Source organism: Parasteatoda tepidariorum, chromosome 6, assembly GCF_982258835.1.
Source record: "Parasteatoda tepidariorum strain Cologne lab strain chromosome 6, Ptep-v5.0, whole genome shotgun sequence".
Classification (NCBI taxonomy): domain Eukaryota; kingdom Metazoa; phylum Arthropoda; class Arachnida; order Araneae; family Theridiidae; genus Parasteatoda; species Parasteatoda tepidariorum.
Genome location: NC_141760.1, coordinates 64,619,023 through 64,691,111, shown reverse-complemented (window position 1 = coordinate 64,691,111; position 72,089 = coordinate 64,619,023). Strand labels below are relative to the sequence as shown.

Genomic DNA, 72,089 nt, shown 5'->3' with positions numbered 1-72,089 from the left:
AACATTTTACGGAAAAAAATCCGATATACTGTGATTTTTACAATAATGATTACCATAAAATCATGGAATCACTCTAATTGAATAAATAGTACTATAATCATTACGGTGAAGTGTTTTATGGTAAAAATGGATTATACGGTAAAATAGATTTTACGGACGACGTACCCAAAGTGTCGGTACTTTATACGGTGATTTTATTCGGAATTTCTTACAGTTAAAATAAAATTATTATATAAATGTATGTATTACAAATAATAAAACTATATAAAATTTAGATATTAATTTCATTTACTAACATTTTATTGCATTCAATTGCATTTAAAGCATTCACCAATTCTTTATCTTAAATTATAAATTTGTTTAGGCATTTAAAAAATAACAAAATTAAAAAATGCATTTTAATAAGATAGTATTATCAAATTCAATAAAGAAAGAATTTGTTTCCTAGAATTATCATTTTTAGCTATTGAAATACTGATGTAAGAGGAATTTTTCGAAAAGAATTTAATTTATTTTGCAGACACATAAAAAGTTTAAGAAAAATAAATTTTGTTTAAGGGAAGATGTCACATTAATGACAAAAAAATCAGTTTTGCCTCGGGCTGCGATGTTCTTATTACTGCAAAGACGTTTTCAAAAGTGAACTGAATAGCAAAAGCAAATAGATTTTAAAATAGTATATGTGTTTTTTCAGGGAAAGAAATAACTAAAAAAGTGCATCGAATCTTTTACGTATTTAATTTGAAAAAAAAAACAATTAAAAAAAAATTTTTTTTTCTTCAGGAAAGTCTTAATATGCGTATTTAAATTAATATTATTTTCAGAGAAATTTCTAAATCTTGTCGGATGACATAACTGATGCTATTGATAGAATATCATAATAACAGCATTAGAATAACAACGCTAGTCCGTTATAATAAAAGTAACTTTAAACTGTCGGAAGAGTATTTAGATCATCTAGATATTTCTTTTTTTAATTTTAATGTAATATTTTTGAGGTAACATTTTTCAAATAAACATGGACTTGAATAAATTATATATTGTATTTAATAACCAGTGCGGAATAGCCGACCTGATTCTGAGTTCAACTCCGTAGCCTTGTAATTTTGAACCCAACTTAGAATACAAGGAGATTCCTGGAACAAGCATTGGGACAAGCAAGACTTCGTGGAGGACGTTTTGATGGAACAAACCCGTATTTGCATTACGTAGAACGAAAAACCACTGTAACATCCAGCGGTTATCCCGATGGCAAGATAATTCTAATCTATGATACATCTACCACTGAGGATATTTTACGTCAGCACTGTGTTTGGTGTAAGCTGGGAACAAAATTCAACCAGCTATCGTTGGGATTTGAACCTGAATTCCTGTATAGGGAGGCGATCGCTTTATCCCTAGAGCCATTGTGCCTCTAAACATAAGTATACGTGTCAGATATGCTGTCGGAATGAAAGCACTACTCTTCAGTGTACAACAAGTGGACCAGAATGACAGGCTTCATTGTGATATCACAGTAAGCAAGAGAAAGCTAAGAGAAGCACACCACAGATTGCATATAAACGATTAAACAGAGCATCTAATGTGAATGCTAAGTCAGCCAGAACATTACATTGCTAAGTAATAAGTATTTAACGTTTTATCTATGCTATTTATGACGACCATTATGAACAATGGCTATGAACATAAGGTGTTTGAGTGTTCGTGAAGGACATATATCCGTATCAGTATCAAAATACAAGCAAATGGCATGAAATTGCTACTTTTGACGAAATTATTTGCGGTAAACGTATAGTTATGACAGGTGACTTTTTTTCAGCACTTTTTCTGACATGAGTGAAGAAAATATATGATAATTTTTTGCATTACGAATTGTAATACTTTTTATTCTTCTATTCTGAATGCATCCTGTTCGATTCGACTTTACATTCGCTTTAAAAACTCTCATGCGAGTTGCTGAATCAATAACAAGCAGTCTGAGAAGTACTTTTCTTTATAAACTTGAATGGAGGCATTACTATTTTTACTGTATTTCTTGCACTTGTTTAGTTAAGTGAGCAATAAAAATATATAATAATTATAAAAGTGTGATTTTATGATGGTTGTCAACTTTACTTTCAGGCAGCTCTTGTGCAAACGTTGCTTGTATTTTTCGAAGTATTTTTATTCAAGGAAAATGCTTCACACGCTATTTTTGTTATGCTTTTTCAGTGAAGTTACTATTTTTGTGCATGCATACAATACTAATAGTGTTATCTTATAAGTATTATACAGGGTGATTCTAAAAAGATGGGCAAAACTTTAGGAAGTGATAGTACACACCCAAGCAAACAATTTTCATCAAAGAATGCATAGTCGAAAACAAAACGCAAAACTGCTAGAGGGCGTCAAAGTTTATGTTCTTATATGAGGCAAAAACACACAAAGAACGATGAAGCTAAGTTATAAAAGCTAATTTGATGGCATGTGATTACAATAAGTGTTCAAAACAGTGGCCGGCAACGACTATGCACGCAGTACAACGGCGAAGAAAAGATAGGCGAACATTCTGAAACACATCAGGCATATCACGAACTTTCTCTGGCAGAAAGCTTGGCGACAAGTTTTTCTGCAGATTCAATGGGAGTCTCATACGTAAGACGTTTGCATCAAAGAGCTTTCCAAACGCACCAGCACCTTTGCGTTTTGTTTTCGAATGTGCATTCTTTGATAAAAATTGTTTACTTGGGTGTGTACTATCACTTCCTAAAATTTTGCCCATCTTTTTAGAATCACCCTGTATATATGCACACAAATAGTAACGTTATTTTAAATACCTCAGTAAGATGCCCTTTTTTTTAACTACATCATATGTACTGTGTGATAAATGTGAGATTTTTCAGAATTTTTGATATCTTATTTTAAGATTTTTCTTAAATTTCTAACACGAAAAGTTTTCCAACTAAATTTATAACATTCAGTAAAATGTTTACAGGTGAAAGAAGGAGTTATTGACAAACTATATACAGAAAATCAGCTGCTAAAATGCATTAGGGAGGAGTAAAATAATATTGACAATCGAGTCATGGTTTTCAAAATCCTACAGTTATCAAAACCTGACAATTTTCTTTTATTTGTGAAAACTAAATATACTGAATTGAAAATATAAAAATAGATTATAGAAATATAAAGTACAGAACATAGAAATTATTTATGCTATTTGCGTATTACATCACATCAACCATTTTCGTCACCATCGTTATCTCACAAATTTCTTTTAAAATAGCAATTGATTTTAAAGAAAATTGACGAAATACAAATATAACTTATTGCATGCAAAAATGTGAGATAATAGCATTTGATTTTGAATTCTTCTTAGACTTGGCACTCTTAGACTTGGTCGACAGGATAGTAAGTAATGTTTATACATTTTGACTATTTCTATTCATGACTATATCTGTTTTTAAAAAGGTCAAGTTTGAAAAAATAAACAATTCCACCAACAAAAAATTTAAACCTACGAAAAAAGTAATAACATCTTGACAATTTCGCTAACTTCAAAGAAAAAAAATGGGGAAAAAGAACGAATAAATTTAAACGTGTAAGAACGACTTTTCAGTAGAAACAAAATAATTTACCCTTGAGCTAACTCGTTTAGCTTCTTCTGAAGAATAATAGAAAATAAACCATGAAAGGCAAAATGCATTTTCAAATCCGATTCCAAATAGTTTCGAATGGAAAATCACTCTCCAACAAATTTAAAATCACACATTGAAAACTTAAATTACTTGATGTCGGAAATCAGAGTTTTTTGTTCTTTTTTTTTGGATTCTTGTCACGGAAAGTTGTAAATGGCGTCAAAATTGTCCAATTTTATTAATTTTATTATAACTCTACCATTGCAATTTAACAGCTAATTCTTTGGCCAAGATTTTTCTACCAGTTTTCTATTAATTAACGTCTGTAAAATTTTATCCATATCGAAGAGTTTAGCTTAAAAACGTTTCCTTGCAAGTAGTTTTACGAACCAAGGCTTTGTATTAACACTCATCTGAAATTGAATTATAAACTAATAAATTAGCTGATTAGCCAATTGACTGAATATCAGAGTAAAAACAACAAGTTCTTTATTGAAAAGCAAATCAAAGCACATAGTTTAAATTTGAATATCAATGAACAGAGAGTAGAAAAACGGTCCCCCTAAATAACCTTTGACCTAATGATCGGTTCCAAAGAAATGGAATTTTCCAATTTTGAGAAATAGTTCCAAAAAATTGAATTTTAAGTAACTGACTTTTTAAAAAATTTAGTTTCTTGGAAACTATTGAGCCGATATTACTAAAAAATTTTATGTTGCCATTTAAAATGATATAAAAATTTTTATACCTTACAATTCAAAACTTATTGACTATTACTAAAAAATAAAAATAATAATAATAAATATATACTTAAAGTTCATTTTTTGCATTGTAATTATCCTTGAGAAGACAAATTTTATAATTGTGGTCAAAATTTTTTTAATAACTTTTGACCTAATTATCGGTTCCAAAATATAGAACTTTCCAATTTCGAGAAATAGTTCCAAAAATTGAATTTTAAGTAACTGACTTTTTTAAAAATTTAATTTCTTGGAAACTATTGAGCCGATATCGCTAAAAAAATTTTATGTTGCCATTTAAAATGATATAAAAATTTTTATACCTTACAATTCGAAACTTATTGACTATTACTGAAGAAATAAAAATAATAATAATAAATACATAAAGTTCATTTTTTGCATTGTAATTATCTTTGAGTAGACAAATTTTATAATTGTGGTCAAAATCTTTTTTTGTTCACTTTAAAAAGTTTCTAGATATGGCTAAATAGGAAAAAAGTAAAATTAACATTAAGGGATCTAAGTTTACATTTTCTCTCCTGACCAAACTGTTGAGACCATATTTCCCAGATTCTCAGATTTTCCCAGATTCTTTGGAAGTCTAAAATCCGAATACGTCGGGAAAAATGTACGTTTATTCAGAGAAAAAACGTTTTTATATCTGATTTCCTAACTTGAAATATCGTCTGAACCTATTAATTAGCATACTTACAGTAACCCCCACGAACCATTAAGTCCTAGTACGTGAAGATCTGATATTTAGTTCAAAAGCAATTCAGAGTGGTGCATTTTTTTGCCCACTGTACTTTTGTTAAAGAAAAACTGTTTAAAAAACCAAAATCTATATACTGCGAAAGTTATGTCATTTTATTAAATACTAAATATATATTATAAATATATATTATTAATATTATCGAAATATTAAATATACAGGACTGAAAAGAAAATGTAGCCATAATTCTTATATGAAACCTATAGATCTTTTCAAACTAAAATCCCTTTTCTGGAAACAAGTTTAAGACATTTATCCTTAAGAATCTATTGAATCGATTTATTCCTTTGGAAAAATGATGCACGCATACCTCACAAAATCTCAATTTTTAAATAAGCTTTACGCTGTTAGGAGCTACGAAAAATCCTTATGATTTACGGAACGATATCGAAAAAGCGCGGTTCTAAAGTAAACAATACCATGTAAGCTTTATTTTTTTTTCCCCACATAGAATGGGTGTATCTTATCTTGCATTTTATGTCTTTTCCTGTCATTTGACCGTAAATCTAGTTTGGCAATTTGATCATTGAAACAGTGAGCCGTTATTCTAGGCACTGGCTGATTTTGACATCTAAATATGTCAAAATAGAATGGTAAATAGATAAAGAAATTTGGTTCTTTTGATATGAACCAGTATAATGTTCCTCTCTGAAAAGTGTCTGTGCAAGATATTTCATTTTGAAGTCATTTATTTAAACCAATTTATATTTTCACAAAAATGATATTTTTAGATGATTTAAATATATTATTTAAATGTATGATATGGCAGTAATAAGCTCCTTTTTGATGTTTTTATATTCCATAATAGTAGAAAAATGGAAACATTTTCTCATTTGTAACCAGTTTATGACCAAATAAAGATAATGAAAATATACATGGCAATAAAACTACAACTGTAATTGATTTAACTTTCTTCTGACAAAATTTTAAAATTTATAACTTTCAAAAATGTTAAACGCATTAGCGAAACCGAAAAACTTTCCACTATGCATTATCCAAAATTTGTAACAACTATTTTATTTATTTTATTCTATTTATTTATTCCTTAAATTTTGCTGACTGTGACTGTATAACAATAAAGCATTCCTATGTTTTTTGCCTTTTGGTGTGTTAAAAACAGTAAAAAATAATTACGACTCGCTTACATTGCTTACTTGACGAAGAAAAATTGCACGTAAAATTACTGTACTGTATGATAATGACATTTCTGTTGCAAAAAAAAAAACATCTCTTAAAGGACTAAAAATATCATTCTCTTCATATCGAGAATTTCTGTTAAGATTATTTAACGGTTGAGATTGGGTGGCCCAAAGAACACCCCAATCTACATGCCAAGAATTCCAAATTAAAAATGCAAGAATTGTTCCCAACGGACAGTTAGGCGATCCAAAAGATCCAAAGTTGGCGAATTATCGAAGAATAACGTAACCAAAAATAAAGCCAACCCCCCATAATCAACATTAAATTTGACAAAAATTTGGCGATAGCAAATCGCCAAAAAACCTGTGAGAATTAGTACAAACATGTAACTGAAACATATTTGTGGGAAGAAATAAGGAATAAGGATAGATTATAAATAGATAGATAGATTTTTGTTTTCGATTTTGTCGCGACAGTGAATTAATGAGTCTTACAATAGTATTGAAATAAAAAGTTAGCCGTTACATTGACTGTTAAGAAAAGGATAAAATATCTTATATTCGCTTTTTATTAATTGAAATAAAAGTTAACTAATTGATTTAATTTAATTAAAATTCGGTTATAAAGGATTAAAAAAATATATGTTAAGAAGTTAAAGAAATTTCAAAGCTAGGAAACATGTAATTCCTATAGTGCACACTTATATTTAAGCTTATTATTTAATAAAAATTTATTTTTTTATTATATTGTATGTTTTCACGTTTTATTTTACCATTTTTGCATTAAGAATTAACTTAATAAATATAACATATGACGGATTGGGTTGTAATACGTGCAAAAACAAAATTATAGTAAATTGTAAAGCAGTATTTTTAGTAATAAAGAAATAATTTTAGTAAAATCAAAAGGACTAATTCTGTTTTATTTGTAAGAGTATACAGTTATTATATACATAATTTATTTAAGCTTATTATTTAGTTCAAACTTAGATTTTTATTAAATTTTATCTTTTTACTTTTTTGCAATCTTAAAGTCTTTTATTCACAATTAAAATGTGTTAATAAAGTTTATCCTCTACGATATTTTTTTTGTATAAATTCTCATTTATATATATTTACTGTAAGCAATATTTTGAACACTCTACTACTGTCAATTATATACTTAAGCGCTTAATGCTGTTCAGTTAGAGTGCGATAATTTCCTATTTAATGTTCAGAACAATCCACTTTCAGAACACTAATGGATTCTGTGAGGTTGTCGAGAAAAATCGATTAAGTAAAGTCAGTTCTAATCTTAGGGTGTAACTAACTTTAGAGCTCCATTTTCTAATTTGCCACTTGACGAAAATGATCTGATCAATGCTATTTTAAAACTGATATCTTTTCGGTATTCATCATATTAAAAATTTACTTAATTAAAATAGTTTCATAATAGTTTTGTAAGTCAATAATTTTGATAATTTCTTAGTTTTTAAACTGGTCGATTTTAAAATTTGAAGGAATTTAAGAAGTAGGAAAAAAATTGAATGAGAATATGAATTTTTATATAAATAACTATGCATACATAGTTCTGTTATACTATTAAAGATTTTACAGGCAGTTTTTTTTATTAAATATTCTCAGTTAATTATTTTTGGTTAATTTTTTTGTTCCTTTGAAGAAATGTCATTTCGGGTACCATAATATCAATTACTTTTAGATTTTTTTTATATAGATATTTGTTCTGAAACTTTACTATAATTAATAGTTCACAGAGAAACAAATTCTAGTAAAATTAACGTTTTTGCATGCTAATTAAATTTTTTGTACAGAAATCGGAAGCTATATCAAAGCAAAAACCATTTTTCATTGCTTATTTCTGAAAATTTTCATTTTGTAATTTTTTTCTGTGTAAAAAGTGCGCAAACCCATAGAAAGCATTTTTCAAATTGCAGCAAGTTTTAATAAAAAAATTCAGCTAAATATTGCATGTAACATCTACGAAGCGTTTTTAAGTCGATAGATGGAGGTTTCCTCTCTTTAGTGTGTCTTGCTCTGTACCAATGTCTTCTAGAATAAAGAAATACGACTTCGGAAAAACTAGATTTTTTTTAGAGAAGCGCATTCAAGTGATAGATATACAAACACTTGATGCTGTTCAATGCCCAAAAACTACCAAAAGTCTGAAAATTTACGAAGAGGAAAACGTAAAGAGATAGAAATTGAAAGAATTTTACGCTTTATTTATAAAACAGCAAACTTTTTCTCAACAAGTTTTAAGTTAATGAAAAATTATTTTGCAAATAGATAGTGCAACTAAGCAAAGAATCTATTTAAAATTGCTTTTCCCCTTTAAATAAGTAATATTTTACACAGCGGCGCCACGCAGTCAACGAAAAGTATTTACAGACATCCCTGCAAATATTTCATTTGAAATAGTCTGATATGCAGCAAAAAACATTGTTTTATATTTTCAGATAGCATCACCATCTGAGAACGAGCTTTCTAATAACTCTTGAAGATCGATTTGAAACAACTCTCTAGTTCATCTCTTCCCCATCTCATGGCCCTCGACCTATAAATGGGCCTTGGGCTGCGTGGTACTGGGTCGTGGACGCTGGTCAAGCTAAGGCAAACCTTAGGGCTTAATAGCAGTTTGCATTAAAGTTTTTAACTTTAATAATTTGTTTTTGAGTTTTCTTGCAGTTGTGGCAGCTAAATGAGGACTATTAAATCTATTGTATTTCTGGTTCCAAGGGAGCACCAAAAAGCACGATAAATTTTGCCGAACATCTTTGATAAAAAGAACAATAAAATATGGCTTTATTATTATATTATTATTATTGATAGTAATTGTGGTAAAATTTGCTTAAGTGTTGCATTTTTCTAAATATAAGAATATAATTTTAAAGAACTGTGATTATAATAATAGAATAAGAACTATAATTTTAAAAACTAGAATTTCCGGTAATAAAAAATGGTTTTCGCTTGGATATAGCTTCTGATTTTGAATTTTTTTTTAAATTTACTTCTTCCATCTCATATTTCATGCTTTTATTGTGAATGAAACAGTGTTTTAGTTAGCAAGGAAGGGGTCTAAAATTCCATTACGAGATTCCACTCCCATAGTTATAAGAGAGAGTTAATAAAATCGCGTGTTTTCTCCCATTAAAACACGAATAATCCACATGATTTTTTTTTCGCGTGGAAATTCCAATGGTGCAGAATATACAATATTATATTTACTGCTATTTTTCCCAATTTATTAAATTTCCCATGCATGACGAAAGAGCATATTTTCATCTGCATTGTTCGTAAATAGAAATCTGTACATTTCGACTACGCTTTCAGACATTCATACAGATCTTCAGTATTCATCTCGCATTCACTCGTAAAGAAGTTGTGCTGTTTTTCTTTCAAAATATTGTTTACGTGAATGTTACTGTGTCACTACGTGATTTGAATTTATGACAAAATGGAAAGAGTAGAATACCCTCCAGACGACTATATTTCTGAATTGAAGATACAGATTCTGTGGAAGCTGAAATATCAAAATATCAGGTTATTTTAAAAACTATTCTACTTTTTGAAATTCTGTATCAAAACTGAGTCAGATAACTGGAATGTTATTCTTGGCTTAAGCTAAATTAACTTTTTATATTGTCAAATTGATCAAGTTTTATTCAAGATATTACTGTATATTATATTATATTGAATGCATTGTCTTTCTAGATTCATTTAGAATTTATGTATGGTTTTCGAACGTTCTAGCCCACACCGTCAAAAGCAGGCTTTGTCATATTATAGGGGATATTCCAAAATTTGGCGGGTGAATTCAGAAGAGTGATAAAAAGCTTCAAAAGAATTAAAACTTTTAGAACATAGGGTGGCAAACCAAATTGAAAGAATGAATTCCGCAAAAAATCCATACATGTCTCGTTGTTACACTATAAAACAACTACAAAAGAAATTACAAACTTACCAACTACAAAAAGATTTATTTGGCGTATGATTTGTTCATAGTGACGCCTTCTGACGTCTTTACGCAGTCTTCATCGGCGTAAAAACTATTCCCAGGTTCCAACAGTCGAAGATTCAAAGTATGCTTTTGGTGTTTCTGACGGCAATCCGTAGCTGGTTAGCACTCTTTGTATTCCTTAACATGCAGGATTTCTTCGCGGTTTTTAACCTCTAATTGTGTTTAGCGACCGTGAATAGCATTGTTCCCTCAATGTAAAAAAAAAAAAAAAAAAAAAAAAAATGGGGGCGAGAAATTGCCATTTTTTTTTGTGTTTGATTCTTTTATATCTAATTTGTCTCCAAAGATCAGACTACTGAAACAACCTTTACTATTTGATTTTGTATGTATAGTTACCAATTTAAATTTATGAGGCATTCAATGAAAATCAGAGAATAATTTGATATGCAAAGAAAATTGCTTGAAAATCGGACTGGAAAACTCAATTCACTTATCATTAATTTTTTAAGTTGGTAAATTTTGAAAACTTTTAGTTAGTTTTAAGCATAATTATTATTAATGTGAAAACAGTTATTGCAACAGATATGAAACTTATTCACTTTATCATAAGCATTACGGATGTAGATTGAAAGAATATTGTAATCGCGAAAAATTATTAAACCATGGATAATGTGAAGTCATTAATTAAAAACATCTCAAAACACTGAATAGAGCTTTATTACAATTACCTCATTTTTCTTGATATCAAAACTTCCTTTAAAATGATTGTATTTTAATTTTCAAAATGAAAGTCAGGTAATTAATTTTAATGATTTTCTTGAAATGTGTAATTTAGCAAATGAGGTGCAAGTAATGTTAAAAAATGCCATTTTTCATCCTTAATTTATTATTTATTGCTTAAATCAGTATTCATCGATTCTATTATACTGCTGATGAAAAAAAAATATGAAATAATAATTGTGTTCATTTCTAAAGAAAAGATAAAATAAATAAGATAAATAAGTGAAAAATTGAATAATGTTCTTTTAAAAATATAAAGTTAAGATAATATCAATAAAGTTACAATAATGAAAATAATTGAAATTAATGTTTTTCAAGTTACGAAATCCGGTAATGGAAGAAAAAAACATTTGGAGAAAGAAATTAACTACAAATAGTCCAGTTTTTTTAAAAAAAAACTTTTATAAAGGGAATTTATAAAATTGAAGACATTTCGTTAATATGATTGTCATACTTGATGGTTGAAAGTCATAGGTATGTTAAAAATCAATTAATGTTTCGTAAATTTTAACGTATTTTTTAGAAAAAAAATATTCCAATTTAAAAAACACCACACTGAAAAAAAATGAATACTCAAATTTCACGGAACTTTCCTTGTTCTAAAAAAATATGTTTATTCAGCGAAAGTACGTTTTTGTGTCTGATTTCATAACTTAAAATATCGTCTGCACTTACTAATTAGCATATAGGAGGTTACCTTCTCGAACCATTGGGATTGAGTCCTGGAACGTGAAAATCCTATCATTAGATCAGAAGATAGTCAGGGTGGTCCATTTTTTACGAACTGTGTAGGAGGGTATTTTCACTTTATCCTCCCTTTTCAATACACTTCTGCTAGTAAATCAATCACAGCTGGATTTAACAAAATGTTGTCAACTTTACAGACCGTTTAATAAGCTCAGAATACATTTAAGTTTTTTTTAAGAATAGTAATAAGAAATTAAAGTTAAAAATTTTTTCTTCAAAAATATGTTTTTACAGCTTGTTTGTTTAAGCATAACGATTACAATTTTTCTATTTATAAGCATGCCATAAAAACCACTGTTTAGAATATATAGTTGATTTTTAAAGATGGCGCAAATCTGAATTTTTTTTAACTTTGTCTCCTTATACTATGTTAAAATTTATTATATCATGTGTTTTTACTATAGCCCTTCGATACGATATTTTGTCCCTTCATTTTTAAACATATATTATGGCTTTGATTCAATGTAGTTAACGTTGCTGATTTTTAGAAAAAAAAAACTTCTCACTAACCTTATACATGCTTTTCACATAGTTGCATTTATTCACTAGATTTAAGAAACACTAATGAATCAAGAACATTGAACAATGGCCCAGTCAGAAATGCCATTAAGCACTTACGTATGTTGAAATAACTCAAAACTTTTTAAAGTAATTAAGGTCAAAACTTAAAGATAAGTGTGATTAGTACTGATGACGTGATAATGAGAAACTACCCTTTATCAAATTAATTTGCTCATCAGGATTTTAGTTCTAAATAAACGAGCAGAAATTTTTACATAAAAAATAACAACAGTATTCCCTTATGAAATTTATTTCATACGCAAATGCATAAGGAAGAGAAGATGATTGTGTAAACCATATTTTATTTATTAATGTTTTTTAATTAGTTCATAGATTATATGTAGAGCAAAGTATACCCTATTTTCATTCTGAGACTATATAGGTTGTATTTGAACTTTAGTTTTGGAAACTAGAATTGTTATTTTATTAATGCTTTAAGTCTTAAAACAAATTACTCTTTTTATTTTAAATTTCTGCTTTTTGAAATATTTTATCTGAAAATTTGTCTGATCAGTCTGTTCTTTTAAAGAACGTGTCTTTTTGGCTTAGAGCTCATTATAATGCAATGCAATATCCACAATGGTTCCAAAGCCGGAAAATCCCAGTCCGGTTAAACGGTTCAGAAGAGTGTGGTAAAAGGTGAGCTGTCTGATCAGTCTGTATCTGCTCTGATCTGGCCCTATTGGTTCGAAGTTTATTATAATGTAATGTAATATCCACGGTGATTCCAGAGTCGTAAAATCCCATTCCGGTTAAACGGTTCAGAAGTGTGTGGTAAAAGGTGAGCTGTCTGATCAGTCTGTATCTGCTCTGATCTGGCCCTATTGGTTCGAAGTTCATTATAATGTAATGTAATATCCACGGTGATTGAGTCGTAAAATCCCATTTCGGTTAAACGGTTCAGAAGTGTGTGGTAAAAGGTGAGCTGTCTGATCAGTCTGTATCTGCTCTGATCTGGCCCTATTGGTTCGAAGTTCATTATAATGTAATGTAATATCCACGGTGATTCCAGAGTCGTAAAATCCCATTTCGGTTAAACGGTTCAGAAGTGTGTGGTAAAAGGTGAGCTGTCTGATCAGTCTGTATCTGCTCTGATCTGGCCCTATTGGTTCGAAGTTCATTATAATGTAATGTAATATCCACGGTGATTCCAGAGTCGTAAAATCCCATTTCGGTTAAACGGTTCAGAAGTGTGTGGTAAAAGGTGAGCTGTCTGATCAGTCTGTATCTGCTCTGATCTGGCCCTATTGGTTCGAAGTTCATTATAATGTAATGTAATATCCACGGTGATTCCAGAGTCGTAAAATCCCATTCCGGTTAAACGGTTCAGAAGTGTGTGGTTAAAGATGAGCTGTCCGGTGAGTCTGCATCTTTTCCGATCAGGCCTTACTGGTTCGGAGATCATTCTAATGTAATATAATATCTACGGTGGTTCCAGAGCCGGAAAATCCCAGTCCGGTTAAACGGTTTAGAAGTGTGTGGTTAAAGGTGAGCTGTCTGATGAATATGCATCTGCTCTGATCTGGCCCTATTGGTTCGGAGATCATTCTAATGTAATGCAATAGGTGGTATCAGTTTCGGAAAATCCACAACCTGTTAAACAATTAAAAAGCGTAAGCCTGAAGGGGAGTGACTACTCCCACCATCTGCCATCCATTCCGAATTGTGGTAGCGTGATGTATGTGTCATCGGATCATCACTAAGAGTGAATGCCAGACCGTCATCAATAACCCATTAATGTAGATTTAGTGTGGAGTTAAGGTACCCGACTACCTTCGACAACTTTTTTATTAAATTTTTTAATTTTTATATATTTTCTTTTATTTTTAATTAATTTTGGTTGAATAATAGACAAAATTGTAAAAGAATAAATGAAATTTTTTTTTATTATTTAAAAAAAGTGAAATAATTGGTGCAAATTTGACAAAAAATAATCCAAACGGGGGACACTCTAAAAAAAAAGTTTATAAATGAAATCTAATTTTTTAAAGATATTTACATTATTTAGACATTTATCTTTGAAATGACCTAAAATATATGATCTAGCAGCATTTTTTCATATTATAGAACATTAAATCTTTGTTTCACTATAAATTTTCGTAAAAAACATAGGTCATATTTTATTAAAATGGTCATAAAAATTTTTATATTTGAACAATTCTTATTATTTTAGGTCATTTCAACACCAATAGTGCTCAAAACATGTGCAAAAAATTTCAGGGCAATACTAATAAAACTTTTTGAGTTATTACGTCCCCCGTTTTAAAATCTTAGTAAAAATAACTCTTGAGAAAACTGCATTTAAAAGTTATGATATCAATTTGTTCATTTATCTATTTGTGCAAATGAATTAAAATCCCCCTGCTTTGTACATTGCACCCTCATTTTTCACAGATAAAAGAGTTTTTCTTTTTTTCATTCCTTTCAAACTTTTCCGTTTGCCTTTTCCAATGAGAGATGAATGTCTCTTGGCATCAATCAAGCGTATTTCATCCACTTTTGAAAATCCTTTAATGGTATAAGTGCCTCTGGGTATTCCTAAAGTATCTAGTACAGAAAGAATCCCTTTTGCACCATCATTAAACTTATATATAGATATAAAAGTACCTAATTTAAGCGTGAAAAGTTCAACAAATGTTTCTTTCGGAATTATATTCCATAAAACACTGTTAAAACTCTCATTAGCATTTTGGGTTTTCCCATGCAAACACTTTTGCAAGAGTTTCTTATCACACAAGTCCCAGTAAGTGGATTTAATTCTGTTTAAGGTTGCAGTGGGTAAGCCTTTTGTACGATGCAAATATTGTTTCCCCTCGTTTTTGGCTTTCTGATACTTGCACCAAGAATTGGCACCAGTTGGGCATTGTGCATGCATAGGCTTTTCATCGGTAGAGCAACAGTGGTAAAACGCGGCAATAACTGCAGCTTGCATGCCAGGTAGATTGTCAACATTGCTACGAATAGCAATACCATAGTAATTTTGGAGCATATCAATAAACTTTTCGGTCAATTTACCTTTTCCACCTAATCCTTTGATAGTTTTTTTCAACCTTCTCAAGCGGGAACCAACTCTTTTCTGTACATGACCTATGCATTCTAATTTCTTGACACTATTAGGGCCATAGATATCTTTAACATTATTAAAAGCTTTTGAATCCCCATCTCCATAGTACGAAGTATATTTTAAACTACGTTCAGATTGAGAACGTTCAAAAATCCGTCGAACACCTACAGTTTCCATACTTCCTGCTGAACCTTTGTGGTTTTGGCACACATGTTTCACAAGAGAGCTTCTTGATGTGCTAGATTCTTTTGCATGCTTGTTGCAAATCCTACAGAATTGGCTTAGCACTTCTATGTCCAAAACTTTTCCCGTGTCCACAGAAAGAACAGCTGCACATCCATTTAGTGATGAGTAACCTCGTTTCTGCCATGTTCCATCAACTGTTACACCACATTCATTTTTATGCGTAGAAATTAACTTTGATGCATGTAACATGGAAGATTGAGCTGCTTTATATGCAGCCTCTGACAGTTTTATCTCTTGCACCCTGTATGAAGTTTTGGTCATGAATGGAACATCAAGTGAGCTAAATAGTTTGTGTGCTGCTGAAAATCCTTTGCCAATGATTCTCATTCCAAACACGACAAGAAGATTGAGAGTGTTCCCCTTGTCAATTTTTGAAGTGGAAGTGAATCCCTTCACAAAAGAACAGTCCTTACATTTCAGAGAGAAGTTTGATTGGAGGCCATATCTGGAGTCTTCATTCAACAACAGTCCTTGCTTAAAACAAGATGGGCAAGAAAGTAGCATGAATATTGACATCAAGACTTGAATATCAAAAATTCTGTTACCAGAAAGGGTTTCAAAATTATCTTTAAAGCAAATATCAGTCAACCCTTTTCCAATTTTAGATGAACTGGCATTTTGTGTGGGATCAAAAGCAATCTCTTTAGTGTCACCCATAGCAGGAGCAGTGAACCGATTACCAGTAAACTTTCGCTTTTTCTGACGAATCTTTCGTCCGTGACCCATTTTAATAAAACAATTTATAAAGAAATAACAATAAAACAAAAATTTAATTAAAAACAAAACAATTTATGTAACAAATATAACAAATATTAAGTAATAAAAGCGAATAGAAAAGCGTGTGTCAATTTGAAAAAGATATAAACAAACATGAATTTCACAGCATTGCCAGGTTTAGATATATGAATTTTTCATGAAATATTATTTGAGGCTTTACAGTAGCATTTTAAAAAAGAACGAGAACTGAGAAATCTAAGTTAATAGTTAGAAAAATAAGAAGAAGCTAATGATAAACTTTTAGTTTCGGTTTCGAAACGCTACTTGCAGACGAAAGCTGTCTGATAAGCTCCCGCTAAAACAGCTGTAACTTCGTTTCCAGTGATCAGAAAATAAAAAACTAAATATTTTCTTGAAGCTAATGAAATGATATAAAATGTAAAACATAAAACTCAATTTGTCAATTTTTGATGAAAATCGCGATTTTTGGGTAGTCGGATACCTTAACAACCAAACCAAATTTAGATCTGGAACAAAATATTAAAGTATCTCATTACAATAAGCATTTGGAATATTTTTCTGGGTGGTTGATCATTGGGAATGGAATAGATGGAATTCTCTATCAACCATTTTGTGTGACATAAGTCTCTCAACTCTCGTGCGATGAATTAATTATTTACAAATAACTAAGCACTCTTTATCAGTAAGTCAAAAGCAGCTCTACTTTACTTTTGACATCCGATTTAAGAAAAGAATCGAAATTAAAGAAAACCACTTTTGTGTTTTTGATCAAAGTGTTAAATAAAAAGAAGGACTCGAATCATTTGTTCCGGTCGGGAAGAGATCATTTATCTTTTCTGCTCGAGGAAAAAGCCTCTAGCATTATTTGAAAATATCTAATCTCTAATGTACTGCTCGAAAACATTATCTGTGTAATTACAACTATCAGTCTTATATATGGGTCAGTAACGTCAACCACATTTATATCCACAGGACCTCAGGATAAGAAAAATATTGATTTTTTCTCTGTTCTTTAGAACTTTAAAAATACACATGTGAAATAAAGCAAAGACCCTTTTATTCCATATTTCTCGTTTTCCGTTTATAGAAACAATGACGCTTTTATTCCACCTTGCTTATTTATATATATATATATATATATATATATATATATATATATATATATAAATAAGCAAGGTGGAATAAAAGCGTCATTGTTTCTATAAACGGAAAACACTTTAAAGAAGTGCTGAAACTTTGCATTTGATTTCGAAGTATAAGCAACGTAAATTTTGAATGAGCGCGTAAATGTTAAAGACTTTTAATGCTGTAAAATCTACGTTTGAAAGCGCTGTCATTCTAAATGCCAATAATTTGATTTGAAGAGCACACATTCTAAATGTGAGTTCTTCGAGTTAATTTTAATATGCAGACAGAATGATATTAAAGTTGGTGTATTTTTCTTCATTCATTATGCTTTTAAAAATTCATTCAGATGAAATTTACGACAATAACGATGTTACTTAAACTTAATATACTTGAAAATCTAAAGACATAAACATAATTCAAAAAATTATATTTAGAATTTTAATTTCGTGAATTTTTTTGGGGGGGATAAAATGCAATAAATAGTTGCTAACTATAATTTAAAGTATTAATAAGCAACAAAAAAGAAAAATCACAGAAATTGTTTAAAGCAAGCAAAGTAATACAAGAGTTATTTCTGCAATTTTTTTCCAGTCTAAAAGTGCGACGTTTGAGAAATTTTGTTCAACAAAATGTCTTTAAGATCATTTTATGAGTTTATGATTCAGTGTTAAGCAATAAATTTTATGTCTTAAAGTAACAGCAACTATATTAAACAAGGTACAAAAATAATTTATTTAACCAATAAAATATTATACAAGATAAAATATTTTTCACAACTTTTACACTCGTTTTTATTTATAAGCTTTTAACCCTCGCATGATCCAGTGGGTTCATTTAATGATCAAATACTAATTTTCAGTGAATATTTATAATTATGATAAGAAAAAAAATTAATGCTTGCAATATTTTTCAGGGTTACACTGTATATACTTTGAAAATTGTTCCTTCAATAAAAACAATAAATTAAAAAATTTAATTGTTACATGGTGTTACAAAATGACCCTATCCTTGAATTTTAATACACTGCTGGACAATTGCTAAGGACGGATAACACTATCATCCATAGCAACCACAAAATGAAAGAAAGCAAAATGTGGAAAATTAGAATAAGTATGGGATATAGTAAGAAGAGTTATGCGTATGCAAATTTTTTTTCCACGTCTGTTCATCACGTGATAGCGCTGAAAGAGCTTTAAAGGTTTTGACGTGTGTGGAGAGTTGTTGTTTTAAGTCAAAGTTTTACAGGAAAGATTTAGTTGACGAACTTGATAATTCCCGCATGTCTTCCCGATATCACTTAGATGATTTTAAGCGTGGCCGAATTATTGGAAAGATCAAAGAAGGGCGAAAAATAACAGATGTTGCCAGGGAGTTCGACATCGCTCACAACGTTGTTTCACGGCTGTGGAAATCATTTAAAACTACTGGAATGTGTAGTAGGTGGCACAGGGGAGGTCGTGTTAGAAGTACAACGCCTGCAGAAGACAGATACATCGTCCTATCAGCAAAAAGGAACAGGCGCACCATAGCTCAGCAGGTGGCAAATCAGTTTCTTGCTGCCACAGGGATGCAGATCTCCCGAAAAACTGTTGCCAGACGTTTAAGGGGAGGAGGACTATACGCCCGCAGACCTGTTATGTGTGTCCCATTGACCAGACAGCAACGTACTGCCCGTTTGCAATGGTGTCGTAAGCATCACAATTGGACTGAACAGGACTGGGCATGCATACTATTCTCAGATGAGAGTAGGTTCAGTCTGTCATCGGATTGTAGACACCAACTGATCTGGCGCGAGAGTGGTACTGGTTATTGTCCAAAAATTATTCAGGAAAGGGACCGATATCCGACATGCAGTGTCATGGTGTGAACCGGCATCATGATCAATGGCCGCACGCGCCTACATGTGGTTGCGAATGGGACTATGACGGGCCAACGATGCATTGATGAAGTTCTACTTCCTCATGTTCGTCTTTTCCGTGGTGCTGTCGGTGATAAATTAGTTTTTATGGACGACAATGCAACATGTCATGGAACACTCGCTGTTCAGGATTGTCTAGACAGCGAGGGTATTCAACGCCTCGCATGGCCATCACGTTCTCCAGATCTAAATCCCATTGAAAATGTTTGGGATGCTTTGGGGAGGCATCTTGCTGGTCGAAACTATCCTCCGACAAACAAGAACACCCTCATCCGTGCACTGACAGAGGAATGGGATAAATTGCCTCAACAGCTGCTGGATAATGTTGTGCAAAGTATGATGCGACGTGTAGAATGTTGCATCACACTCCACGGTGGACATATGCAGTACTGACACCTTTCTTCAAGTTGCCTGCTGACATATAGATGCATTGTTCCATTTTTCCGTACGCAGCATCAAATGAATATTTTTTTTCTTTCAGATGTTTCATAGCTTTTGTACTTTCCAGAACAATAAATATTCTTTATTCTAATGTCTGAATAGTGTGGCAACTATATTTTATCCTACTAGGCCTCATGTCTCGCTTAATGTTATGCTACATTGCAATTTGTGATCCGTCCTTAGCAATTGTCTAGCAGTGTATATCAAACCTTATGGTAAGCATTTATTAAAAAAAAGTTGTATTGACATGTTTAAACAATAGATAGATGACACCAAAACATATGGCTCTAGAAATCTTTCCTCTTTGGGATGTCGAAGGAAAAAAAAAATAAAAACAGAACATAACTTTTATTTAATGATCGGATTTTCACGTAAAAGAAGGGACTCAATTTTAATATTTCAGAGAGTGACCACAAATGTGCTAATTAATTAGTGCAGAATATACTTTAATGTACTAAATCAGACATAAAAACGTACTTTTGTGGTGTAATAACTACGATTTTTAAACATCATTTCACTAGTATATAATATAAGACATGCTAAATCGATTTAATCTTAGGGGTACCTTTTGATAGATGAAGGTTGGCAAAGTTGATAACTACTTTCCCCACATTGGTGACCTGCGGATGTGATATGATCCCGCCCACTTCAATGGATGGTTCACATTGAAAAGTTCACTTGCTATTTGTAACTGCGACTTCGTCCGCCTCACGCTGTTGCTTCTCAGTCTGACTTACGCGCAACGGGATCTTGCACACACCTTGCTAATATCAACACAGGAGAGACCACATACACAAACGTGAACTTAATATAACTCCCACGACAAGCGCTCAAAATTCGGCGAATTTAATGCAGCTCTCCCCACAAGCTCTCAAAATCTGGTGATCTTAATACAGCTTTCCTAATATTTCGAAAATGCGGCAACTAGTGGTATCCGGTCATCAGACTCACTCTCTGATGAAATTCTGGTATTGGAGTATTGAGGTGTAACTACAACTGCGATTATTAAACATTAATTCACTAGTGTATGAGACATGCTGACTCGATTCAATATTAGGGGTACCTTTTGATAGATGAAGGTTGGAATAGTTCATTATTACTTTCCACATTGGTTACCTGCCAAGGTGATATGAACACGCCTACTTCGATGGATTGTTCACTTTGAAAAGTTGACTTGCTATTTAGGACTGCGTTTTCGTCCTCTTCGTGCTGTTACTTCTCAATCTCATTTACACAAAACGGGATCCTTCATACACCTGACTGCTAATAGCAACACAGGAGAGACCACATGCACAACCGTGAACTTAATACAACTCAAAATATGGGCCACCACCCATATTTTAAGGGTTAGGGATCTATATTCGTCGATTCAAAAAATAAGGTTATTTAGAGAAAGTATGTTTTTGTGTCTGACTACGTAACTTAAAGCATTGTCTACTCTAATTAATAAGAATATTTGAATTCATCTTCTTAAACCATTAAGATTGAGTACTTGTACGTGAAAATCCAATCTATAATTATTCAAAATTTTCTGGTTTTCTTTGTTTCGTTTTTTCACCGTACATTTGGTTTGTATTCTGTGCTGGTTGCAAAATGATGCAATTTATTTGTCAATTTGAGATGGAAACAGAAATAAATTAGTAAATAAAGATTCGGATGATATTTCCTATTAACATGTTGCTTTGAAAGATGAAGTTGCTCTGGTTGACAATGATATCATTGAAGAAGTTAAAGTGGAACGTAGTAAATCTTTAAATCTTCTAAAATATGTTCTACTAACGACGATCAATTTCGCTATACTTCAGTACATATCATTAATACATTCTCAGTACATATTAAACTGTAATCGGTTGAAATTTAAAAATCATGTCGGAAATATTAATACAGTAATATGCAGAGAGTGAAATCATCAAAATGATTAATTCAGTTTCATTGGATGTTTTTTAATCTTAATGTGATTTTTTTAATTATTTTAATAAATTATTTTTTTTGCAACTATATTGAAGCATTTTAAATGAATTTCTTCTTTTTTGTATGTTTGTTTCCTTTTATATTAATAACTTAAAAATATTGAAAACTAAGTTTTGGTTTTCGTTTAATGCGTAAAGGACTGCGTGTTTTTTTTAAAAATAAATACCGTCAAAGAATGACTTCACTTTTTCCTTTGTGATTAAAATTTCCACCAGATCATTTGAGGGTTAATGAAACACATAGTTTTTAAATGAAATAAATAAAAAATCTAAATTTGCTCTTATTTTTGGCCTTTTACTGTAACACACATATATTTATTTGAGCATAAGAAATGTAATAGATATTTTAAAAAATTGTAATTCATAAGTTTTGTCATCAAAATTTGAAAATCATCACCAAATATTTTATTTATTTCAAGCAATCCTTTCCATATTGAAATAAATTCTTGAAATGTGGATTTAAAAATAAAAAACATTGAAAGTCAGAAAAGAAAGTTGTTAAGAAAAATTAAAGAAAAAAAAAAGAATAAAAAAGTTAAAATTACTATTCCTAGTACGTAATTTCCATTTCACTCTTATAAACTATTAAGTCAGCCACCGCGCGTCTTACCTGATACTTTCATCGTTCTCTATTTCATTCTTTTTGGAATCTTAATCAACAATGTGTATCCGCTGTCAGCCTCCGCAAGTCTTATCGTGTGAAAATTATTTTCAGTGTTCCGTAATTCACTTGTGTGGCGAAATTAAGTACGGCGAGATTCAGTACAGCGAGATTTATTACATTTTTAACTATTACTACTAAACAGTTAGACATTTTTCGGAAATTTTTTTTAAATAAAAGTTTATTTATTGTTTACTGATAAAGTCTCCTAGTTTCTTGCAGATGTATATATACGATTTTTTGCACTAATATGACATTTTCATGACCGAGAGAAAGAGAACCGGGGTTCTAGTCCCAGTGTTGACATCACAATATTTCCCAAACATTAAGAGTTCCCAGAGTCCTGCACTCCCCAATTTGTGATCCTGCACTATTAGAATACTATATTCACATTTAAGCACACGTGACAGCACCATAAACTGCTAAATTAACTCCAATGTCCGGCTAAATTTCTTTTTCGATTTGAAACCATGATAGTTGTACATGGTAAAAAAAATCACATAGTTTTGCATTCATGGTTTCTTAACCGTACTAGTTGTAATCGGTTTCAAAACCATAAAGGTAAAAAAAAGTTTCTTTACTGTAAGCTTTGCGATTCATTGGATGGACAGACGGCTACCGGTTATTTTATCATAATTTTAGAAAGAAAATTCCGACAGTAAAGGGCTGTAGAGTCTTTCAGTTTACTAAACTTTGCACTCGTGACACTTATTTTTCGTAACGAACCTATCTAAATATGTAAATTAATACAGATTTTTTTGTGAACTTTAAATTTGATTTTTTAATCATCAACTCTGTTAAAAAATTAGCTGAAAAACTCCGGTTTATGCAGCTTTCATTTAGACAAATCAAAATTGTTTTGCCTTGAAAGAATTCATAAAGAAGGATATTTTAATCATGAATTTTGTTGTAGTTTATGAATAAGAAATATTGATACATTTTAATAAAAAATATATACTATCATAAGCTTCAAAAAATTATATTCGCAATATTTCTTCCTCTTTTTCAATGGCACGTCAGACCTGGGGGAACCATGGCCTTCCTCAGAGGCAAGTTCCAAGATATAATATTTCACTCATGCAAAAAAATATTTCGTATTTATAGAATGTAAATGATTTTCAAAATTTGTTTACAGGAACTTATAATTTTTTAGAAATAAACTGTGGTGTTGTCTTGGACACATATGTACATACAATTGAGCCTCAATTCTTTCCACTTAGTCAATATTGATGATAAGCTCCTTTTAAAACAATATATTTGAAGAGAAAATCTTCAAGTTACACTTGCGATGTATCTGTAACATATCGCTAATGATATTATTGAAAAACACATTGAAAGTTTATGGGAAAAGTTCAAAATTAAGCTAGCCTTTGAATAGCGTAGAGCAGCTATTCCTTTAGAAATGGCTTTTGTTCCATTGTTTGGCAATGGTTCGATTTCTAACAGACCACAAAGAATGTTATAGATGTCCACCATTTGAAGCGGCTCAGATGTGTGATTTCTTTTTAGACCTAAAAATAAAAGATTGTTTGAAATGTAAATATATATTTGTCATAATCGTTTAGACGCACCAAATGCAAAATAACGACTAAAATTTCTGAAAATGCTATGTAGATTTTTTTGATTAAAAACATATTGACTGAATAATAGTTAACAAGGTGTTTGAATTTTATTAACCATATAAATGTTATAAAACAGTGGGAGTTTCGATGCAAAAAAGGTAACGTTTTTTCTTCATTAGCTTTTTTTCTCAAAATACACTTAAATTCCAACGCTTTCGGTATACTTTTTGTCAGAAGTTGCTCTATGTAATTAACTAAAATTTGATAAAATGTTAGTACGAGTATTAATTCGCAGTATAATTCAAAAATATAGCAATATTTTTTGTAAAAGTAGTAGTTTCGATTATTAAAGTGAATTTAAAAAATTGTATAATCATCTTATATTGCCTTGTAAATTACGTATTCAAATTTTTTTAATTTTTTTAAAAATAATAATGCATTCTTTAAAGAAAAAAATAATTTACGATTAAATAAATCTAAGTTTAGTCAACTAATATTAAATGGTTTGTCAAAAAGAATACCTAAGAATTAGTCATTTTGCAGAAACACTATAGAGTATTACCTAGTTTTAAGCTTCTTGAAAATTATGTATTGTAAGCAATACTTTTTTGTGGTATTTTCATGCTCAAATGTGTACAACAGTTTTCCATGCAAAATCTTTTTTTTAATTTCTTTACCTAGCTATGATTTTGTGTATGCTTTTGATAAAATGAGATTCTTTTGAAATTTTACTGTCGAGAGTTCTATGTTGCCTTAACTAAAGAACTACTACGAATCTAATGCGTATTGATAATTCTAACGGAATTAATTTTATGCACTATTACTTTATAAAAAATCCTATTCGCTTCAAAAACATACAAATTGGAAGTAACAGTCGATATGTTTCAAGCGCTTAAAAGCAGACGCCTATTTTCAAGACTTGCAAGACGTGAATGAGAAACGACAAAAGTGATTTTTTAAAAAAAAAACGTAATACTACCAACGAAAAATGAAAAAATAAAGGTGATAAACAAAACTAAAGAAACCTATAAAGCTGAAAGAGAGAAAAAAGATGAAAAACGGAACAAGAAACACCACAGTGACCAAGAGAGGCAAATTGGAATAAATTGCATTTCAACATGATATGGAGAGGTAAAGAGGAACTAATGTCGTTAACAAGGGAATCAGCATTAATATGAATAAAATAAGATTCCAGGAGATCAAGATGATCTGATGGGGTTAGATTGGACACCCATTTTTAGGATAAAAATGGGCGCCGGTTGTTTTTAATCACTTAAAACATGTCGAATGTTACTTAAAATTTTGATAATTTTGAAGCGAATGTAATATATTACAGATGAGATTCTCGGGATTATTTATTTAATTTCAAGCATTGTTTAACTCACCTGGCCCTCTTGCAAAAAATATTCCTCTCATATCTATCACCTCATATGGATCATATCCATGAGATCCTAATGATATTGATGATCCTGTTGGAATACTCTTCCCTGGAATATCCAGCTACAAAATGATGAAAATTAACTAAAATGAACCATGAAAAAAATTCATAAGAAATGAAGGAAGAGAATTAGATGTAAATAACTTTTAATTTATTTGATTAAATTTTTCCTCACAGGCTTTTTGCGCAGAGGAGACACCACTGTTCCTTTTATATTTTTTTCTAGTGCTCTAATTACAAGTAAAAATATATGTTGATATTTTTTTAATATTAAAAGCAGTCTAATAGTTACTGAAAATCTGCTAGATTAATGGAATTATATTTTTACTAAAATATAAAATCCAGAAATAAAGTAGTTTAAATTCTTTTCATTTCAATTCAAAAATGTATCAATATCTGATTTTGTAAATTAAGGAAATTTCTATAATGAATTATTGTTTCTCTCCGATCTAAATATGGGCAAATTTGAAAAATCATTGTTTGATTCATTGTTGTTTGCCGCTACCACAATAAATTATTAAAATTCTAAATATAGTGTATTTCTTTTATTCTGACATAAATTAACCCAGAATAATGATAAAAACCCAAAAAATATATCTAACGAAAATTCTGCGTCAAAGAGTTGATATTCATAATTGCTTGTAAATTGCTAAAAGTTTAGAAAATACCTGATTTATTACATACTTAGAGGATGATTTATCACAAAAACTTTGTTTAACTATGCAGTTTCTAGATCCTTAATAAAAATAAAATCCTAAAAAATTCGTAAGATTAGGGAGGGGAATTATTAATTAGGTGAGTAAAAGTACAATGCATTGTTAAATTATGATGAATCTTAACCAAAGTAATAACAGCACAAAATTAAATAATATAGATAAAAATCAGTTTTTTAGTTGCACGGAAATAAAAAGAAGTTTGTGATTCCCTATATATTTCCCTTCCGCTCCAAACGACTACTAAACTAGGCTTTATTTACCTTAGTTCCTTTTCTCTTTGTTCCGATTAACATTGTCATTATTAGTAAAAATTTAATAGCTTATTAGAAGTTCAAAAGTATAGGCATTTATAATTTCATTTTAGACAAGAATTTCTGAAAGAGGTATTTAAATATACGATTATTGGTAGTACATATGTACAGAATTTTACACAAAAATATGGTTGAAATACTTTAATTATGGTTTAATCACGGAGATTTAATTTAGAAAAAAGTTAAAATTGAATTTATGGCTTTAATCATGGAGAAAAAAAAATTCTGGCGAAATTATCGTATTGCATGGAACTGATATTTTTGTTAAAAAATACGATGATTCTAGTTAATAAAACCAAAATATACGGTATTTAAACCATTCATTTCGGTAAGTTTTCCATTTATGAGGTAACACGTTACCGGAAATTCTGGTTTTCAAAATTATAGTTCTTATTACTACACATTTAGTAAAAAATATAAACTGGTGAAGTAAATTGAACTGAATAAATAGTTTTTTTTGCTATTCTCTAAGGTATCATGAAAAAATACAAAATTTCACCACATTTACCAAATTTTACAATACATTATAAAACCATATTTTATTGTCAATTTTGCCAAAATTATTACCATAGCACTTCGGTAAAAGTTACTGGGAGTTTAGTTGAGTAAATTTTGCCATATTCTGGTAGTTTTAGCCATACTTTTTTATCAATGTACGATAGAATCCAGTAATATTAGTTAATGGAGGTAATTGGTACTTAGTGAATTTTGATAATAGGTTCCTAATATGCTGATAAAAGTATTGTGATAATACATTTCTTAAGGTCCTCTAAAAAAAAAGAGCATAATTAAAAGATTAAATAGATGCGGCATATTGAGTTACGTATTTATCTTAGCGGTCATAAATGTATTAGATTGCAGAAAAAGATCACTATTTTTGTAGCTTTCTATCTTTTTTGAGGAGGCATTTTTCAATTTATACATACTTTAATCTATACTCCCAATGAGCGTCAGATTTTAGTCAGAAATTCGAAAAAAAAATGAAACTGTAGGAACTACAAATTGTATACGTTTAACTTTATATAAACTTTATTTACTATTAAAAGAATTATTTTTAAACTTTGTTCGATCAAAATATGCTTAATCTATAATTGCGGTAAGAAATCATTAATTTTCTTGACTGTTTCTTTTGCTTTTCAGGGAAATTCAACTTATATATTGTCACTTCGCTCATTGCCACATAAGACTTGACTTTGATCTTAAATAATAATAACTACATATACGTTTATCATTGGATCAAGCTCCACACGATTCTCTCAAAGGTGTTCATTAGTTAATCTAGACTTACATTTTTGCAGTTTGCATGATTAGAACTATTAAAAGTTTAATCTGAAGTAGTTTAAATTTAAAAAAAAGGAAAAATTAGCTCTTGAATATACGATCTTGAATATGCCCAATATTTTGTAAAGTGTCTGCAGGCACAATATGTTGTTTTAAATCAGGCACGATTTCATAACAGATATAAAATTATTGCTACAGAAAATATTTATCTTTAATTTAAATATCAAAACTGCAAAGATAAATAAGTTACTCACTCCTTTGATGTAGAAATTCTTGGATGCTACAAGTAGAATTGGAAGCGTCAAACGGTTGTGTTTTATATGGTAATGTTCTGGAATGTCTTCCTTAAGATAAACGTGAAGACCTGGTACATTTTTAAGCCTCTCGTAAACCTACGAAAAACATAAATAAGACTCATTGATAAATAGTAATCAAGAAAAGCAGAATTTTCATAAAATCAATTTGAGTGCTTAACGGATAAATTTTAGCATAGCTGGAATCTCTCTACCTGGTATTTCGTAATGACCGACCAAAAATCAATAACTGTAATGACGGTCATTGAGTTTTAAATACCTACGGACTTTATTAAAACAAGAAGTAGTAGTATTGAACATACAAATTTATTTTTACTTACCCGTGTTCGACAGTTTTTAAGCATATTCGTCATCTATCCTTGTAAAACTTTTTATAAATCTTAATCCCTTTATTAGTTGAAGGAATTTTATTTATTGCAACATTGAAATTTATTTCATTACCTTAGTTCAGGGATCCCCAACCCTATGCCCGCGGGCACCATGGCGCCCGTCGATCGGTCTAGGTGAGCCCGCTGCTTGTGCCCAACGATAAAATACAATATTTAAGTTTTACATTTTCCCATAAAATGATATGCAAAAATGAATGCTGTAAATTACTACAATAGTTACACGTAATGAAAATTATTACTGAAATAGTTAACTTAATTCTAGCAGCACCTTTGCAACTTCGACTTTTCAAGGCCCTGTTACAAAAAAATCCTGATGATGCTAACTTCATTTTACATTCTGAAGTACGCTGGCTCAGTAAAGGCAAAGTACTTGATAGATTTATACATTTAATCGAAGAAATAAAAAATTATCTTGAAGCCAAAAATCAAGTATTTTTAGAACTAACAGATCCTCTTTGGCTAGCAGATTTGTCTTTCGTAACAGACATAATTGAAAAACTAAATAATTTAAACTTGGAACTGCAGGGAAAAGACAAACTTACTGACGATTGCTTGCAAGTAGGAATTTCCTCATGTTCTCCCAATTAGGAAACGATAGACAGTGAAATGCAATGACAAAGATCACATTGACTGTATTTTATAAATAATTTTTATACTTCGTATGTTTTTCAAGCAATTCAGCAATCATTTATTTTACACAAGAATATTAATACTAATTATATTCAGTTAATTTTTAAAATTAAAAATTGTATGCGCTATGTGTAGTGTGTGTATTAATACCTATATCTACCAACTATAAATTTATCTTGAAAAAATAAATGGTGCCCGCCATTCAACCGATTATCTGGAATTTGCTCTTAGGTACGAAAAGGTTGGGGACCCCTGCCTTAGTATATTGTAAAAACATTTTGTGCATTAGATTTTCTTACAAGGGTAATTTAAATCAATTATATTTTCAGATAATTTAATTATAATTGCTGTTTACATTAAATTTATTTTATTTTTTACAGGATTTCCGAATATTTTGGTTTTTATTAAAAAAATTTATGCAAAAATTATGCATTTATGCAATTTCATTTTATGTTACACAGTTTTTTTAATACATATTTTGTTTTAAATGCTATTTTAATTCTTTAATGAATGTAGAACTGGAGTTGTTTTACTTATTGTTTCCATATATTATTCTAAATGTTCGATTTTTGATAATTTGAACTTGAATATCTGTATCATGAACATATAATTTTGTAAGTAATTTTGTACTTTCATAAATATAATAGATTATAAAACAGGAAACCTCATAAAATGTTAGCGTAAAGATATCAGCTAACAGATAAGTAAGTTTAACAATTCATATACAATTTCATAAACGGAAGCTTGCTTTGAAAATATTTTGTATGTTTTTGAAACGACGAGTAATTTAAATTTTTAAATTAAGTCCATCGAGTATACCTATTAAAAATCATACTAAATAAAGCACACTAATTTACTTTATCATTTCCAGAGATTCATGAAAAATACCTTTAACGGTTATAAGACATATTATTTAAATTGAATTATTTTTAATAAGAAGCAATTATTTTTAATATTCTGTTGCTATACACGAAACAAAAAATAATATCAATTATCTCAATTTAACTAAATCAAATACTTGATATTGGGATTTCAAAACAACCACTTAAATAAAGATTTTCAAATTCAATTTCCTGTTAAGTTTTAAGAGCTAAGAATTTATACAAGTGCCAGTTTCAGACTTATTAATTAATACAAGCATTTGTCAGGATTTTGATGATTAAAGTGATTTATTTTCACGTACCATATAAAGATTAGACATGTTTAAATTAATACTGCTTGCATCTTAATAACAACGACTTTCAAACACGCACTTTACTTAGCAATTTGCATTATTTATAGATGATTACGATTTTAAGTAAACGAATTATAAATTTTGCATCAACTTGGAAAAGTATTATAATTGGATGGTTGCTAAGAAACAAATTCTTATAGATAAATTCCTTTTGATAGACGAGTGTTGATTTGAAACGTATTAGTTGCAAAAATCTTTAATAATAATTTGCGCAAGCGTTCAAATTATCTAAGCATTTACATCTGATTAAATTTTTCCATGTTGTATATAAATATATATATATATATATATATATATATATATATATATATATATATATATATATATATATATATATATATATATTAGTTAGGACATTGGGTGAACGGAGTAGTTAAAACTCAAATGCAAGAAAATTTGTTTATTTAATTTATTTAATTGAATAATTGAATAAAAAATCTGTCTCGACCTACAATTTTTTGTAGACAGAGAAATTTTTTTTGTGGCATTATTTTTCGCCGCCCATTTGGCCGAGGGTGACTGCGAAGTTAGTGGCTGCTGGTTCGAATCCCGTTCAGGGCATGGATGTTTCAATCAGTGTGTTGTCCTTTGTTCTGTGTGTTGTGTGAATATGGCCCACTCTATGAACGGTTATCTGTCGCAGTGTGGCGTGGGTAATGTTTGCTTGCCTCCTTGACTTAAAATCACTGGTGTTTATCGGGCACCAGTAATTCTGGGCAAATGAGCAACACTTCCGGCGTCTTCCAATGTGAAGAACAGAAGTTCAGTATCTGGCTTTAATTAAAGGGAAATAAAAGGAGAAAAAAAAACGCAATCTTTTGTTTGCCTATACAGTGAAAAATAATTCTAGTAAAATTACCGTAATGTATTGTAAAGACATTTCGGATAAAATAAAGTCATGATTCTGGTAATAAAACCAAAATGTATAGTATTTAAACCCTTCATATGTTAACGGCTCACCTGAAGCTATTTAAAGTTTATATATAGTATACATTAAAAGTATTATTATTACTAATCAAAATATTTAACTGCAACAAATTTTGTAAATTTAAAGCTAAAATAGACTAAAAAAAAGATTTTTTTCACATATAAAACGAAAAATGATAATCTCACCAATTTAATAAAAAATAATTGAAAGTGATTATAAGGTGATTGGGAACGGAAGTTTAAGGTGAATTAGAAATTTCAGTTGGAAAAAAATTGGATGCCGAAGATATCTGCTTGGTTAAAATAATAGGAGTATCGTTGCCTTTTCATACTATTTAAAAAACGTGGCTTTAAAAAAAAATTCATTATTTTATTATTCTACTCATTTTCATTCTGCCTATTCCTTTTTGCGATTTTTTTATCGCTGCAAATTTAAACAGAAAAGGATCATTTTTCCCCTTAAATCTACATTTAATATTTAAATGCCTGTTATTATTATTGTGCTCTTTAACATTATGTGTATAGGGGTTTGGATGCTGAAAGATATTTCTTTCAATCAAAATTGGAAAGTGGTCTAAACTTACATAACAATCTTTGTCCACACGAGAAAGCAACAATCAAACAAGGAAACTAGCCTGTAAAACGTGATAAAAACGAATACGAAAAATAAATAGTTAAATAATCGTGTGATATATTTGTTATTGTCCATGCTACTATTTGCCGAAATTAAAAGACAAATTTAAGGAGAGCATGGCACGGAATTGAATCACTAATTTCCTCTTGTGTGTTGTTAAAGCGCAACAGCACCCCTCAAAAATTGTTTATAAAAATCTAAAACAAAATCTTTAACATTCAAACAATCAAAATTTAGAGTAAAACAATAAAATAAAATACTTCGCAAAAAAAAGAATGATAGGAAAAAATATTTTTGCTTGATATGAGCAAATTAATAATAACGAAAATTCTCACCTTTAAAATTTTCCCTTCGTATGGTAAAAGCATGCTTGTTGCTCCATAGTAAACCATATATTTGATGTCTGAAATTTCTATTAGTTGGTGTAAATTAATGACATTCAAGAATTTGGAATCTGTCGATGTCATCCCATGATCAGAAACAACCACAAGATTAACCTGAAATGTAGTTTTTTACATAATTTAATGCAATGTTAAGAACAAGAAAAAATAAAAGCAAAATTACATTTCGCTGCCCATGTTACGAAAATAACATATTATAGTAAAGTGTTAAATAAGATGTTGTTGTAGCATATGTCAAAACTGGAACTCAATCAATAACCTTAGGCCATTCATCAAGCAACTAATCAGCATTACAAGGAGATCTTGAAATACCACAAAGCATCAAATTACTTAACACATTAAAAACACGATAAGGACTATACATTTAAAATGTATAAAAATTACATAACTAAAACGTAAAAATTAAGATAAATTTTACAGGGGGGAGAGAAAAAATCTTATGTTCTGGTCATGATATTCCTGGACGTCCAATATGTCTGGCAAACATTTCCTCTATGCTGTAACCTAATGTTAAGATCCGGGTTGTGTAATCGTAGCGTCTGTATTACTAACAGGTCAAAATCTATTAGTTGATATACTTATTCTGTGTTGGTGTTGGCTAAGTAGTCATGACCAGTAGTCAATCTGAAATTAGTCACACAGCTTCCTTACATGGCCAGCGATTGAACACAGCCCATTTATTTTTATTTCTTCTCAGAATTTATTCTTCGATTTATTTGATAGTTCTGATCAACACGTTTTCTTCTATACTTTTTTCTAAGAGCATCCCAGGAAATGAGTCCCTGTTCAAGAAATATCTAAGTAACACTCTTTGCCAATTGATCTGCTTTTTTATTATCATCAATATTAGCATGGAATGGAAGTTCACTATTTTACAGTTCTTATTTGATTCATTGATCGTTTGTTTTATTTTAGCTACGTGAAGAGTTTCGGCATGGCGTTGAAAAGCTATTGACTATATGGCTGACATAGAATCAGCAAAGATAACGGCTTTCTCTAGTATTCAAATTATTTACCGTCAAGAAGACCATACGCACCTTTGCAACGAAGTTTGAAAAGTGATGGCCTATCGGTCATACCATGAAAATGAAAATAATCTCTCTCTTTCCCCTCCCAGCTTTCTTCATTTTGGGCTCTGGGGTGTAAGAAGCAGATATTACGGCTAAGTGCAAAATACTCAATGTTCAGCCCCCCCAGCATGTTTGGTGCTCTTTTTATCAACCCAATTAAAAGATCCAAAGCTGAAGTTTTTTTTCAGAAAAATACAGGTTTAGTTTTAATTAATAATATTTCAAAAACTTATTAATTCCTTAACAATAAATACTTGAAAAGTTACTCTGTTGAAAGGTAAATTTTAGATTTTAACTATATTGAAAAGTTGATATTAAACGCTGTTTTTAAAGCTTCAGATACGTACAAAAATGCATCTCTGGCAAAGTTAGAGAATTTTATTAAATACCTTTCTATCTAAACCTTTTCTTTCCATTTCACGTTGTGTCAAATCTAATAAGTTGTCTATATCCTTTATTGATTGTTTGCGTTCATAAGAGTTTGGCCCATATTTATGACCTAGAAGAAATTTTTCATCTGTTCAAAATTCAAAGAATAAAATAAGACACAAGTGTTATTCAGTATCAATTTATATCATTACCAAACAATATAGTCTCTACGGAAAAAAATGACAGTTCTATCTAAACACTTGGAGCTCAATAAACAACATATGTTTCAAACATTATTCCTAAGCATATAGCTCTAAATATAAATATGTATTTATTGGAAAATTAGAAGATGTGTCCGACATCCATAATGAAGCATGTCTAGAAAGTAAATACCTTTTTGTTCTACCGCAACCATAGTGGTAGTGTTGCACACACATATCTCAGGCAGTTGGATTGTCTGGCCACTAACGTCATTGCAGTCGGATTGTGCTTCTTTTACATATGTCAGTGAACATACAAAATGTTTAGGACTATTACGGATGTCTCCAATTGTAAATTGTTTTCTGTAGTACGGTTTTGGAATGCAATGTAAAGTCAGTTTTAATTTATCGTCAACACTTCATAATAAAATGCATTGTTAAGAGGTTCCACAAATTTCAAAATCTATTTATCATGAGATTGTCTTAAATCGATGTCAACTCAAAAAAGATATCTAGCTAGTGGTTGTCTCTCCAGTTGGCTTCTTTCCTTGATTAGGGTAGGAAGAATTTGGTTTTCTGCCACGACAAACGTCTGAACAATGTTTGGAAAAATAATTTCAGAAAAGCTCTTTCATATAACAAGTTTTTCTTTGAAAAATACATTTTTTCGAGAGTTTTTTCAAAACAGAACTTATTTTCAGTACACGTCTCGTATCTAAAAAAAGCCTTTGAAAATAGCTACTAAAACCTAAAAGAATATCATGCTTGTTTATTGCCGGATTACATATTGCAAGTTTAATTTATATGCTTACAGACTGATCTACCCTTACACTGTCTAATCAACTGTCTAATGAAAAAATCTATCTGAATCTATCTCAAAAATCCATCTATCTATTTGAAAAAAGTTATCTATCTGACATAAAATTTTTTATCTGATTTTAAGACTGTTCAAAATGCATGATTTTAGTATAGGAGTTTGAAGGTTTGTTGAACAATCGTCGCGAATTCTGCGAGATTCGTCTTCTATAAACTTTTTTATTTTAAGTTGCATTTCCTAATGAAGTGGGTTAATAGATATGTAGCATTAAACCTAATTCTTTAATTCATTTCACTCTAAATCTATTCATCCTAAATTCATTTCCTTAAAAATGAGCCTTGATGGCTCAGGGGATAGAGCGTTCGCCTTCCAATGGGGTGAACCGGGTTCGAATCCGAATCGATACGAATTCCGCATCCGGCTTGCACCGACCACAATGCTGACATGAAATATCCTCAGTGGTAGACTGATTATGAGTTAGAGTCCCTTTGCCGTCAGGATAACCGTGAGAGGTTCTCGTGGTATTCCTCTCCGTGTAACATAAATGCGGGTTAGCTCCATCAAAAAGTCCTCCACGAAGGCAAATTTCTTCCAATACTCCATTCAGGAGTTCCCTTGTCTTCTTGATTGGGTTCAAAATTACAAGTCTACGGAGTTGAACATTAGTAGTCATAAACCCATAAAATTGGGTCGGCTGTTCAACGACAGTTATAAAATAAAAAATAAAATGAAAGAAAGGAAAAAATTTTCTTAATTTCCCAAAATGCATTTTTAAGGCTTTTGGCAAACAACGGAAACTTTTGCGACTTCTGAATCTTCACAACCTGCATTGAGACATTAATTTTAAAAGTGTAACATTAATTTTTACGCCATATAATAAAATATTCAAAAAAATATTTGCTAAAATCATTCTTAAATAATATGTTTGCTGATATCAAAAGAAATACTGATAAAAAATATTTAGGTAATTCTGGTCACAGTAATGAAATAGACTAAACCTTTCTATTAAAAAAATAGTGCGTGGAGTCCCTCCGCGCGGAAGAAATTAAACTTCGCAACCTGCGACGTTAATTGTAGAAGAATCAGCAGTCGTAGTTCTATTCAACGACTCTTTTTCCTGCTCCGCTCGCTTTCGTGCTCCGTAATCACGGTAATATTGTGCATTTTTCCCATGAGGACCTCTTGAACCAGTGGAAGTGCTAGTGGTTGCCTCATCGTCTCTCCCTGGAAAATGTATTTGTATTAATAATGTAAGTGAATGCGTCATAATGTAATTTCAGAAGAGAAAACCTAACAATCAATTGATATTCACAAGAGACGTACCGTGACGTAACCTTAAATCCGTCGCATTGTCCGTGGGATTGTTTTCACTCATTTTTTACAATTGTTATCCACTAAATTTGAAAACAAAAAATACTACCCTATTAAATTATGTGTGTATCAAAACAAACTTAGAAAATATTTATAGAAAAACAATACTTTTATGACTTTTCTTATTTTTATGCTAGTGAGAACCAAAACAATATAGAAATGAATGAGGGAAAACTGGATCCTACCACGTGATTTCCCGGCCAATAAAAATGTAGCGTTAAACGTTTAACGCAACCTTGTTGGAAGTCGCATAAGAAGTATAACTTCAATAAATTTTTACTCCTTTACATCCTCAAATCATTAATTTACTATAACCGTCTTATAAATTACTTATTTAATTTTAATATTTTCATGGAATAAGTTCCAATATAACAAAATCAAAAACCTTATTCAACAAAACTCATTATCTAAAGTGAAAAAAAAACACACTGATAAAGAAAATATCTTGACTTATACATTCTTGTAAAACAAGTTATTCAAACAAATGGTTAATTTAACGCATAATAAATTTAAATACCCCAAAAGAAAAATAGTTATCTTCTTCAGAAATGAAACATGCATATTATATCAGCTTTGGGACTCAGTAATTACCTCATCTGCATTCTTTAGGGAAAACAAAATGGTTTTAGTCTATGGTAAATAATTCTCATTCAGTAATATGAAAAATATCTAACGTAAGTCTTAGGGATTTGTGGAATAACACTGAAATCAAGAAATGGACGTTAGCCAAAACTACTTTTGTTTCGAAGGGATATTTAGGGAAAAACAAAGAAACAAATAATACTAACAAGACACTTTTTCCCTGAACGTCTCTTAGGCGGCGAATTCTTATTCATTACTTGTGGTTGAGAAGACTTAAGATAAAGAATGTAAACATAGGTTCAGAGGTTAATGATGAATGTTTTTTACTTAAGAATTCTTAGTATTTTGAGCATGCTTTTTCTTTTTTGATGTATGTCTTCGTAATTTAATAAATGTAATTAATGAAATATTTGCAAAAGAAAATTGAGTCAAATCATTGTTTAAATAAAAACAATCGTTAGAAAAAAGTGCGAAAGTTTATTAGTTTATTAATTACGGATGCAATTTGGTTTGGAAATTTTGTCACATATTTCTTTAACTTCCTCAAAAAAAACTATCTTGTTCTTGATTAATAATTTGATTTATCACTTAGACAAAAACAGGAGATGTTGAAAATTCAGCATTCGTTTTCCGAAGCAATATTTTAATTCTTGTCAGGATTCAAAATTCGTTGCAAAGTTCATGAACATAAGATGCTACTAACTGATGAAAATTATAAAACAATGTTCTTTTTTAAACAATAAACATTGTTAAGATAAACAGCGTGACTCTATCTGAGGCAAAATAAACAGTTACAAATGCAAATATTTTAGTTGCTATAATCTGACATGCAGTAGAAAATATAGTCTTAAACATTCCCTGATTATTAGCGTCATCTGTTGACGAACCAAGTAATTATTTTCTTTAAGTGAGGGGATAATAAAAATATGGTTTTCTAATCAGAAAGCAGCAAGAACAACCAAACATGTCTGTCTACAAGATTTTTGAATTCGTAAGTCATTTTTAAGATACTCGGCATATTGTTTTAAGACGTTTAATTCATGAATCTGAATGATAGGATTATTCATATTATTTATGACTATGTATAACTGAACAATAAAAAAAATCTAGTTTTTATTTGTTACTTAATGTATACATCGTAATGAATCCATCATATTTGTTGTCTTTTCAGGTTTTTGTTGTTCTGGTTATTTGAACTCAACTACTAACTGACTTGGAGATACAAATATTAATTCTTCGAGGAGGCGAGCAAATCTAAGAGATTGACTTCAAAATAGTTTAAGTATACATTTCTCCTTAAAATACAATCTTTTTTGTTCGAATAACTCTTAGATAAGAAGTTGAATATGCTGTATTTAAATGCAAAAGCATTTAATACTATAAAGGGACCCACCCTTATAAAATTGTCTGGCAACTAAACTTACCAAACACTTAAATCTAAAGGAACATAATGATCCTGTAAAGTATCATTTTAAGAATAAAGTCTTTTGCCCTTTTTGTTTATACCATACTCAAAACAATAAAATAATTGCTTAAAAGTGAGATCAAGTATCAGAAAATAATAGTAAAATGATTTGAAGAAAGGTAAAGATGTCGTAGCAAAAATTAAACTTCAAACTCAGTGGTAAAAACAAATATTTAATCCGTTTTTGATTAGGGTGGAAAATAGAGAAAAACCGTTTCGTCAACAAAACTGTTTGAAACCGCCCAATATATAGAAAAAAATCCATAAGAAATTTTTACATTTTTGCAATTTTATTTTTCTTTAATAAGTTTTTTTCTGGAAAAAATATGTGTGCGTGTGTGCTTGTCGAATTTATAATTATTTTTTACAATACGTGTAAAATAAAATAAAGGCGATTGTTCTCAAATACATTTCGATATGAAAGTATCACGTGTCCCATAAATAATCACCAATTTGTAAAATCAATGAAAGAAAAGTATAGGAAAGAAAAATTTACGATTCACTGCATCCGATATGGAAAATAAGTTATTTTAAGGCATTTGTTTTTAACAGTTTTTAATTATTCTAGTACACTGTTGACTGAAGAAACTGTAAAATAATATTTTTTATTACGAGTCAGAAGACACCGACTAATGGGAATGTTTACAGGGGCAGTTGTTAATTTTGGCTGTTTACTGCAATATGATGCTGCTGGATTGTTTCGAAAAAAAATAACAGTACTTCTTTCCCTTTCCGTTTTTCTTTAATTGATTTTTTAAGTCGTCGGTATTCTTCGTGAAACTTGGTATATTTTTCCTTATACATCATTTTTTTATAGCCAATAACTAGACATAATATATCAAAAGACAGAATTCTATCGTAAAGAAGTTTATAGATCAAAAATGATTTGAGGTGCAAAGTTATTTTTCTTTTTACAAATTATAAGCTAAACGCATGAGTTAAATTAATTATTAAACTACACTCATTCATAAAAAATATTTACTTACCGAAATAATCTACAGGCTCATAATAAATTTGAACTAAATGGGCATCGTCACTTTCCAACATTTGCATAGCTGACATTAAGCCTTCTTTTGTATCTTCGTTGACAGATGGCCAAGAATACCCTACATATTTATATTTTCGACAGAATTTAGGCTTTCTTCCTCGTATTTCAACCTGAAAAAAATCTCTGATGAATATCATTTTAAAATACACTCAATAACAAAAAAATCAACGCACCAAGAAGGAGTTGTCCGATTGAAACGAAAATTGGTGGATAGGAAGACAATGTACAGAATAGTAAATGATTAAAATTTCAGAACAACTGAATAATTTATTGCAGAGTTGCAGTGACAAATTCAATAAGGTGCTGACCCGCCTTTAGCCTGGATATAAGCTGCCACACGGCGTGTGGCATAGACCGATAAAGCTCCCGGATGGTCTCTTGCGGTATTTCCTGCCAAATTCGATCCAATTGTCGAACGAGGTCACCAACATTCCGTGCCAGATGCAATCGCCTTCCCATCATATTCCAGACATGCTCGATGGGAGAGAGATCTGGTGATCTGGCAGGCCAAGGAAGAGTTTGACAAGCTTGCAGACCGTTCATAGCAACACGTGCCGTATGTGGTCTAGCATTGCTCTGCTGAGAAACCAGCCCAGGGCGCTGCAAAAGGAACGGTAGCGAAACAGGTATTAGGATGTCGTCCTCGTACCGCTGTGCAGGAAGTGTACTTCTAATGACGATCAAAGGGGTCCGGCTGTCAAAGGAAATTGCACCCCAGACCATAATACCTAGTTGAGAGCCGGTGTGGCTTGCAATAGTGAAGGTAGGATCCTCCCTCTGCCATGTGCGTCTCCAAACACGTCTTCGATGATCGTCAGGACACAGTTGGAAGCGGGATTCGCCGCTAAAGACTATACGCCCCCAGTCGGCATCATTCCAGCCTGATCGAGTCGATTTTGCGCGTCTTAGTGCGTTCTTGGTGCGTCGATTTTTTTGTCATAGAGTGTAATTCCCTTTTTACGATGCTAAAATTTATTTTTTAAAACTTAATAATATTTGTAATTATGAATTTCAATTCAAGTATAAAAACATCAAAAAAGATAAATAAAATTGTTAATATTATAAGAACATTTTGTCTGTTATATTTGTTTCTGAAACTTAAAATTAAAAAAAAATAGGTTGCTTAAAAAGTTTTCGAATAGAAGTAGGGGCTGTCAACACATAATGTCACGTTTGGAAGGGAGGGAAGAAGTTAGTTGAATTCGTGACAGCCTAAGGAAGGGTTAAACAGAAGTTTGAGATTTTAGTTAAAGTAAAACAGCTTGAAATTAACATATTAAGCATTTTTCCCCTATTTTTATTATATATTTCTTCATCTTTTATAATAAAATAAGAACACATCAAACTTTAGTAAATGTTATGCTTACCAGTTGTACAGAAGCACGTAAATAAAATTGAAAAATAAAATTTGAAATATGATCGATAAAAAGTGTTTCGTATCTAATATAGTGTGACAAGGGGTGTGGTGAAATGTGATACTTTGCGACGAAGTTACATTTTCTTCTTCGAAAGCAAGAAAGGGTAACTTCTTCCTTACTTCCGATAGAAGGGTGAAAAATATTGAAATAAAGGTGTGACATAATTAATGGACGGTCCCTTACTTAAGTCCAATATTAAATAAATCTAATTGTTATGCTCAGTACTAGTTAAATTGTCGTCACGGCAAGGATTAGGGTCTATACTTGACAAATCAATAGCTTTAATTCAGTACTGAAGAAATCCCATTGCTTACAAATTCTTTTGATCGAAAATTTGCCGATTAACTCAATTTACTTGCGAAATTTAAATTTTAAGACGTTTCGCATTTTTCAACAACATTCAAATCAGCAGTTATTGTTTGCTTTTTGTTTAAATAGTGTAAGTATAATTTAATGTTTTTTATTATATCTTTTGTATTAATTTTACGGATACCAGATGTACTTATAATATTTTACTCTAATAAGAAATCAATTTTATTTAAGTCAGTTTTTTATAAAAAGATGTCAATAAAATTTTAGAAGATTAAATTGTGCACTGTAAATCATTCCGGATCAAATATTGGTAAAAGTACCGTATGGTATTGAATTTTTTACCGTAAAATGCATTTTTTCCGCTTTGAATCTATATAAAGGAACAGAAAATCTAATATACCATAACTTTTTACTGAAATAACTACCGTAAAATTACTGAATCACTCTAATTAAGTAAATATTATAGTAAAAATTGCGGTGCATGGTATTTTACAGTAAAACAGATTCCATGAATGATGCGCCCAGTGTGATACCGTAATTTGATCCGGAATTTTTTTACAGTCTGGTAGCAAATACATAATTAAAAGTCATTGGTAATTTATGATTTTATTAAAGTTTGAATTACAGTTCTTTAATGAGTTAATTTAATTATAATTATTTAAAACATTCACCGTGCATTTTTTATAAGTACTTTGCGGTAATTACTATTGTATTATACCGGGATAGCCTGGTCGGTAGGGCGCTGGGACCATGTCCGAGAATTTGCGGGTTCGAACCCCGCCGGCCGATGACTCCCCGTGTAGTAAAGTGACTGATGCAAGTTAAAACTGTCGAGTCGCATAAGTCCTCCATGGTCCCATAACAAATCAATACCTCTGAGGGTACTGGATTGGAGATCGATCGTTCACTGATTCAAGTCAAAATTACGATCTGTGGATGAATGAATGGGTTCCCCATATAAACGGGTGCGACGTATGGTGTGGTAGAAGTCGAATTCTTGTCCATAGATGGCACCACTGGAAAACAAGAAACGCACAATCTGCCTTAAATTTGTTCGGTTTCACCAGGCAGACTTGCCCGTGTGGCAAGTGGCATTAGAACCAACCAACCAACCACTTTTGTATTATTCTTCCAAACTTCTGTAAGAAACAGTCTTATATTGAAGAAATTTCTTTTAGAGGTTTTTTTTTTCTGGACACATAGGGACAAGGAGAATGTGGTTTATCATTGTTTCACAGTGAGACTTTTAATTGTGATAAATTTAAGTTATATCGTGAGAATTACCTGACAGCCATCCCACCAATATAGAGCACTACGATATCCATTTTTTTCTGCTGTAATCCATAGGGGTTCGGCACTATCCCACCAATGCGGCACTGAGGCTGTATCATTAGGACTCATGAGAAAAAAATCCTCGTAATGGGAATCGTACATCATATTTTGTATAAATCCGTGGCTTTCAGCGTATAAACCTGAAAAATAAATCTGAATGAAATTTTTTATTGAATGCAAACTTTGATTAAGTTAAGAAAAGACAATTATTTAGCCAACTTACGAATGAATGGGTGTCTCATAAGTAATATAATACTAAAATGATAAAGGGAAAATTAAGTAAATCAAGAGAATTTGTTTTTCAATTTATCAAATCCCAGTGCCTCTAATGGCTTAGACATTTAGAGACGAGAGTTAATAATTACGACTTGAAAAAGATCAACTCTACTCTATGGGAACCAGGCCCAGAGGCCGGAGGAAGGAGAAGTTAAAATGGAGGGCTGTATGGGATAGAATAGAGGGAAAATCCAGGGCTCACCAAGGCTTGTAGTGCTGTAGAAGAAGAATTGGTGTCTCAACTTAGATTATGGAATAATGTTTAATACAAATAAGAATAAAAGAATTTCTTTCGAAAAAAAAAAGCGAAATTTATCGATCTTATTTGCATTAAAATAGATACAGTTCATTTCTGGCACTTAAAATTTGCAATTAATCAAGAATTTCTTAAAGTTTTAAAACAATCATGAAAAACTTTTAAATTTCTGTTTGGATAAACACTGAGTTTTTTCATTGCTTTGGGGGTATAAATTGTCACGGTTAAATTAAGAAAAAATATAATAAGAATAATGGAATAGATTTACGATTCTAAATTTCAACAGCTAAGATACCCTGTACTGTTTTTGCTCCGAGTTAGACAATTAATTTGACATTTTAAGTCATTATCCATTAAAATGCTTAAAAAAAACTCTATTAATTTAGAGAAATATTTTTAAGCAAAAGAGTTTAACCTCCTTAGTTTTTACTTGAAATAGAAAGCCTATTTATTAAAACAGGGGGAAATTTTTGGGTATTTCTAAGCTTACATTTCAGCTTTAAAACTTAACCTAAACCTTAAGATTTTCAAAACTTAAACCTTTTCATTAAAAGAATGTTTTAGGACTATTTAATTTTGCAAAAATAGTATTGAGCATCACCCAATACAAAAAGATAATGAGAGAATAAATTAGTTCAGAGGTAACAAATTCGGCCAAAATTGTTATTTTTCAATCAGATTTAGCTCTAAGCCTTAACAAAAAGAAAAAGAATGAAACTACCAACTTTATTAAAAAATAAAATGGTTGTTTTTGCATAATCAGGAAGGTCTCGCAAGCAAAAGCTTGCAAAAATGGATTACAGAACTCAAAATCAATAAATGTCAGATAGAATCTAAGTTGAAAAGCGTGTAACTGGTACTGAAATGAAAGAAAGAACATTCAAAATTAATTAAGAATGAAGAACTGATAACTGTGAAACTAAAAAACTGATAACTGTGTTTGATTCGGTTAATGCGCGAACTACTGTAGGTTATGAAAAAAAGTTTCAAAAATAATTTTGAGACACATTGATATGTATGCATAAGTAAATCACTTATTGTGACAACAAAATATTTAAACCGGCTACCACTTAATGTAAACTGAATACATAATGTAATGAATGCTGTAAATTTGAAATATAATAAATAGAGGGATTTTTTTCTCCTAATTAAAAGTCCTATAGAGACAGAGCCACTATTATTTTCGCAGTCACCCTCCTACCGAAGAACTATGAAACTTAGAAACTTGAATATGAAGGCATATAAAAATTCCAAAGTGCGATGGAACAAAATATTATAACATTCGATATTTAGTTTGTGAATTATCAAAAGATAACTTAGGATTATGCAACGAGGGAGTTCTCGTCTAATAACTTGTTTACATTTTGATAATTGAATTTTTTTTTCGGCATTTGAAACTACATTGCTTACTTTTGATTAGCTTGAACTCACTTTTTCTATACTTTAAATTTTAAATTAATTTTGGAAGTGGAATAAAATTTTCGATGAAAAGTTTTTCGCTCAGTATGGCGTCATCTTAAGCAATCATAGAGATTGACTAATGACGAGAGCAGCGGGGGAAATATAGTTTGTCTACGATAAGAATTCCCCCAGTGCACAATGTCTGAGGACGTCTGTTCCTAATAATGAAATGGAGTCTTTGATCATGAAGTCTTTGAATTTAAAGCATAATTAATTAGAAACTAAAAATAATAAATATAAAATTCAAATCGATTTTGACTTAATGACTTAAAAATGAAAAACAAATATTAAGAAATTAATATACTTGTGACATTTTTATTTTAAAAAAAAGAATTAATACCATACTTATAAGCATTTTTAGTTCATTGATCAATTCGTAATAATATAGTAATTATAAAGTTGTGCTATCTTGTTACAAATTGCGCTATTTTGTGATTGTTTTGTTTTTGTAATTTTTTTACTTAATTGTACCAATAGGAAGATTTCTTACTTAGTTTAAACTATTTTTTAGGATCACCAGTAGTCAATAATAATTTTTATTGCTTAAAATCAATACATTTTGAATTGATGCTTAACATTTATTAAAAATGAATCGCATGATTTTTTTAAAAATTTATTTTAATTTAACCTTGAATTTCTTTCTTTTTTATAACATATTAGACAAAATAATTTGATCAGAAATCAAAAATTTACCTAACTAAATATAAATTAAAATTATTTTGTAAATCACTAATGATAATTTTTCATTCTTTAAGCCACACCACATCATTATACCAACTGAAACTGAACTATATATCTTCGTTAATTTTCCTGAACTAGAACTGATTTTTTAAAAAAAAAAATCATGATACAAATTATAAATCAATCAAAAGTCAGGTACTTAAGCAATTAAAAAAACAATCTAGTTTTTTTAAGTAAAATAATTAAACAATGATGGCTAGGGTTAATATCTCAAACTGAAAATTTTACCCCACTTTTTTCTGGAAAAATAAAAATAAATTACTTTACATTTCTTATAAAAGCTGATTAATAGCTCTCAATGCACAATTTATCTTAATGGGCGAAGAAAATTTCATGCATCGGTTGAGTGATTATGTTGGTGATAATTAGAAAGTTCTTTCATTAATATTATCTTCTACTGTTTTCTTGCTAAGTTAGAGCCCTATCAATAAGTTTGTGGGACATTGCGTGTGAGAACCAATTAGTGTTTCAATAAAAATAAGTATCTTTATTTTTTAGAAGTTAAGTGTTCTTTCGATGCCTTTTTGTTTACTTATAAACAGGATAAAAAAAAAATCAGAAATTATTACTTAATAGCGATAGGGAAACTTGGTAGACAATGAAAAAAAAATATTTATTTAATTTCGAAAGATTTATTTAAAAGTTAATAATGTTGCAAGGGAAAATAACGAATTTTTAAAATAAGTAAATTACTCAATTTATAAGAAATTTAAATAAAGAATCGATGTAATTGCTTTGCATATTAATTGAATTAAATTTAATGCGATTAGTTGATATCTTTTTTTGCTAAATAGACAAAAAAATGCTCTTTTTCCAATTCTCTTGCACTACATTCTCATCCCTAGATAATGAATTGAACCCGTTAAATAGCTTTTGATATAATGATCGGATTTTTATGTATTAAGGCTTAATCTTAATGCTTTGTATAAATTTAACGGTTAACTTTAAATTACTTTAAAAAAATTTTAAAAATTTTTTAACCTTTTAATTTAATTTTTTGTTGACAATAAGTAAATATAGTAATAAAATAATGTTAATTAGAAATAATATAGTTAAGAATATATTACATAATAATAAATAATGATAAATAATTATCATTTTTTACATTAAATTATCTCTGAATAAACGAATTTTATAATTGTGTCCAAAAGTTTTAGATTCGCTTTAGAAGTTCTCGAGATATAATGATACACGTAAAATTTTAAATTAACATCAAGAAGTTCACACTTTTGACCGTCATCTTGACCAAGCTTTTTTGTAATTTTATATTACAACCGTCATTGAACTGCCGACCGAGTTGTCAGTTTACGACAACCAACATTCAACTCCTTATCATTGATATTATAAATCCAATCCGGAAGAGAAGGGACTCCTGGTTTAAGCATCGGAAGAAATTTGCCTTCGTAGAGAACTTCTTTAACCCACATTTGCGCTACATGGAGAGGGATACCACGAAAGCCTCCAAGATTAGTCTGTCTGAAAGGGGACTCAGACCCATGATCCGACTACCACTGAGAATATTTGACGTCAGCACTGTGGCTGGTGCAAGCCGGATGGGAAATTCTTACTGACCAGCCATCGCTGGGATTCGAACTCGTGTCACCTCGTTGGAAGATGAACGCTCTATCCCCTGAGCCATCTATCAAGCTATTGAGATTATTTTTCAAAATTGTGGTTGACCCCCATATTTTAAAAGTCAGGAATCCAAAACAGTCGAAAAAAAGATATGTTTATTCAGCGAAAGTAAATATTTGTGTCTTATTTCTTCACTTAGAATATGGCATGCTCTAATTAATTATAATATTTTAGATTTGGTACTCAAATGATTAAGATTCCGTCTTAGAACGTAAAAATCCGATTATTAAATCAAAAGTAATAGAACTTTATTTAGGGTGCTGCACATTGCGTATCATAACATCTAATTTTAATTGTTAGATAATTTCATTTTGTTAAACTGATTTTAATTTATTTATATTCTGGAAGCTTTGAAAGACTTTCCATCGATTCTAACAGCATCAACAACTTTTGGAAATGGAAGCCTTCTTTGGAATTGGAAGCCATAATGGCCAAAATAAAACACCTTAGTAAACATAAAAATAGGGAAAAACCACGAAACTGAAAACTTTCAGATTCCTGTAGTAAAACCAAGGCATTCAACTTCACCAAATAATAAAACGTTTATTAGTTACTTACATAAAATTATATATTGTGTTTGAAAAAAACTTTAGGTTTTTCTGTTCTAATTTATGATGTAATGATGTTAACGCACACAAAAGAGTTCCTATAGTTCAGTGGTAAAAGCAGCGAAATTACACGCAGAATATGTAGGTTTGAATACACTTCCTGCCTTTTAAATAATGATTTCCTACTTTTCTTTCCTACATGCCTTTTATAAAAAGGGTTTTAGAATTCCCGTTTTTATTTATTTTTTTTTACTTTTTGGCCACATAGTCAAGAAGTGTAAGGACGGAAACAGTATGCACGATCTTCAAAGATCCCCCAAGAAGGTCGACTCAACGTGAAGACGCTTTAATCCGTGGAAATTCGTTTGCTGATCCAAACGAAGTTCTACTCAAATATGCAAGCAGATAGCCACTGAACATGGATTCACAGTGATTAAGCAGACCACAAACACTGCTGGGTTTTGTGAACAGGTTTTTGTAACAATGTTCCTTTCATCTAGATAAAAAATGGGATGATTCGATTTAAATTTACAAAGGAGCACGAACTATGAGCAACTAAAGATAGGAGGAAAGTTTTTTTGAGTGATGAATTCAAATTCAATTTGTTCGAAAGTATCAATCGACGTTTTATTCGTTTTCCAAAAGAAACTAGAATGGATCCCAGGTATCAACGCCCAGCAGTGAAACACGGAAACAGATCTGTAATTGTCCGTGGAGCTTACCATCATAATGATTTATCCCTGCTTGTACACATTGATAGGACTATGAATCAACATGCTTATTAAAACATTTTAGAGGTTCACGTGCTACCTAATGCTAGTAAAAAGATGATTCGTGGATGGATATTTCAGCCAGATAAGGAAGATAAGTACACATCAAAAATTGTGTAGAGCTAAGAAGGTTAAAGTTTTGAACTGACCTTGTCAATCACCTAACCTGAATCCAATAAAACACTTTTGGAAATTCATCAAACGAAAATTCGGGGTACGGAAGCGTTTTTCAAATGAAGAACTCATTCAGAATCTTGGCGAAAAATGGACCGAAAATCCACTCTAGATTACCTTGTTAATTGCCCAGATAGTGTACCGCAGTCATCAAAGCAAAAGGATATGCGTGGCAAAAATCCACTCTAGAAGGCCTCGTTAATTCCATGCCCAGATAGTTGCGCCACAGTCATCAAAGCAAAAGGATATGCGTGGCAAAAATCCACTCTAGAAGGCCACGTTAATTTCATACCCAGATAGTGTGCCGCAGTCATCAAAGCAAAAGAATATGCGTGGCAAAAATCCACTCTAGAAGGCCACGTTAATTTCATACCCAGATAGTGTGCCGCAGTCATCAAAGCAAAAGAATATGCGTGGCAAAAATCCACTCTAGAAGGCCTCGTTAATTCCATGCCCAGATAGTTGCGCCACAGTCATCAAAGCAAAAGCATATGCATGGCAAAAATCCATTCTAGAAGGCCACGTTAATTCCATGCCCAGATAGTTGCGCCACAGTCATCAAAGCAAAAGGATATGCGTGGCAAAAATCCACTCTAGAAGGCCACGTTAATTCCATACCCAGACAGTGTGCCGCAGTCATCAAAGCAAAAGGATATGCGTGGCAAAAATCCACTCTAGAAGGCCTCGTTAATTCCATGCCCAGATAGTTGCGCCACAGTCATCAAAGCAAAAGGATATGCGTGGCAAAAATCCACTCTAGAAGGCCACGTTAATTTCATACCCAGATAGTGTGCCGCAGTCATCAAAGCAAAAGCATATGCATGGCAAAAATCCGTTCTAGAAGGCCACGTTAATTCCATGCCCAGATAGTTGTGCCACAGTCATCAAAGCAAAAGGATATGCGTGGCAAAAATCCACTCTAGAAGGCCACGTTAATTTCATACCCAGATAGTTGCGCCACAGTCATCAAAGGAAAAGGATATGCGTGGCAAAAATCCACTCTAGAAGGCCTCGTTAATTCCATGCCCAGATAGTTGCGCCACAGTCATCAAAGCAAAAGGATATGCGTGGCAAAAATCCACTCTAGAAGGCCACGTTAATTTCATACCCAGATAGTGTGCCGCAGTCATCAAAGCAAAAGCATATGCATGGCAAAAATCCGTTCTAGAAGGCCACGTTAATTCCATGCCCAGATAGTTGTGCCACAGTCATCAAAGCAAAAGGATATGCGTGGCAAAAATCCACTCTAGAAGGCCACGTTAATTTCATACCCAGATAGTTGCGCCACAGTCATCAAAGGAAAAGGATATGCGTGGCAAAAATCCACTCTAGAAGGCCTCGTTAATTCCATGCCCAGATAGTTGCGCCACAGTCATCAAAGCAAAAGGATATGCGTGGCAAAAATCCACTCTAGAAGGCCACGTTAATTTCATACCCAGATAGTGTGCCGCAGTATCAAAGCAATAGGACATGCATTTCGAAAATCCCCTCTAAGGCCTTGTTAATTCCATGCCCAGACAGTGTGCCGTAGTCATCAAAGCGAAAGGATATACATGGCAAAAATTCACTCTAGAAGGCCTCGTTAATCCCATGCCCAGATATAATGCAGCAGTCGTCAAAGCAAAAGGATGTGCAACGAAGTATTAAAAATGTACTATATTTTCTTACCTAAAGGTTATTAATTTCAATAAAAGTTTGGAGAAACTGAATAGTTTAAAATCTTGTTATTTCAGTTTTTCAAATTCTCGTTTGGTGTTTGTTAAATTAAAAGTTTTCAAATCTATTATTTGTTTCTCTCCCTGTATAATGACAAAAGCTGCAAATTACCACTTTACATCATTAAGAAATTTTGCCTAAAGAAAAAGTTAATACAGAAAACATGCCATCTCAAACATGCTCCTTGTTGTATTTGTCTATTATATATATCGTTTCCATTTCAAGCTAATCATTAAATTTGCTTATTTCAAAAATTACAAATAATTTAATATCTAAATTCAAGTCTTAACAGGTAAGACCAATAAAGGTAAGAATACATTACATGAACCTATTTTTTATATACAGAAAATTAAAAATATTAAATAAGCCATATAGTTTATGTTGTAATTAGAGATTCTCTTAAAACATTTATGGAAAGCAAAAAACAAACAAAACCTTCGAAGAATTCAAGAGAGGAGTAACAATAATAAATTTCTGATATATTTTCTATATTGAATAAAATTTAAACAGTTATTTTAAAGTTCCATATAGTACTTGATTGGTAACAACTTGTGTAAAACAGCAATTAATAGGAGAATGAAATTTTTAACAAAAAGAACACGCAAAGTGTAACGAAAAACCATTAATCACCTTAATTATCGCAACTCATTAGTGTTACAAAATGCAATCTTTCATTTTAAATTGATGTCAGTAACTGAAAAGCAATAGATTAAATGAACTAAATGAAAGTCTTTCAATTGAACTAGGCTCTAGAATAATACTAAATGTGGTTTGTAAGCTTTTCTAAAGTAACTGTTAGAGTTTTTAGTGAAAAGAAAAAGTTTTTCCAAATGACCTAAGTATTTTTTTTTTTATATTTGCGAATCAAATAAGAGTAGTTGTATTGACACAAAATTGGAAAATGTAGCGTAAATGTTTCAAACAAAAGTTATTAAAATATGTAGTGTGTCAGGTAATTAAACTGAGAACACTCTAAGACCCTTGTACCATCATATAACTGACAACAACAAAATGCCAAATTATAAAATATTCCGAATCAAATTACGGTATAAAGTACCAGAACTTTACGTACTGTACCTATTTTACAGTAATCTGTAAATCCCAGTTTACCGAAAAATTCATTTTTAACGTAAGATATTATGCCGCAATTACTATAGTAATATTTATTTAATTAGTGTGAATTAGTGGTTTTACGGTGATTATTACTATAAAAATTACGGCAGATTTGATTTTTACTTCCGTAACATGCTCATTCAAAAATAGACTTAACGATAAATTACCGGCACCCTGAGTGCCGGTACTTTTTACCATAATTTCATCTGGAATTTTTTACAGTGCTGAAACTGAGCCTAAGAGAAATAAGAAAACGAAATTTTCGTTACAAAAATAAGTTTAAGAATTTACAGGTACTTTATTTACGTCCCACTAGAGCTGCACAATGGGCTATTGGTAGTGCTGCAAGTTTGTCGCGGGAAAAAAGACCCCAAATTCGCGGAAAAATCGCGGGAAATTTTGAAAATTACACAAATTCTAAACATAATTTTTTTTTTATATAAATGATGCAAAAGACAGAAATTGCGCGAATAATAAAAAAAAGCTTAAAAATACACAACAAAAGTATTTCTTTGAATTTCAAGCAATATTAATATTTTCATTTAAATGAACAGAATTTTGGAACAAAGTATTGTACATTGTCAGATTATTCTCATTTATCCTTCGTCTTTCATCACTTAATACATTTTTATACTTAGAAAACGATCTTTCTGCGTCGAAGTTGTTTTTAGGCACCGACAAACTTCGAATTGCCACTTTTGCCAATTTAGGAGCTTTCGGTCTTTGATTTCCAAAACTCAATCAATTTTCCTTCACCAACGCGCAATTCCTTGACCGTTGCTTTGTAAGAAGTAATTGCTGTGAAAACTCAAGCATTCTACATTCAAACTGCTAGATACAAGTCCCTACTAACTACTAGTCCCCCCTCCCCTTCATCTAGAAACTGATCCATATTTAAGAAATCACAAGAAGTCGTCTAGGAAAATTTAACTGGATATGTAGAAAGGCAGTAGAAATTTCATTGCCCAGTGCAATAGCATGTATACCAATTTTTCTGTCTAAGATTTGATTTATAACATTTTCCTTCTTTTGTGATTTCAATTTCTTTTGTACTCTTACTGACTTCAGGAAGGTAATTACCCTCCTTAGGTGTAGAAAGACCACCTTAGTTGACAAGATTGTGATTATCTCTGAACTATTTTCATGTCATTTTGCTATTGATTCACTCCCCTAAATATCTAATCAATTTTACATGTTCAATTTAAGGTTCAGGAAAATAAAAAATTCTGTTTAATAAAAACAATAAATTAAAAAAATCACATTTTAAGCAATTTTCGCGCAAGTCGAGACATATTGAGAAATTCACGGATTTTAGGACAAAAGATGACAATTTCGCGGAAATTCGCGCCGCGACAAACCTGCAGCCCTAGCTATTGGTGATAGTCTAGGAAACATTTTTGAGGATGATCCGAAGACAAGATATAGCAATTTTAATCCTCTGCAGTGGGGATGACTCCCCTGCTTTGGTAGCTCAGCAACCTGAGCGTGAAGTCGAGCATTTTTCGGTAGAATAGTTTAATCAGGACCGATACCGTGCTCCCTCAAAGTGGTCACCCATCTGCTAACTGACCGCAGCCAGTGATGCCTGACTTCGGTGTTCTACTAGGAACCGTGTCTTTACTACTGCAGTCCACTGCGGGATTAAGAAGTTACGGAGTGGAAATAATATATCATTGATGACTGAAAATGCATACATGGTTAAGAAAGGGAATTGTGTACAACATTAAACGTCAATAACATCAGCAAATGTCATTTATGAGACTTTTAATTTCAAAAGATAATAGAAGATTGCCTCAATTCATGAAAATCAGTGAGGTTGCTTCATGATACTTTTAACATATTTTGAGTAAGTTTCACCTATATCTATCTATATCATCCGTTTTCTGTATTTTCGTGCATGTTTTGTAATCATCTACAAGCAGTCATATTGCCAGATGAAATATGGTTGCAGTAGCATGATTTCCTTAACATTCATTTCTCTTTTTTAGAAACGAACCCTTTCCCCCACTAATACAGCACTATATTGTTAAGTTTTTATATCCGTCATTGAAAAGCTGACCGAATTTTTGAGTTTACTACTAATGAGAAGCCTATACTCCGGAACCTTGTAATTTTGTACCTAATCCAAAAGACAAAAACACTCCCGATTCAGGTACTGGGAGAAATCTTCCTTCGTGGTGAACTTTTTGATAGAACTAACTCGTATTTGCGGTACATGGGGAGAAAAACCACGAAACCCTCCCACGATTAGCCTTACGGCAACAGGATTCTGACCCATTATCTGTATACCACTGAGGATATTTCACGTCAACACTGTGTTTGGTGCAAGCCAGGTGTGAAATTCGTATCGTTCAGCCATTAAAGGAATTCGAATCCGGGTCATTGGAAGGCGAATGCTTTATTCCCTAAGCCACCACGCCTCAAAAAAAATTTCACCTAATTTTACTTGCGAATTTGGCTCCTTTTCGACTATTTTATCATGTAAGAACCATAGGAGTAAACTTAGTTTAAACACTTTATAATTTTAATCCAAAGTCCTGATTATTAGAGGAAGAAAATAACATTTATAAATTTACATTATATTACAAGCATACAATATTGTAAAAGTAAACTTTTAAACAAATTTCTGTAAGGAACTGTAGAAAATTTTCAACTGATTTCCCATTTATCTTATATTTAGTTTTTATAAATAAAAGTAAATAAAAATATAAATAATAATTAAGTCAGTTTTTTTAAAAATTAATTAATTTAATTTTTTTAGATGCTACTTTATGAATATTGATTTTATAATTTTATTATTATTTCCACTTTCTTAAAACTTCCAAACCAAGCTGGAATTAATGCTGAATACTTATTTGCGGGAAAACTGAGACCAATTTCTATTCTTAAGTTTTAATTGAGATTTAAAACAGAACTATGAGGAAAATTAATTGTATTTTTTCAAGTAATACTCCTAAAATATCACGATTGTTACACAGGACCAAAAAATTTGCTTGTTTAAACAAATTACGAAGCTACAGACAAATGTGTAACTTTTATGATGGTTTGAAATAGTTTCGTTTCTTATCAATCAGTAAAGCAGTATAAAAGAAGGTAAATAGCAAAATTTTGCTGGTTTATGGCATTCAATTTTATTATCCTACATATTTACTAAAAGGTTAATTTTTTTAAAAAGTTATATTTTAACCTTTTTATTAACTTTATTTGATAGTTATGTTTATTTTTGAAACTTATTAATAAAATTTTACTTTTATATTCGTTTATTTCTCAACAGTAGGTTTACTGAAAATTAATTAGGTTTATAAAAATACAGATTATTCAAAAAAAAAAGGAAAACAACTGGGAAAAAATCTAAATATAAGGTAACATTCGTATTAGTGCATTTAGCGAGAAACAAAAGTTAAAAAAAAATTCTTTTACTTCTATCAGGAATATTTTGGGCTTCGAACAGAGTCAAAAATAAAATGGCCATTCATTCCGTATCGGGAAGCGAAGAAATTGATCTCGCCTCGATTCTTGCTTCGAAATTTGAAAAGAGGAATAGTTTGGCTATTCAGCAGAAAATGACCAATGGAATTCGAAATTGACCACTGACTATTTGCCGTGAAAATGAAAAATAACTCTTGAAAACATTCAGCAATATATTGTAACTTTTATTGAATAGTTTACTGAAAGCTTTGAGCAGTAATTTGTATATTGATTTTATATTAGTTAAACATTAGATAATATTTTGTTAACTCTTCGAAATTCTTAATAAAATAAATATACGTCGAATCTTTTGTTAATCTTTCCAAGCGTTAAGTAGAAGTTAAGTAGATACCTAGATATTAAGTAGAAGTTTATTATTTTACTAAGAGGAATATTAATTAAAATCAATAATACATTGGAGTCATTTGTGGTTAAACGGTGGTGCTTAGAATAGATTTATAGTTCTATTAAAATATATTCTAATATTTTTTAATACTTATTACATTTATTTTTAGCTACTATAAAGAGCAATCAATGTTCTGAAACTTACTAATCTCTACATATATGAAAGTAAAAGTCCGTCTGGATGTATGTTCGCTTACAATTCGAAAACGAAAGCACCGATTTGAATCAAGTTTTTTTTTCACAATTTGCAAATTTTCAAGGTGTGGTTTTTTTACAGTCACCTCTTTGCTTTACGTGGTGGACGACACTATTGAAAATACGAAATTTCATTGATGAAAAGCATTATCATAAACTAAAACGTACGTTGTCATGGAAACAGCATGTTTTACCAGATATTTAGAAAATAGTAGCAGACGAAACATCTAGAAAAAATTAAATATCCTTAAAGCTCGCTAAACTCATTGTTTATCTGGCAGAAGTAAAACATGCAAGAAGCAAATACAGTTCGAAATAAATGATCGAAAATTGAAAAAAGATTACATTTCACCGTCAGTGGTAATGTGAAAACATAAGCATACTTATTCTTATTCGTCCAAATGGCATTTCAATTTCCAGGCTTTTAAATTTATCAAATTCCAATACTGAAACAATTTTACGAACCTCAAAATTTAAACTTCTTAAATTTTATATTATTATTCCTTAAAGAAAAATATAATAAACTTCATAAAGTATTATATAAAGACTGATTTAAACTTTTTAACGTAAATGCTCATTTACTTGATTATGATGTTTTTTAGTTCCTGAACAGCGCCATTAAGCTAAATTATTTTTGGAGCTTATTTTTTGCTTTAAATTGTATTGTTTACTGTTTCAAGTTAGTGTGTTCTTTTAACTTAAAGTTATAACAGTTAAAGTTCGTTTATACCCTGCTTCCAGTAGCAGGTTTCAGTTAGCTTTAGGCAAAGAAAGCTTAACTTTAAGCCGAGCAAACTTAAATCCTTTCTATTAACCCACATCTGAGCTAGCTAACTAAAGCTTTTTTGGTTGTGAGGATATATAAGATTGAGTTAGAGATTACAGGCTTTGTTGTTTGTTTGAGCTCAAAAACATCACGTTTGCTCCTTTTTTATTTAGCAATCGACTCTTTGCATTAAAATAAAAAAAGATTGACACTGCAAATTTTAAAATCATGTTTCATTTGCTCATTAACTTTTTTATTTCTTTTTTGCCCCCAAAAAACCAGTTTTAAGATCCCTTATAGAGTATTAAAAATATACAAATAACACAAGCATTCATACAAAATTAGTACAGCAAGATCAAGAAAAAAATATTTCGTTTTATTTTAAGTTGCATACTAACCCGGTACAGGAATAGCAATTAATTTTTGCTTTGCTATTCTGTGATCCGTGTTTTAAATAAATGTAGTTTTGTAAAAACCAGATTTATTCGTAAGAGTCACTATGATTATTAGCATATTTCCTTTTTCTTAGCGTTAGCATGCATTGTATGAAACACTTTAATAACTTCGATACCAAGGGCACCATATAGACATTTAAGAGACAAAAATGAAATCGACTCTAACTTGAGCAATATGACTTTACTATACCTATAGATTGATTTGATTTTTGACTGTACGATTTTAAATCTCGAATAACTAGAAATTCTACTTCTTTAAAAAGGTGGGAAAGCTGGTCACCGGAAGTATATTGAATAAAATTAGTATTGAATGAAATTAAACTATTATTCCAATTGTTTGACAAAGCAGGAGCAAATAAGACTTTAATATTGCCTTGTACTTGAAAAAACTGATATATAAGCAATGCAAAACTTCAAAAAGACTGAAGCATTACAAAAAATCTGTGGTAGTGAAATTTCATGTGTTACACGAAAAAAACATGTCGATAGATATTTTGTAAGTCAAAGTCATACGGAAAATTTTCGTGCATAACAGATTTTATCAATAGGGTAGCGTACTGTAAAAGTCTGTACAGTTTACACGAAATTATCTGACGTTGATTGTATTTGCAGTGACAAAGCGTATCGTCGAACGTGACGGTATAGTGAAGTGATGTCGAGGCGATAGAGAGTCGTGTATTCATTGAGAGTGGTAATGTGGAGAGTTCTGGAATAAATGTTAGCTAGTTGGGATCCCACCAGGTAATGTTGGGCCCGAAACTACAGTTTCTGACAACAAGAAAAAATAGTGTACAGGTTTAACAAATATCTTTTAAGACAAAGTTCTCTTAAGGAAGTTTTTTGTACAGCCAAATAAATTAAGTTCGAAAATGTTATATATGTTGCATGTCACCCATCGCTATGATTTGCTTCTTTTCTTGAAATTCTTATATCCATCAAGGAACAGCCAACCAAATTTTATTTTCGCACTTACGACTACCAACGTTAAACTCCGTAGTCTTGTAATTTTGGACACAATACAGAAGACAAGGTAAATCCTGGATCAAACATTGGGAAAACTAGCCTTCGTCGAGAACGTCTTGATTGAACTAAACTGCATTGGTGCTACATAGTGAGGAAAACAACGAAAATCTCCCATGGTTAGTTTGGCGATAAAGGAACTTTTACCCATGATTCATCTACCCTTGAGGATATTTTGCATAGGAACAGTGATATTGATGTAGAAGCAGAATTTGGTTCTATCAGACATCGCTGACATTTGAACTTGGGTCATCTCATTGGAAGCAGACGCTGTAACCTACGAACTCTCAAGACACACTGATATTTATTTCTATAAAATAAATTACAGTAGAATTACAGAAGCTTGTTGGGAACGTGAAATGTCTCACTATATAGCATCTAGAGGTACTCTTTTCAGTGGAAAAAAAAAATCAGAATTTCCCTTTTGTTGTGCTTATATATCGTCAAAACAGAAAGAAAATCTGTAAATAAATTCTGTATTAATGCCTTCTATTATCAATCTGTGTCATTGATCTGTTTATGCGTCACATATATCTGTTTTCTGTAAATATTTGTCCTTCGACTAATGAAGATTTTGTAGTAAATTTTAGTAGTTTTAAAAACCGGAAATTTTACTATGAAAGTTAACATACATATTTTACTTTTTACAGAACATGAGATTGGTTGATGCGATATTATTAGTATTTTTTCACAAAATTAGAGAAAACGCGATTTAAATGGATATATTTATGAAACTTCTTAACCAATATATTACTCCATCGGTTATGGAATTATTTTAGTAATCTAATCTACTAAAAATGTTTTTAATAAAATACTTCAAAAATTCTGTAACTGATAATAGATACTTCTCAAAATATTAAAACCAATTGGACCATTAAATACCATCTTTTTATGATAATTATTTACATAATTTTTTTATACATCTTTATTTAGTTGAATAAGAAATTACAATTAACCACTCTTAGATTGTAGCACAGTGGTCTTTTGTTACGGTGTGAAACAAATCTTAGTTTCTTAGAATGTTTACAAAAAGATTCTTGCGATTTTTCTAACAACGGTAATAGGTAAACATTGAGCCGTTATGCCTCAAGGGCCATAGCGCGTTCGCCTTCCAATCAGGTGAACTGGGTTCGAATCCCATTGATGGCTGGTCGCTACGAATTCCGCATCCGGCTTGTACCGACCACAGTGCTGACGTGAAATATCCTCAGTGGTAGATGGATCATGGGTTAAAGTCCCCTTGCCTTCAGGCTAACCGTGGGTGATTCTTCCGGTCTTCCTCTCCATGTAACGCAAAGGCGGGTTAGTTTCTTCACAAAGTCCTCCACGAAGGCATATTTATCCCAATACTTGATCTAGGAGTTCCCTTGTCTTCTGGATTGGGTTCAAAATTATAAAGTCACGGAGGAGGCTTAATGTAATATCTAATCAATGTTAATTGCAATTTGTTATATTTTATAACATGCCTTTCTTAAATACCTGTTTCAATTATTTAATAATAGGAATCTGAGTCATAATACTTTTACATTTACACTTATATACTTTTAATAAGTGTTTCATATTGGGTACCATTAAGTTTATAATGTCCAGTTTTATGAATTCAAATAAATTAAAATAGTTTATAGATAAATCATTATGAAGTTTTGCGGTCTTTATTTTTTAAAGCCAATATAATCTATAGCTAAGCTAATATAATCAACCGAAATATTTATAAATTGTGCAAATATGTGCTTCATATTTCTTGCTACTTTAATAAGATGTTAAATTGAATCATATTTCTGTTCACGCTAAACCATAGTATTTGCACTGTAAAAAACGGATTAAATAAGGTTAAAAAGTATATCAATACTTTTTATCGAGAAATTCATTTTTATCAGAACGTTTCATAGAAAAAAAAATCCGATGTGCCATAATTATTGCAATAATTACCGTAAAATCACTGAATCATTCTAATTAAATAAGTATTACTGTAAAATTTATGGTAAAAATGGAATTTGTCATAAAATGGATATTACGGATGATGCACTTTAAAGTGCTGGTACTTTGTACCTTAATTTAATCCAGAATTTTTACAGTGTGTAATACAGGTCAATTAGTAGCATAATATTATTCAACTCAACACAACAATAAATTAGCAACAAGTTTGAACGACATTTTAGTTGAACACGTTTCTAACAATGTATTTTAAATTATAAAATAGTTGTCTTCACTAAATCCCATTAAATTATATATTTCTCTTTCTTTATAACATCACTTATATTTATAATATATTATTTGAATGAATTCTAGTATAAATCTAGTATAAACTCATAACACTTCTATTCACTTTAATTTTAAAAAAAACGACTTCTAAAAACATACATTATTTAAACAAAGATACGTACTCACCAGTAACAATTGTGTACCAATTAGGGTAAGAATTAGATGGGAAAATAGGTGTCACATACGGAGCTCGTACTCCATTTTCAGCTAATTTCCTGAATCCGGGAAGTCCGGCAATATCCTCGTCAGGATAATCCCACCGACATCCATCCACTAGTATCAAAAGTAATTTATTAGCCTCCCCTCCAGAGGTTTTATCACTGCTATAATAAGCGAACGATGACAATCCTTCGAAAAATGCCGATAACAAGAAAAGGAGAACAGCGAAAGTCATCGCATGTGTTCCCGTTTTCGGGAGAAACCGGAAAATGCGCGTCAGTTAGTTTGTGCTCCTGAACGTCGTCTGGCTGGCCTAGTTTACCGCACTCTGGAGTCTTCGGCTTTTTGGAGGGAAACAAAGAGATTGCTCACAATGCAGTCCTTGATTTGGATTGGGAAAGAGTGGGAAGACTTAATAAAGAAGAGTTTGTCGGAAATTGTGAAAAGGAAGCGGTAAAGATTTTTTCTCGTAAAGGACAATTTTTGGTTGAGCTTTCATTCGATATTCTTTTTTATTTAATACAAAAAAAAAGAAGAAGCTAACTGATTAAGAAAAGGTTATGAATTCAGACTAAGGTGTATCATGAATAACCTTAAAAAAAATTAAAACTTCAATTTGATTAAAAATTTGTAATTACATATTTATTACATATTTATTACATATTTACATATTACATATTTAGATATTACATATTTACATATTACATATTACATATTTACATATTACATACTTACATATTACATATTTACATATTACATATTACATATTTACATATTACATATTTACATATTACATATTTACATATTACATATTTACATATTACATATTATATATTTACATATTACATATTTACGTATTCATAAGTTTTAAAAATAATTAGCTCCCCTAGTAGGCGCTAAAGACGTTAATTTTAAGTTTTTTTACAAGCACAAATATGAATAAAGTTTTATTTTTTAAGTTCAAAACGGTAAAATAGCAGTAAAAATGTAACATGTAACGTAACGAATGTAATGTAAGCGAAATGTAACATTAAGATTTTTCAGACTATGCAAGAAAACAAAATACATTAGTTTATCGGAATTGCGAAATTTTAATGATTTGTAGCCAGGTTTTCATCATTTAAATAGAACTATTGTATTTGTGAAATACGTACGAACATGACAATTATCGGTGATTATCAGTGATGGGGAATCTGGGAAAAAAAAGTGAAATGAGTAATCGATCAAGATTTAAAAGCTATCAGAAAAAGAAGCGCGTAGGCGAATCCGGATGTTGGCGAGCAATAGCTAGCAGGTGTGTGGATCCCCTAATTATATAAATAAATAATTAATAAAAATAAATAATTAATCTTCAATGGTGACTTATGCACGTTAAATCTGTCGAGTTACAAAGTCCTCCATTCTGCCATAACAATTCATACCTCTGGGGGTACTGATCCAGGAGTTTCCATGTCTTCTGTATTGTTTCAAAATTGCAAGGCTACGGAGTTGAACATTAGTAGTCCTAAACCCAAAATTTTGTCAATTGCTCAACAACGGATAAGAAAGAATATATATATATATATATATATATATATATATATATATATATATTACAATAGATCCGGGATAAGTCGCGATGACTCAGGGGATAGAGCGTTCTCCCTCCAATGAGGTGACCCGGGTTCGTATTCCAGCGATGGCGGGCTGATACGAATTCCTCATCCGGCTTGCACCGACCACAGTTCTGACTTAAAATTTCCTCAGTGGTAGGTGGATCACAGATTAGAGTCTCCTTGTTGTCAGACTAACCATGAGAGCTTTTCGGTGCATTCATCTCCACGTAACGCAAATGTGGGTTACTTCCATGAAAAAGTCCTCCACGAAGGCAAATTTCTCCCAATACATAATCCAGTAGTTTCCTTGTCTTCTAGATTGTGTTCAAAATCCCAAGGCTACGGAGTTGAACATTGATAGTTGTCAACCCAAAAAATTGAGTCGGCTGTTCAACGGCAGTTAAAAAATAAAATGAAATATAATACAATTCTTGATCCAGGAGTTCCTTTATCTTTTGAATTGGGTTCAAACTTACAAGGTTACGGAGTTGAGCATTAGTAATCGTAAGCCCAAAAAATTAGGCCAACTGTTCAACGACAGTTATAAAATAAAATATATTACTATAAATTATTGAAATAAGTAATTATATTGCATTCTATTTTACATTTCCTCACTTAATTCTTTAACTGACATTTAAACGAATTTCAAAGTAAGAAAAATGTTGATCTTTCCAAGCACCTTCAGTCTTAGTTAAAAAAAGCGACAATAATAAGATTAGAAAAATATTAATATCCTTACAATCAATAAATATCTTATTAATAAACATTATCAATACAAATATTAGCATTGGCACTTGAAATTTAGTGTATTATAATTTGGTTACTGCTCCACAGATTTATTATTGTAATTAACTTTAGTAGAATTAAATTCGTTTTTCAGATATGTTTAGATTTTAAATTATCATTATCATTTTCAGGTCTAACTATATTATTAGTATTTTTTGATTTAACATTATCATTAAAATTAGTAATTTTAAATTTAGTATAATCAATGATCTTTCCATATGTAGCATTTCCGTTAGCATTTATAGATTAAGTTTTTTTTTTTCAGTTTGATTGAACAGAAAAATCCTATTCACAAAAATAATTCTCTTTTTCAAAAAGAATTTCTCAGTTGAAAGTTTCTTTACTCTGCCTAGTAAATAGGTTTAGCCTAAATCTTTTCTGCATGTTTAATACTTTGAATTTAGATAATTTTATGCATTAAATTTGCATTTTCTATTTTGATATTTATGGAATGTATCTTATAATATAACTTAGATATTTATTTTACTACATTCAAATAAGTGAAGAGAATGCATTTATTATAAAGTGAGAGAAATCTTGTCAAACAACTTTCAAATCCTAAATTTTGTAACTTCATTACTTAAGTAATAGAAAATGCATACTTTTATAAGTCCTTTCTGTCAAGAAAATCTTCTCTTTACTTAATTGATGATGTTGGATAAAACAAGATCGGCAGGTAATACATCAAACTGTCTAACATAGTTTTGTAAAATTTAAAGACTGAAGACTTGTCATTAAAAATTATGACATTAGTACAGAAATATGAGTTTTAGTTGGTGTAAATTAAGTATTAGATAAATGTAAATTATTTAACAACTTAACCCTTTAACGGGCCCTTTATTTCTAGTAAAGGTAAATTAAAGTATTTTTGGAATTGAAATTGTTTTAAGAACAGTTACTGATATAAAAAAAAAAACTCATTCAGTTTATAAAAATGCCATTTTTTTGGTGGTAAATATATTTAACATGACCTATTAGGAACTTACTGACTTTAATTTTTCCTTATTTATAAAATAAATTCCTTAAATGCTACAAACTTAAATGCTACAATTATGTATTTTATAACTTTTACACGTTTTTTAAAAGTGACAAATGGTTACCAATTCTATTCAAACTCACTTCAAGAAAGTTGAAGTTATTGAAAAATGGAAACCTAAATTAAAAGTGGTAAAACGTGGTGGTAAGTATACTTACCACGGCCTTCAAAAGGGTTCATATAAAATTGTAATACATCATTCAGTTTAATCAGTAAGGCAATAGGTAAAGATAAATAGTTATTTAAAAAATATGGATACATTTTTTTAAAATTATGTCTTACTTCCAAAAATATGTTTACAATATTAGTTTTTTTAGTGAACTTTAACTTTAAAAAATAGGAGAAGTCAAACTACATATAAAAATTAAGTAAAACAATAATAAATGCGTCTATAATAAATGTACAGTTCTAATTTTAAAAACTTTCAATTGAATGATCTGAATTTTACTCTCTAAGCAGCACACTTAAAAAAACTGGATTAAAAACTCTATTCGCTTCAAAAATATACAAATTGGAAATACAGGCGAGATGCTTCAGGCTCTCAAAAACAGGCAACCATTTTCAGGATTTGCCAGACTTGAATGAGAAGAAACAAAAATGATATAAAATTGAAACGTTTTTGATCGCTTGAAAGAAGATAACTGTTATTTACAATTTGTATATTTTTGATGCAAATGAAGTTTTTAATCAAGTTTCTTTAAGTGTGCTGCTTGGAGTGTAAAAATCAGATCATTCAATTGAAAGTTATTTTTTTTAGAACTGTACATTTATTATCAACGCATTTATTATTGTTTTACGTAATTTTTATATGTAGATAGACTTTTCTTACTTTTTAAAGCTAAAGTTCCCTTAAGAAAACTAACATTATAAACATACTTACCGCTTTAGTTTTTTGAGATTATCTATTTAGCAAACTAAATATTTTAAATAAAATGCTTCTTTTTCTTAATTAATATATGCAGACTATATTTTAAGTGAGAAATCATTTACAAAAATGTATTCTTCCTAATAAGCATATATGATGGATTCAGAATTTCGTTGCTCAAAACGTAAAAAATAGATGAAATTTAAAAGCATAGACTTAATAGTTTAATCAATAGTGGTTGAAAGATTATACAAATTTTAATAAGCATTAATTAATTTCATAAAAATAATGAATATTTTTAATGAATAATTTGCCATATTAATGAATAATTTTTTGCGTATAATTAAAAAAATTTTTTTTTAAAGATAGTTGCATGAAAAAATTTTTTTAGTAACTATTTGCATATTTTCAATATTATTATTTTATTTAGCAGAAAGATTATTTAATTTTTTTTTACCACAATTACAGCTGACGCATTTTTAACTAACATGTTTTAAGCTTTAAACTATAACTAAGACGAACTCTTCCAACTGTTTTGTAACATTTTTGAACCGGATTTACTCCACTAACATTCATCAAATTGTGGATTTATACACTAAAATATAATTATATAGGATAGTCTAAAACTTACTTTAAAATTCGAAAGTGGTTTGATCATCTGTTCTATTTTGAGTTCTAAATAAGTATTTTTAAAAGCAACTTTATTTTTATACATTAGTGATCCCGGAAATTAAAGTAATTTTTTTTACACCAAAATTTAAACATTTAAATTTTTAACAAGTTTTAATTTTTTATCAATTATCACAATCAAGTTTAATAACCGTTACCCATTAAGTATCTGAACTTTCAATACAAGGTCAATAAGAATTGCTTTGTGTTAGAGTAAAATATTTAAACATGGCATTTTAAATAACGTAATTTTTTTTAAATATTTTGACACCAAGTAATGTATTAATCACATGTGATCATAATGTCATATCATAATGTATTAATCATATATCAGGGTTGTATGATGGGTGAGGGAACATCTCCCTGTCCAATGCATTATTTTTTTCAGGCATGGTTTTCCTGATGGAGACGAGCTAGAAAACTACCGGAATCAAATTACCGGATTTTAACTTAGCAAACCGCTATCGACATTTACGAACGCTAAATGCATTTGAATAACTCGTGAGAAATTTAAAAAGCATACAATGCTGCTCAGAGAATCAGTTTTTGGCCTTAATTGACATTTCTAGAAAAATGTAATTCTGATAATAAAACTAAAATATATGTTATTTAAACCATTTATTTTGTCATTTTTCCTTTCGTTTAGTTTACCCAAAATTTTGAATTTCAAAGTTCTTGTTTTCCAAGCACACGGAAAAAAAACCAAAAAGTAAATTTAACCGTTTTTTTGCCATGTTCTAAAAGGTATGATAAAATTACCAAATTTGACCACATTTATTATCAAACAGTACGGTAATAAAATCATATTTTATTATTAATTTTATCAAAAGTCATTATCAAAGAAATTCGGTACTAATTACTCTGCTTTTACCTATTCTATAGAGTCAAAAACACGGTAAATCTGGTGGTTTTGAATTTACCTTTTTTCTCAGTATGAATATATTTAAGGCTTCTGGCATTTAACTAGTCAACAGATTGCAAAGAAAAAATACTATTAAAAAATACTATATAAAAATACTAATATCGATTGACCAAGTCCCACTCACCTTAAAATGTCTTTAAGCGCATCTCTGAAAAAAGTTCACGATGAGCTGATGAATAATAGTTAAATATCGAAATGCGCAGACACGACATTACTTTCGTTTTTCTCTAATAATTATGTATAGGAATATTTTAAGGCATTTTACAATTTTTAAATATTAAAGCAGAACAGTTAATTTTATTAAATAACCAAAGGTTTTTAATGACTATATCACTTTTATAAATGTCTTTGATAAAGCGAATTTCTCCCCATAAAATTAAAAATAATTGCTGTAAATATTATTATTCTTATCGTAATTATTTCTCGAATATGATACTGAAACTAATTATCTTGTAATTTTTTTTCTGGTACAATATTTCTTTTTAATACTTTGCTGGTATTCATTTATCATAATACTTTTATTATAATGCTTTCATTTTAATACATAACTTGTATTGATAAAACACAAAACTTTTTGTGTGTCATTTCACTCCGAAAAGTTTTTTATTGATGAATGTGCATCACATAATTATGAAAACATTGGTTAAGAAAGTGTTATGATTAATTGTATGTATGAATAATAAATAAAATAATAGTTCTTAAAATAGCAACATAATAGTGCTTCGAAAGAAAAGAAATTATAGTTCTTAGACAAAATTCATCAATCATTGTCATTTCGTTTTTATTTAAGTACAATATATTGGAAATATTTAATAAATTATTATTAACTTAAAATGAATGTAAATTAAAGAATATAAAAACAATATATGCTAAACCAATAATATTAAAGGAAAACAAATTGTGTTGACAGAAAAATTGCAAAAAAAAAAAAAATAGTAAACGCTTTAAGAAATTTTTAAGAATATACAGAAAAAGTCAACACTAACTTTTAATCATATAATATATAAATAATCTGTAAATTATATATTTAATAGGCTTAAAATTTTCAAAATACTAAGCAATCGGGTTCCTGACTGCAAAATATAATAAATTAAGAAGCATTTGAGAAAATAATACAGAGAGTAACATATTTAAACGAAACCAAATTTAGCATCTTTGAAATTTCTTTATTTTTATAATAGCCACATTTTCGTAAATTGGTCTTATAAAGTTGCGTTATGTAATCTGTGTTTGAAAAGCTATTAAAAAAAGATTTAAGTATCAGAATTAATTTGAAAAATGGTAATTTAGAAGACCGATTTGGGTTTTTTCCAAGTACAAAAAAGAAAATGTTATTTTTATGTCTATGTAACAGCTTCACTTTTAATGACCAGGTAGTAAAATTCTATCCCTTTAGGATATTTTGCAATTTACTCTGCAGTATGGTTGATGCAATGGCGTGAAAATAATATACGTTTCTAATATATATGCTTTTTATTATTTTGCATATTATTTATATATGCTTTCAAAGCGGTTTTCTGAGTTCATTTCAAATTTGAACGAATATATTTTCTATTCTCTTCTTACATTTTCTTCGTAATATTTCATTGGTATTGTGGATATTGCAAAGATTTATGTAAACTGTCACGAAAAGAAAAGGATAGATGTTTTACAGCAAACATTGGAACCACGATGGTGATTAAAGACACTATACTCTGTTGCAAGCTAAGAAAAAACCAGTGTCCCTATGGATAGAGCCTGTTTGCAGAAACGTGTAAGCCAAATAAATGCCAAATAAAAGCCAAGTAAATGACAAAATTCAACGGACGTATATCAACATCGCCAACGCGTCAGACGATGTTGCACCGTTCTATTTTCCTTTTATCTTAAATAGCGTGAAATGAGGGAAGCAAAAATTATTGATTAATCGATTAACAAGTAATAATAATTAATAAAACTGATATAAAAAATTTTAACAATTTTATATTTCACTATTCGCATTAAGAGAAACTCGTGAAAGAATAATAAATAATGTTTCTTGCAGACGATTTTCTTCTACATTGAAACAAAAGTAAAAATTCCTTACCTCGCATTTAATTTTTAAGAGCCTGTGTACTAAAGATTTCTCAGTTTTAGCAGTCCAGTGAAATCCAATGCTCTTATAACTTCATATAGTTGTTTCTTTTTCAAGAAAGAATGTTCTTCTTAAATATCGAAATATGTCGCCAAGTTTAGGATTCCAGTAATACTTCAAATCCATAACTTTCATTTTTTTAATAATTGGGTATAATATGAAAAAAACACAACTACTTCGATTTAGTAGGAACAACATATGACGCAATGCTAAACGAATGGAATTTAGTTGTTGTTTATTTAGTTATTGTTATTAGTAGTTGTTGTTATTTGTTTTAGTTGTTTATTTAGTTGTATTTAGTTTCAATAACTTTTCTTTATAATGCAATAAAATCTGGCGAGCAGCTATTTAAACGATCGAACACTTCGTTTGTTTATTTGTGGCTTGAAGTTAGGCTCGCAGAAAATGCCGTTCATGGGTTAAATTTAGTAGGAACAATACAACCTGTGACGTAGGCTATATTATACCCAATTCTGTGATATGTATCATAAAAGATAGCACGAATTAAATTTCAGTTTGACTTGTTTAGCTTTTAAAAGCTTTTAAATTGTTTTGAAAGCGCATTTGAATAAATTGATAATGAAATAAAATGAAACTATGCGCAGTCGAGGATGATTATTTAAATTCTCCATTGCAATAGTCTTTTCTTAACTAATATAAGAGTATAGTCTGCCGTTGAAATGGAATCAGGTTCAATCTTTAGTAGCAGCTTGAAGTATTTTCAGCTTTAGACTGATACTTACCAACTTATCTGTTAAATAAAAAAGGTGGTAATGTGAGTTATGCTGACCACACTGTTACAATTATTCTGTTTGTCTCAAGTTATGAACTCGATAAGGCAGATATTTAAATCCCAGTGAAAAAGTAAAATAGCTTAATATTTGCGATATAAGATACGAAAAATATTGATTCATTTTTTAATTCTGAAATAAATTTAAATGCGTGTAATAGATTTAATCAAAAACTAATTTAGGTTTCGCTCTCGATTATGTTAATTTAATACCATACAAATCGATGGTAAACTTATAGGGTAAGGCAGCATTTTGCATGTTTGTTCTTTTTTTCAAATTTGGGGACGTTTCAGAAACATAAATGAAAAATTTAGTAAAGGTTTAAAAAATGAAGAAGTTTCTAACTCTTATACTCTTTGAAACGTGGTTTTGGATTGTAAATAATAAATCATATTCCATGCCTCGCTCTAGACGTTGAAAAATATGTATAGAGTGACACAGAAGAGTTTATTTTGGTTGACCAAAACTATTGAATAAAAATTATGTTCTATAACTAATATAAATGTTCCATAATGTTCTATAATTAATGAATAAGGGACACATTAAGTGGTACAAATAATACTTGATAAAATAAATTTTTAATCGGCGGATTGGACGGTGTAGTTGTTAGGGAGCTGACCTTCAAACAGAAAAATACTGGGTTTGAATCCCGCACAAGGCATTCATGTTATTTCTTTTTCTGTACTATCTGTCCTTATTGTGGGAGCAAAGTTGGCCCACCTAATGAGGTGCTCTTGAAAGAGTGGCCAGCAAATTTGTCCTACTGACAACTGAATGATGAGGGTCAATTGGGTTGGCATTCGAAAAAAAAGAAATAGTTGAGCTACCTATGCTTGGAAGTATAATTGATGTCAAATTATTTAGTGTAATATTCATTAGTTCTCAGTTGTTTTAATAGAATTATTACCTCACATAATGCGCATACCCATGCATAAAAATTATAATTATTAAATACCAAGTCGTGGTGGCTCAAGGGATAGAGCGCTCGCCTCCCAATGAGGTCATCCGGGTTCGAATCCCAGTGACGGCTGGTTCATACGAATTCTACACCTGACCCGCACCGGCCTGACATAGAATACCTCAGTAGTACCCGGATCATGGATTAGAGTCCTATCGCCGTCCTCTCAATGCAGCGCAAATGCGGGTTAGTTCTATCAAGTTAGTTCCACGAAGGGTAATTTCACCCAATACTTTAACCAGAAGTTCCCTGTCTTCTGATTTGGGTTCAAAATTACAAGGTTACGGAGTTGAAAATTGGTAGGCGCAAACTCAGAATTGGATCGGCTGTTACGCGAGGGTTATAAAATAAAACAAAATTATTAAACGTTAGATAAATGTTTAAAATATAAAAATTAGTGCCATTTGTCAAATGAAGGAACCAAATGCTTTCATTGAAATTTCCATGAATAACTGGTATCTGCTTTATTTCTTTTTTAATAAAGTATCACTTTAAAACAAGTTACTAAAACGTTTAAAAACCTAATAAGGTATATGTGGCTTGTGAGTGAAAGCGTAATCACACCAATTATTTTGAGTAAATTTTAGTTTCTCGAGTTTGGTGTGTGCTTATGTCGATCTAGAACGAGTAAATTGGATTATAATCTAATTTCAATTTAATTATTCCTTGTATGTTCTTGCAAAATTAGATCGAAAGACGCTTTTTAAATTCGCAAAATAATAGCTTAAATATTGTTTCTATGTTTATGTCACCAGTCCTGTCTTAGCAACTAAAGCCGACTTGTTGAATGGGAATTGGTGTGTAATGCGCTCATTAATTATGTTACAGCAAAGTAAGAAATCTTTATTAATGTGGCTAAATAACGCTACTTAAGCAAAAACTTTAAAACACTATTACCGTCTCATTCATGACCTCATTTTGTTTACATTGAAATTTTTTTAACAAAACTTGTATTTTCTTGTACAAAAAATTATTTTAATTTTACTCAGAATCAAGATGATGATTATCAAACTTCTTAAAGTATACTAAACAGTCAATAAGGTTCGACTGCGGCCAATAACTATTAAACAGTGAAAAAAGCTCACAGAAAAATTCAGCCCAATGATAGCAACCTTCCCCCATTTTTTTTAGATATTACAAGAGAATTTTTTAAAAATATCCACTAGAGAAAATACATATTAAGTAGAAAATGTACTTTCGAATATATAGGTTTATTGACCGAAAATTTGTTAGATAAAAGTTCTAGTCGTTGTTAGTCATTGATTAAGACTTTGTCAAATTGAAGTATAAGATCTAAGATATTTAGATGAATTTTCGTTCCAATTTTCTAAAATATTCTTGACGAAATTGTTTTATTTTTATTGAATGAAAAAAAAAATTTTTGAAAAAAATTTAGTTGCTGTATATCTTTTATGTAAAAACACTTACTATATTTGAAAATTATAAAACGTATGGGAACATTCCTCGCATTAAGCAGTTCTGGTATTTCAGTTTTCATTAGTACTTGCCTTACTAGTTCGCTCCACATTTCTTCCGAACCAGAGTGTAAAATCGTTCGCTAAATCAAGCATTGGTCTAGATAGCCAAATTCCGTGGCCTCCACGCAGCACTGATCCTACAATCAAATTATCCATTAAGATCCTCCATTAGATTACATTGAAGAGTGAAACAATTTGAGATATGAGCTCCTAAAAAATCGAATCATAGCAGGTACTGAATCCAAAGATACTTCTCAAGGCATGGAGGGAAATAGAGTATCCTCCTGATAACTGTGGTGCAACTTATGAGGAAAATATCTAATTGCATTAAAATGGGTCTAAAAGTTTTTGTATTTTCTTAATATTTCAGCAATAGATTCGCACTCATAAGTGTTTATTAATTCACTTAATACAATTTTATAATTTTAGTATTTTTTTGAGGATCCTGATTTCCAATATTTCAGCTCTTGGAAAAATTTTAAATTACAATCGTAATATTTTCTACAACGTGCAGAAACCTACTCAACTTTCTCAATTGTTGTGGTTTTTTCAGAAATATTAATATAAATAAATGTGGAAAATATTTAAATGAAAATAAAACAACATCAATAAAAAGCTTTAAAAGAGGGTAATTAATTGATTAAGTTTTATTTAGTAACAAAAATTTTTCAAGTAATTAGCAATATTCCCCCAAATTGTTTAAAAAACTAAGTTGAAATCATGAATCAGAAAAAGTGTTTTATTCCTTATAAGTTTGTAAAATACTTGTAAACTTAACTGTGGTACATTATGCTTCTAAAATAAAACAAATATATGTTTGAAAATATTACTGGTGGTATCTAATGCAAAATACCATTGAATTATCAAAGCTATTAGGTGGGATTTCCGTATTTAACTCGTATTAATTTTTCTAAAATATTTTTTTTTCCGAAACATAAATGTTTTAAAAATAAACGTTTAAAATGTATACAATTTGCAAAGTTGAAAGATTTATTGCAACAGTTAGGAGTAAAATGCTACATTCTCCTAAGCTGTTTAAAATTAGAAATTTTAATTACGGAAAAGTTCAAAAGATATTAAGAGTATTTAATAGTGAGAAAAAAATTTACTGGATATACTATTTAATTAGATATATGCTATATTTCGACGCATCTT

At 30.4% G+C, this 72,089-nt stretch overlaps 1 protein-coding gene across 1 annotated transcript; it reads right to left on the bottom strand.

Moving 5' to 3' along the window:
• Positions 1–21,868: 21,868 nt before the first annotated feature.
• Positions 21,869–60,051, bottom strand: LOC107439541 (glycerophosphocholine cholinephosphodiesterase ENPP6-like). Its single transcript, XM_016052170.4, has 8 exons — positions 59,689–60,051; positions 42,254–42,441; positions 39,178–39,349; positions 33,777–33,886; positions 32,252–32,413; positions 28,043–28,180; positions 25,428–25,542; positions 21,869–23,991 (listed from the first exon to the last, which is right to left on the bottom strand). Exons 1-8 carry the CDS (start codon positions 59,954–59,956, stop codon positions 23,753–23,755), a joined length of 1,392 nt encoding a protein of 463 aa, XP_015907656.3. The 5' UTR covers positions 59,957–60,051; the 3' UTR covers positions 21,869–23,752.
• Between the last annotated feature and the right edge of the window lie 12,038 nt (positions 60,052–72,089).

Bases quoted from the DNA above. Each gene is read 5' to 3' on its own strand.
- LOC107439541 (XM_016052170.4), bottom strand. From the start codon at position 59,956: ATGACTTTCGCTGTTCTCCTTTTCTTGTTATCGGCATTTTTCGAAGGA. The intron at 32,414-33,776 runs GTATTTAATAAA...ACTACATTTCAG, and splicing joins GAAAAGGTTTAGATAGAAAG to GTTAATCTTGTGGTTGTTTC. The intron at 28,181-32,251 runs GTGAGAATTTTC...TGTTTTTCGTAG, and splicing joins ACGAAGGGAAAATTTTAAAG to GTTTACGAGAGGCTTAAAAA.